Here is a 72,089-nt window from a genome sequence, read left to right on the forward strand (position 1 = left end):
TATCAATCAGTTGATTGTAACCAATCAGTAACAGGATTGTCAAGTTCTGGTTACACAGGTTTGGTCAATGCTACCAGAAAAAGTAATTTTGAATCAGAGAGACTCATCAAGGGGCAGATCCTTAGGATGCCAAGAAGGACAAGCAACAAAAAGGAAATTCAGCGGTCCACAAAGCAAGAACAGAATAAGTCAGCCAAAATAAAATGCAATGATGTAGTTAATTTATTTACTATTGTCTGGGAACTGAGACCAGATGACATTGCTGTTCTGACGAAAGGATTAAAGTTTATTCCCTCAAACACAGATAATATTGTTGCAGTGACTGATTTGAAGCTTTTCACTAGAGGTATTAACTTAAAGCTTACCTTTAGTGACAATACTAGACAATTAAATGTTAATAATTTTAGGAAAGAAAGTACATTTATTCCTAATAGCTTTCCGGTTATAGCTGTGTTTGAATCTGTGTGTGAAAAAGAGTTACATGATTTATACTTGATGAGATTGAATAAATACTATAACTTAACTAATAATGAATATCAAGCTTTGGCTAAATTGCAACAAAATAATATGATAGTAATAAAACAAGCTAACATGGGTGGTTCAGTTGTAATGGATCTAACAGATTATAGCAATGCAATGCATGATTTTTTATCTGATGAGCGTACATTTACAAAGTTAATGATGGCAGATGTGAAAGATATAACACTGCTGTGAATATGATAATTTATGATTTGCAAGTTAGTGGTGATATTTCTGTTGAGCTGTTTAATTATTTAACTGTTACATCTCTTGCAATACCAGTATTATATGGTTTACCCAAAATTCACAAAAGTTTAGAAAAAAACAATGAGATCTATTATATCAGGGTGGTTGCATAATGGAACCCTATCTCCTTGTATTTGCAGTCACTTCTAGGTAACCTAATGCATAAAGTCAAGATTTATGTAAAAGATACTTCAGATTTTCTGAAGAAATTACATGATAGTTGCCATGAATATATGCATGATGAATTTTATATGGCTACATTAGATATCAACTCTCTATTTACATTTATCTCAAATAAATATGGTTTAGAAACAATCTGAACCTTTTTAACTCTAGAAACTGGTTTAACTGAGAGAGAAGTAGTGTATATTTGTCAGTTGCTTGAAAGTGTTCTAACAAATAATATATTTATGTTTAGTGACCAAATATACCTGCAAAAATCTGGTGTGGCAGTGAGAACATCTATAGCTAATTGCTATGCAAATTTGGTATTGAATGTTGGGAAAAAGAATTTATCTACAGTTCAAGTAACCCTTATTAGGATATGATTTTTTTCTATGCTCGTTTTGTTGATGATGTGTTCCTTATCTGGAAAGGTGAAGCTGAATAATTAGAGCAGTTTGTTAATTATTTGAATGCTTTGACTTATTTTTTGAAATTTAAAATGAATTATTCTAGGGACGTTATAGAGTTTCTAGATGCAAGAATAATTAGGAAAGAACAAGGGTTATCTACTACTACTATATATAGAAAAGTGTTCATGCTAATCGATATGTACATAGCAGCAGCAGTATGCATGCATTGCATGTATTTAGTGGGGTAGTTAAGAGTCAAATGTTAAGAGTAAGTAGATTAAATACAGAAGATGAAAGTTTTAATGCTCAGTTTAAAGAAATGATGGAAGAATTTAAGCAGAGGGGATATAATGAGAGTTTATTAGAAAATACAATGCAGGATGTAATAGCACTCAGATCAGGTATAGCCAGGCCATACTTTGGAGGGAATGGACCAGGACTAAATTATCATGATCAGAGAAATAAGAAACCAGAAAAATGAAGATATGTTACTAGATTTAATAGAAGGACATCAAAGGTAAAAGAGATAATAACAAATAATTTGCATATTTTGAAAGCAATGCCAGGTATAGAAAAAGTTATTGGCAACAAACTGAGTTTTACCTATATTATAGCAGAAATTTAAAGCAAAGATTATGTTATACAGAGATGAAATCTTTTAAGAAATTGACAGATAAGAAGGAGGGTACCTATCCATGTCATAATTGTGTCTGTTGTCCATTAATTTTAACTGACAATAGATATAGTCATCCTGTAAGTTGCACAAACTTTCATTTTCCGCAATTGTGCAAAATGTAATACTGATAACATACTATATCTTGCTACCTGCACCAAGTGTGATGCCTTCTACATAGGTAAATCTGTAAGGAGGCTGAAAAATTGAATTATTGAACACTGTTCTGATATACCTAGACTTTGACTCTAGCCATGAGTTTAACATTTAGGGTTATTGATATAATAGAGAAAGATCTAAGAGGAGATAGCATAAATAATAGGGTTGAAACAAAAGAATATGAATGGATAGTTAGGCTTTCTGCAGATAAATACCCAGGAATTAATGCTGCTATTAGCTTGAAATCAGTTTTAGTAAGAAAGCAGATGCATTATAAATAATGTCTTATATGAAATGACTATTTTGTATATAATTTTTTTACATATTGTTTTTTGTATTCTCCTGATGTTAACAATGTGATGAGGTTGTGGTCATGTGACTTGTATTTGTATAAAGGTGCAGGTAATTATTGAGTAATTTATTGCACTGAGGAAGAATTATGCCCAGAAGCTTTGCTTTTATGTTTATGCTGCTTATGCTGTTTTATTAAATACAGTTTTAATGTTCTTGGTCAAAGTTATTTATAGCATGACATGACATATATCTCAGGTCAATTGATCAGGTCAGTATATCAATGGTGGCTGCTAGGCCATTGCCTGACCCTTAAGTAATGGACATCACATATGACATACACATGCTGTGTCCAAACAGCTGCCTGAAGGACTATAGCTGGTCAGTGATCATTGACTCCAGCAGTGATATTAGTATAATACACACAGTATCAATGCATACCAGAGAATGCTGCCATAGCCATGACAACATATGCACTGACGAGACACATGAAGAGATGTGTTGCATCAGGAAACAGACACACCACCTAAGTACAATATGGAAATCACACCCTATAATCAGATCAATATATATGTGACCTGTGTTCTGGGGTAGAGGGTAAGTGGTACATCCACTAGCATGTGGTCATAGTGCTGACTACTCCCTTGACTGTAACACAACTACTGGGCATGTGAAGGACATGCACATCAGAAGGCATACTAATGTCATGGTTCCCAGCCTTCATCAAACCAATAACCGAGTACAAAGCACTCTTATCCATGTACCTCTCTACACATCTTCCAGTGATGTGTAACTGAAGTGTACCACCTTTGTCACAGTACACTGTCACACAATGTATTGTCCATAGCTAGGTATTCTTTCTGTGGAATATACATGACTGACAGTGTGGAACACCAATCATGTTGTTGCACCAGATGCATGTGTGCTACCTGTTCACCTTATGCACACACTGCATATACAGGTGTTTGACAACATTAATGATATGTATATCATTTGTGACAGTGTGAATTGTGCCATAGATATATGCCATGTACACAAGGCAACTAGCCTGTAGTGCCCATACTGTCACCCACAGGTATAGCAGTGTCCCTCCTAATACCACCTGCAGATATTGCAGTACAAGGACAGTGTGCATGGTTACCTTCATAGAGTCTGGATGTATCATACTAGTTGCCGATTCTATGTGCAAGCTCATCTGTCATCACTCCACATCACATGTTATGCCAAAGGCAGGGGATTAGTGGTGGTATTATTCAGATATTGTCCATGATTGTGATTGGTTCTTGTAATGTTTGCCATGATCCTTTACCTGTGGCCACCATGATGGAAACCTCTGCTGTGAGTACACTCATATTCAGGTATATCAGTTTAAGTAGCTTCCCAGTATGCACCCTACCTCAAGTTGTAAGTCAGATCACTGATAGATGTCTTGTGCATTATTAAGGAAGCTAATCTCATGCATACATCCTCCCCACTGTTATGTCACCTTGTGTGATAGTCACAGACAACACATTTTCACTGTACAGTCTGTATTGTACTATATAGATATGTGCTTGGTGCTGCTGCTAAAACCATCTTGCATTGACATGCCCTCCTCTGCTGTACACATAGGAGTTTCACCTGCACTCTTTCCCTGTGTTCATTCCTGCATTTCATCTGTGTGCCCCTATTCAATACACACACTTCCCCTGAGTGATCATTTTACATGGCAGTCCCATGTCCTGTTACAAATCATTAACACAGCTTTAGTACAGAATGCCAGGAATGGGATATCACAGTATTCTTCATTGTAGGTACACTGTCCAGTACTGTGTTTGGATCATACACTTCACATTCATACCTCTCAACTATCTAGATATTCCCAGGATGTCCAGATATTTTCCTTTTGAAATATGTGGCTTTCTACCATATCACTGGGATGATCTCTGGACTGATGTGACTCAATATTACAGACGTTTGGGTGCATACCTCTCAACTGTCCTCATCTGTGCAGAATGTCCATTTTTTTGTCTCATATTTGCAAACTTTTCCTAATAACATGTTGTTTTCCTGGCAAATCATTGGCATGTTATTTCAGAGTGCAGTCAATAACTGATGACTGACATTTGCATTTCAAACTTCATGCTCTTCAGAAAGTTCATGCTAATGTACAGCCTATATATTCTATCAATTTCATAAGCTTGGACATGACATATTAATAATCTGTCCATCATATTTCTCACTCTAAGAGGTTGAGGGCGTTGCATTCGAACACATTCCCATGTGACATCTGTGTCAAATATCTCCCTATTACTGGTTATTTGTCCTCTCATTAAGTTGGTCTCTTTGCAGATATGTTTCTCTAACAGAATGACAACTATTTGTACAGCCTGTATGTAAACTGTACAGATTTTTATAGAATGTCCAGATTTTGCATCATATTTTTGGTCTATTTCTCATACATTTGTGGTTTTCTGGCAAATTATTGATACATTATTGATGACTGAAGTCAGAAAATAGTGACAGACATTTGAGTCTCAGACGTCACCCTTCAGAAAATTCATGCAAATGCAAAACCTGTCATTCTATCAGCTTTCTAAGTTTGTAAGAGCAATATTTAATAAGTGTGTCCCTTGTTTTCATCCTTTGTCCCCACATTACTTATGGCTCTTGTCCATATTTCTTGCTCTGAGAGTTTGAAAAGTTTGTGTTCAGCCCTGGTGATCATTGTGGTATTCCATGCAAATCTGAGGACAGTATGTGCTCTTCTTTACACAGAATTGATATCTGTGTTCTCTTACAAGATTTTGCAGCCAGCAATACTGTTGCTATCTGCGAAACCTAGCTTAGGAGCATCACTCCTCACTCCTCATTAATATGCACTGCATGCTGCCTCATGCTGAGCACCGTCACTGTAACATAATAGATATTTGAGTCTCAGACATCATACCATAACACACACTTCTCAAACTCTTAGAGCAAAAAATATGGACAAAAGCCATAAATAATGTGGGAACAAAGGATGAAAACTCTGTGTAGGTTCTGCATAAAACCTACACAATCCGCATGACAGCCTTTTGTTTACTCCCTTCCTAAAATTGTACCAGTCTTATCCATGTCATATTTGATTTATTCATTTATATATATTTGACAATTTATTAATTTATTTACTATTTTATTTTGTTAGCCAGTATAATTTGAATGGGCCAACATCCTTTTCATCTGAGGCATGGGAAGAGAAGTTCTGGAATAGCATAAAATAATATACAGTAAAATAAAATGCATATACAGTAAACATTATAGAAAAGCTTTTTTATTTATTTGTATTAGTAGACCAGAAAAGACCTACTTGGTAAAGTAATCCTTTTCAGTAGAGGCCTGTGGAAAAAAGCTCCAAAAAATTTTGCAAAGTATTACATACATGTTTACTATACTGTATGTAGAGTAAAATGTTAGCAAGGAAATGGTACAATGTATATATATATATATATATATATATATATATATATATATATTTGTGGGAATGAAGAATTGCAGTTTTAATATTGGAGACCGAGAAATAATATGGAAAATTCTTTATGAGTATTTAGTTATTATGTATATTTCTGCTGAAGCCTTGTTTTTACATTAATACATTATAGACACCTGTATGAGTGAAATAGCTTATTGATATGCATTCAAACAAAAATAAGTACTAGGCACCTCTATTTTATAGTTATATTTTCACACATGAGCAATTCAAAGTAGAGGCTAAGTGAGGCTTTTTTTTTCTTTTCTTTTCTTTTTTTTTTTGCCAAATATATTCTATATATTTTATACCTAGATTTAGATTAAAGGTATGATGAAAGTTAATTCTATATTTTTACCACTGATATGAATTAGAGGAAGCCCCTATTAGTTTCTGATTTGATTGAATTAGATATTGTGGATCGCTTTCAGCTGGGAGATTTTTATAGTATATTTTATTTATTTATTTATTTATTTATTTATTTATTAGCATTTGTTGACCAGGAAAGTCCACTTGGCAAAAAGAAACCCATTTTCACTGCAGGCCTGGGGAAAAAAGCTCCACATTTATACAAACATCAAAAACAAATATTGTACAGTATAAAGTACGGATCTGGAGGGAAGGCTCCACAGTTAAGACAGACTAATATTACAGAACAACATAATTGTAAAACTTATGATTTACAAATTACTATATAAACACCATATCATAGGTAAACTATATCACAGAGAAAAGCAAGTAGTGAAGAAATAATAGAGTATTTTAATTCAGTTGAGTTGATTGAAATTATTTATCTATTTTACATTTGTTTACTGGGAGTTTCTGATTGGGCCAGAAGTCCATTTTCAGTGGAGGCCCAGGGAGTAAAGCTCCTTTACAAAACATTTTTTTAAAATTAAATGTAGCAAGATAACACATAAGTCATTAATATAAGCTCTATTATGCTAATGTTTGTTATACAGTATCAACAATAGAGAAAAAATATAAGGTAGAGGTAAAAAAAGTTAATATATAAGCTGAAGTAAGAAATGACGTAGATACAACATGGTAATTTGATTGTTATGAATAAAATCACAAATCAGACATCTGTACTGCTTAATTAATAGTCACTGAGTTTTTTATGTAAATGTGTGCATAGGAAGGTAGTAAAGAGAGAGACCAGGCTTGGGTTATACTGATGGGTAAAATAATAAACTTAGAAGCTAGGTGACTGTTGAAAAAAGTTAAAGGTCATCCTGGGGTAGTGCAGGAGGAGAGACACTTACTGGTTTGGTGTTCCTTGAGGATTACACTTACTGGTTTGGTGTTCATTGAGGATTACACTTATTGGTTAGGGGTTCCTTGAGGTTATATTCTAACCATTTTATTTTCTATGATAAAAGATGGTGATGAGTTTTCTTACTTCTTTGTCTGCATACAGATTCCTTAATAAATGGATATAGTGACCTGGTGTCACAACTTATAATTACAAATTGCCCAAAGTTTTATTTATAGAAGTCAATAAAGGAGGATTAAATATTTTTCTTTGCTTTTTGTATAATCAACTAGATGATGGCAAATTAATTTCTGTTGTTTCTCGTCCTTTATAAACCAGCTTGCGCATCTGAAATTTCTCTGTCCATATATTACTGGACTCTAGCTTTCAAGATCATGAGCATTACCATGCCACTATGTGAAGCAACTGAAATTGGCTGATAAGCTAGGAATTTTTTAACATTGCCCCTTTTTGGGAGTGGAATTAAAGCTGACTACTCCAGTCCAATGACCACTCTTTTCTTTTTCAGACTTACTAGGAAATTACAAGTAACAGTTTAACAGCATTTTTGTAGGATTCTAAACAATTTATTTGGAATTCCATCACTTAATGCAACCATGCTATCAGCAAGGTTTTCTAGAGCTCATTCAATGTCAGTTTCCTAGAATAAAGAATAGACCATCATATGTATCAATGATGTTAGGGTCCTTTTTATATGGTTCTTGTATTCCTACCACTTTTTAATATTTCTCCTTCTGTTTGGCCCTTCTCTTACTTGACTTTTGTCATGCCCATTTTTATCAATACATTCCCTTAATACTTCTAATTTTCTTGAGAGACTCTTGTCTATTCTATCATCTTCTTACAGTTATTTGCATTTAAATATGTCACCTTATCTCTTCTTGCAGTTATCTGAAATAATGCATTTGTTTTGATGTACTTTTCCCTATCTTAACAGGATTTTGTTTCCTTCTTTCTCCAGTCACTTCTATAGCCTCAACAGACAATCATTTCGACTTCTTAATAATCTTCTTTCAATAAGGACTGTGTTTGCCACTTCCTAGACAATATCACAAACTTCTAAACATCAACATCAGGTCTAATCCCTTAAATCTGTTCTTCACCTCAACTACATAATTGTTTGAAATACTGCTAAGCTCATATCTAGATGGCCTGGAGGCTTTTCTTATTTTATTTAATCTGATTCTAAACATTGTAATAAGAAGTGGATGCTCTGAGCCACAGTTAGTTTGAGGTCCTTTTTTTCCCTGATCGTATAGAGATAGTTCATCTCTGACTGCAAAGCATATAGTCAGCCTAATTTTGGTACTGACCTTCTGGTGATACCCATGCATAAAGACATCTCTCATGCTATTGAAAGAGAGTCTTTGTTATGACCAGTGAATTGCCATGGTCGAGTTCCACTAGCCTAAATCCTACTTAATTTTTAACTCCAAATTCAAGCATCCACATTATGCCAGTTGTTCTTTGACAGCAAATATTAGCATGATGATCATTTATGCCAAATGTAACCTTAGTTACATAAATAGGTTCATAGGTCCATAGGTTCATAGGTTGGTACTAGGCTAGCGGCCCTTGGGCCTATACAAGCCTAGCCATAACAATTCCCTGGCTATTTCTTCCCACAATATTTACTTACCTGCACCCCTGTCTAGCAGGGCAACTGATGTGATCCCCGGGGTGAATTTCCTATCTCCCATCCAATCATCAAGGTTCCTTTTGAAGAGGGCCAAAGAGGTGCTCTGCTTGACATGTATGGGCAGTCTATTACAGAGTCTGGGGAGTCTGTGGGTAAGGAACCTATCCCTCCAGCATGTTTTGTTCACTGTGGTGACAAGGTTTAGATGCCTGGAGCATGTGGCTCTGAGGGATTGGGATTTCTTTAAGTGTAGCATGTTCAACAGCTCTGGGTATGACATGACCTTGTATGTTAAGCAGAGATTGCCTCTGAGTAGACGATATGCGACAGAGTATAGCTGGAATTTTTTTAGATGGTCAGCATAGGGTATCTGCTTTAGGCCTGTGATTCTTTTAGTGAGGTATTTCTGTGGCCTTTACAGTTGTTGCAGATGTCTTGAGAGGTACATACCAAATGAGGCATTGTATTCTATAATGGGTCTAATGAGGGATGAGTACAGTGGGACTATGACCTCCTTTTTTCTGGATGAAAATCCCTTAGTGATGAGGTGTGCCACATAGAAGGATTTCCTGACTGTTGTGGTGATGTGGTTATCGAAGGTGTGACCACTGTCCACCTGTGTTCCTAAGTCTCATATCAGACTTTTGGTGTTTAGTGTACTGCCACCTATGTGGTAATTCATGGGTATATGTTTTTTCCCAAAGGGAACTATACATTTCTTGGGATTGAGCTTGAGCCCATGGCTCTGGCACTAAGCATCTGTTTCTGTAAGGCCCTTTTGTAGAATATCCACATAATTTAGGAATTCAATAATGGCTCCCAGTTTGCAGTCATCTATGAACTTTGTTAGCCAGAGTCCATTAGTGTTGGCCTGCACTTCAGAGAAGTAGATGCCAAACAAGAGTGGTCCCAGGACTGAACCCTGAAGTATTCCACTTGTCACTTGCCTGGAGTTGGATTTGGAGTTGGCACTTTTACAGTGCGGATTCTGTCAGTAAGCCAGTTGGCAACCCCTTGGGTGTTGTAGGGATTAAAGCCCAGCTCAGTAAGCTTATCTATGATTCCAAAGTGGTGTTGAAGGCCTTGGTGAGGTCAAGATAGGCTGTGTTGACTGCCTTACCCTCGTCAACAGCTCTGGAGACTGATTCTAAGAAGTCAGTCAGGTTCAGGAGACAAGATTGGGCCTTCATCGGTGCAGTCCAGTGTTTGAAGATTGCCAATGTCTTTGTTTATAAGTTCCGTGATAATACATTTCATGGCCTTGCAGATCAGGCTCATCAGACTGATGGGGTGGTAGTTCCCAGGATCCAAGGTGGATCCCCCTTTGTGGAGTGGGATAACTGTAGCTGTGTGCCACTCAGTGGGCATGAAGCCTGAGGTGAGGCTATAATTAAACATGACACTTAAGTGAGGTGCCAGTTCATTTTGTAGTTCATGTAGTACACAGCCTGGGATGTTGTCTGGTCCCATGGATGCTGTATTCTTAGCTTTGGAGAGTGTGGTTTTTACCTGTGTGGTTTTTACCTGTGTGGCCATTATTACCAGAATTTGGCAATCTTTCGGTATTGAGATGGGCCCTTTAGGGAGTGAGAGGGGGTGAAGTTGGCACTGAATCAATCTGCCAGGATATTGGCAATATCCTTGGGATCAGTATATTTAATGTCATTCTGTTGTACCTCACAGCAGATCTGAACATTGCTATTTAGATTCTTGACATAGCTATAGAATGTCTTGTGGTTGTGTCTGGAATCTTTGGCAATTTTATTTTCGTAACTAGCTTTTAGAGATTTTATGAGGGATCTCAGGATGCTACTCAGGGCTAGGGTCATACCTGCCTGGGCCACATGATCCAAGAGATCTTCCATGTCTCTTTTCATGTAGTCCAGGGAGGTACATCTCAGGTCATTCACTCCAACATGGACAATGACATAGTTATATTTGTACTTGTTGTGGAGTGACTTGAGTACATACATTATGTGGTGGATCCTGGCACCCGACAGGCACCCGACAGACAGCTGACTGTAATTTTCTCCTTGTTCAGCCTGGTGAGTGGGACATCAGTGTGCCTGACTATAGAGTCACCTATGACTAAAGTGTTGGGTACGTTGTCTTGCCTAAGGGGCTGTTGTTGGGTGGCACACTGGTGTTGTGAGCTATGTGACACTTTAGTTGTGAATGGTGTTTGTTTGCTTTTCAGCTTCGGAGGTCCTTGTTGCTTGGGCAGGTTACTGTTAAGGGCCTCCGCATATGAGGGCTTAGTGTTGCTATGTGAGGGTGTTGGTGGTGTGGGTTTAGAAGAGCTATGTGTTGCTTGAGGTGTAGTGTGGGTGTTAATCTTCTCCTCTTGACTGTCTAGCACAATCTTGCGTGGAGAGAGCTTTGCTTCCAGTTTGGCTATGTAAGTGCATCTCTCACAGGTTGTAGTGTTGGGTGGTAGGAGAAGAGGGTTGTCTGTGTAGATGAGGCAATTGCTGCATTACCCCAGTATGCCCAGATTCACCAGGTGGACAGGAGAAATCACCGGAAGCTGACCCTTGGACATGCCTGGTTTAGTGCTTTTTCTTTTTTTTTTTTTGTAAAGTACAAGAGCTATTTTCCCTTACTTTAGCAAGGTACTTTGTGCAATTATAGGCTGTTTACTGCCTAGGATTAATTTCTCCTTATTAATAAGGAGAGTTGAGTGCTTGTATCAGATTAAGGCTTCCTAGTGCTTTCCAGCAGAGCAAGTGCTAGTCACAGGGATGCTTAAAGGTAAGATGAAAAAAAATGGTTTATCCTAAACACTGCAGTGCGCACTAGAAAAGTTAGATGTGAAAGTAGGTAACTTAAGTTTTACCTGTGTAAAAAGTCAAGTTTTAGTGGAGAGTCACTATTTTTAAAACAGCAAGATAGATTGAAAGGGGGTGGTCTCTTTTGTATTCCGGTACTATGGAATAGAGTAGAATGGCCAATAAATTTAAATAGTTGAAGGGGAGTGATTTCACAAAATGATAATTTGATGCTTACTCACACAAGCCAGTAAAAGCAGAAAGGAAATGAGGTATATGGCCAAATTAACATAAGGGGAATGCAACTAGAAACTCAGTGGTGTTTAAGAACATAACAGTAACCAGGAATTTCTGCCTGACTCACAAGAGACAGAACTGTTGTCTCTTTTCAAGTTTTAATATGCAGTTAAAAGCAGAATACAAGTAAAACACAAGGTAAAGAAAACAAATCATAGTATTCAAAATAGAAAAAGGCAATAAAGTAATACAAAATGCAACAAATAAAAAGCAAACTAACCTTTGCCTCACAGCAAAGTGTAGCAGAGTTTGGGTGAGCCTTTCTAGTAACTTATAGATGATGCTGGCATGCTTTCAAGTATCCAATCAAAAATTTGATATGATTTTTAAAACATTTGAATGATATAAATAAGATTGTGAACTCAAATGCTTTAGCTAGACATATATGTTAAGTACTGCTTTTACTTTTTCATAGTGGAATTAGAGCAAATACGTGGAATGGGTGGTAACTGTAATGTTAGACATGAATGAAATAAATATGACGTGATGCCATAATTAATGTATTTACATATAGGAAAACAAGGTTCCGTTTTTGTATTGAGGGCAGAGAAAGTGCAAGTAGGTACAATAGCTGGCAAAAAAGATATATATTGAAAGTGCAAAAAATAGAATGGCCAGATTATAACAAATGACATCATCAAAAAAAATCTAAGGATAATGATAAACAGCAATTTAAACTTTGACCAGTGTACATGCATCCAAGTCAGAAAAACATACTCTGTATGCCATCTAATTATAATGGTTATATCTAATCACTCTAGGGATCGTAGTATACAACTTTGTATCTTATTGTTACAAACCATAATAGAACATAAAGTTGCAGCCTGTAGCCTTCAAACAAACCAATTTAAACAACTTGAAATGGTAATGTAGAAAAATCATAGCACTGGAAAAACTGAACTATTCAGAAAGACTTGATGAACTCTCATTATATTTTGTTTTATAAGATACTAAGAAGTGACCTCTGTCTGGTCTATATGCTAACATCTGATTACATTCTCTTTGAAAATATATGGCTGGAATCCACTTCTAGGGGAACAAGTACTAGAATGAACATAACACTAAAAAAATTGCGAAAGAAAAAATATGACATATATTATTCAGCATCGTTTAGTTTTATGAAAGAAAACTCTTCCTTGAATTCATAGTAAGTCAGCCATTAATGTCTTCCAAATGCAGTCTTGACACTTATATGGTAATAGAAAATATCAAAATACCAACATGGGATTGCAGTAAATAAACTTCTTGAAGTCTAGAAGTTTAAAAGATTGATAGTGAAAACTCTGAGCTGCATAAAGTGCACCTTAGTTTAATAAAAGCATTTGGTACTGTCCCTCATGAAAATAATAAAAACCTACATATCTCAGTGTCAGTGCAAGTATATTCTACCAGACTTGTAACTGGATTTCCAGTACTACCTATGTGGTAAAATGGGGAGATTAAGTCTCCTTAGCAGAGAAAGTCACTAATAGAGTATCACTCGGCTAAGTTCTTGGTTCACCTCTCTTCAGCATATTGTATTTAGCTGCATGGTTTTATAACAAAATCCTCTACTTCAGAATGTCTGCTGATAATTAGGAAACTGTGTTGCATTGTTTTCTCTCTTGTGGGATACAACACTCCAGAAAGGATGGAATATAAACTATACCTGCTGAAAAAAAAAATGACTGACTTTTCAGTATGGCAAGAAATGTAATATAATAAATGTTATCAAGCATTTCGTCCTGATAGTTACTGTACTGATGGAAATCTCACTTAAGACATATTTGATTATGAAAGACCTAGGTACAAGCTTAGCTCTCACCTCTGCTCAACAGGTTGACACAGTGTTAAGAAAAGCATTTTAGTGTGACCCATAAGCTGCACACCTTCATCCTGTTGTTGACTATAACTACCCTTAGGTAATGCCATGACCAACCACCTAGTTCAGGTACACAGAGCTCAGAGCCTCCTCACTGAGTTAATGGGCTTAGCAAGCTGCATTACTCTGGTAGGCTTGACAATCTCTCTTCTTGGCATTACATCACCCCTGTGGAGACTTTAGTTCTTTTCCTGTCTTTTCTTTTAAGGGTATGAAATGGTCTCTCCTCTTTGAGAGTCAGTCATGAAATATCTATTAACAATAGTAATAGGTTTGACTGACTTACCTCTCATTGTTTTCCACTGCCTTTGAAACAAATTTCCCTTGATCTTAAAGCCATAACAGTGAATTCATTCATGCTTTTAAAAGTTTCATCTCAGTACAACAGGCATTAACTCTGGCAGTTTGCACAAAGTACTAAAACTGTGATGTGCACGAAGGACTAAAACTGTGACATGTTTATAAGCTTTTGTGCAGGGTTTGAATCTTTATGCTTTCATTAAGGTTCAAGAAGGTCATCTGGCTGTAAACATGTTACTGAATCTATGGACATATATAAACTTAGCAGAAAATGTTTCAAAACAATCACATTCACTACTGGAAATGGAAAATAAAAAATCAGTATATCTTGAGATGAAAGAACTTACTCTATTTATATTTTATTTTTATCAATTATAATGACATAATTTTACAAGTTATGTGTTTAAAAACATTTTCTTTGTTTAATAGAAAATAGAAATTTGTTAAGCCATTCTTCAGTTACATTAGGATATTTAAGAAATAATAAACAGCAGTGCTCTGAACAATCCAAAATTACACCACACACTCAGACCCAGTACACATAGCAAATATACTAGAAGGCAAATTTAGAGAAAATTTTACCCTTTAAATATCTTACATAAATCGACAAATTAATGAATTCCATGCACCACCTTAATTAATAAAGGAGTGTGTACTGAAAGGGTGCTCTCTAAGACCAAAATACTATTCTATGTGACTTGATAATTTATCTGGATTCCTAGCAAATAGTCACTTCCAAGCTGGAAAGTGTCAGTTTCATGTTAGACTTGATAACATTGTGCAGGATGATTGTTTAGTGCTTGCTTTTGTTTTGGTGCCTGTTTAATAACACTCATTTCTTGTCAAATTCATGATTGGCAGTTTACAAGTATCTCTCTGAAGCCATATTTTGGGAAAATATGAAAATTGCTCACAGCATGTTATGACTTGTCATTTTTGAATGTCAGAAGCTGCACAGACAATACACTTATTAGGGCAAAAGCACTTAAACTTGAGCGAATGAATCTTTTTTACTGCGCCATATCTGAAGTGAATTAATTGTTTTTTTTTGGATATTTTCCTAACATATAATACCAATCATGCCCTTGTAGAACCTCTCCTTAAACTATCTAATCTGAGTTTAGCTACAGAATTTGTGCTCCAAGAATGAAGACAGTACAGTTGTGTAAACTCTTACCATAACAGTAGATGTCCTTTTCTTCACTGTTGCAGTTTTCTTCACCTAAGGGATTTCCTGCAAAGGAGAGCCCAATGTTTGGCCAGTATACCAAAGCCTTCAGTTCTTATAGTTGCCATACGTCACACATATGCTCCCTGCGCATGACATAGGCCATAAAGGTGTTGTACAGGCACAGATACTCAGAAATGAAAAAGCTCCAGGAAGAACAGAATACACTCAGGGACAAAATAGGAAGATGGGTATCCAGAAGGAAAAATAAAGAAGGAAGAAGGGAGAAGGGCACCTTGGCTAGAAGGTCATCTAGAACACTGGGCAAGAGTCAGGACAGATGGCGAAGGAGGGAGGAACCAAGTACTGCAACAGTGAAGATAAGAACATGTACTGTTATGGTAAGATTTTACACAACTGTACTATATCCTTCCGAAAATATCCTTCCGTTCCAGTATTCTTCACACTAAGTCAGAGTGCAAGACCTCAAGAGAAAGCCTGAGAGGAGGAAGGACAAGAAGGACTCTCCACAAACCCATGCAGGATAGCCCTAGCAAAGCCTGCTCTACCCCTGGAAACAACATCCAACTTGTAATGTTTAGTGAAAGTATGAACAGAGGACCAAGTAGCAGCCTTAGGGACAGAATTGGTATCCAGACTATTGAAAAAGATACCAGAGAAGGCAACTGCCCTAGTAGAATGTGACTTTACTGATGAGGAAAAAAAGACTAAAAAAGGAAATTTTATTTTGTTTTATTTTACATTTGTTTGCCAGGAAAGTCTAACTAGACACGTCCATTTTCAGCGGAGGCCCAGGGAGAAAAGCTCAACATTGAACATACAGAGATACAATATATCAGTAGTACACATAGGACAAGAAGTTAAATACTAGCTTAGACACAGTTTGGACAAGCAGCTATACATAAAGGCTAATTAATAGATTACTAAGTTTAGATAGTACACAATAAGTTTTAACCAAATCAATAAGAATCAAAAGACTAAACAATAACTATAGTGACATTGCATCATTATACATTTCTTTGTAAATAAAGAGAGACACCAAAATGACATTACACAATTTCTGAATATAGTTTACAAAGAAATTGAAATGTCTAGTCTTAATATGTCATTAGAACTCTAGGAGGAGATGGTTTGCTTAGAAACAGACAAACCCAAAGTGCTGGGATGAAAACAAATGAAAACCTGCTCAGATATGTGAAAACATGCTTTAGTTTTATTTAAGTAATTATTTGACCTGTCTATTCAAATGCAAGGTGTAAAGAACCTTCTTTGGCAGACTGCTGAGAAGAAAAAAAAGGAAGGAAGAGGAATAGACTGATCAAGGGATAACTCATTGACCACCTTGCACATAAAAGAAGGATTAGTTGGAAGAGACACCCTTTTTCAATGGAAAACCAAAAAATAAGGAGGAATAACTTGTTTGAAGTAAGAGCCAAAACCAGAACAGTCTTCCAAGTAAAATGTTGCAAGGAAGCTGAGAAAGCAGGCTCAAAATGAGCCTGAATCAATTTTTCAAGTACAAAATTCAGGTCTCAGAAAGACAGAATTGGTGTCCTGGGATGCCTGATATGAAGAATGCCACCTCAAATCTAGAGACCAAAGGAGGAGTCAAAGGAAGGCAAGCAGAAACTGCTGACAGGTGAGCTTTCACTGAAGAAAATGCTGACACAGCATGGACAGATCAACACAAATAAGAGAGAATCAGTGGAACCTCCTCAGATAGGGGATCCTGATGGTGACAGAGTCTCCAGACAGATAATAATTTCTATTTAGACATATATGATTTTGTGGTAGTCAGCAGTGTCTCCTAAAGAACTTAAAGCATGTCCTCTGAAAATAGATCTCTAAAAGGGATAGAAACCCTATCACCCACAGCATCAGTTGAAGAGTGGACAAGTGAGGATGTATAAGAGACCCCTGGCTTGTGTGAGAAGATCCACCCAGTGAGGTAACTTGTGATGATTGTGCTTGGCCAAATGAGAAAGAAAGGGGAGCCAATGCTGTCTGGGCCAAAAAGGGGTAAACAGCAAGATTTTGGGAAAGTCCTGCTTGATCTTGTGAAAAGCTCATGGTAACAGAGGAAGGGGAGGGAAGGCATATAGAAACATCTTCTTTCAAGGAAAGGACAGGGCATTCACCTTCCAAGCCAGAGGACTTGGGACTCTGGAACAGAATAGAGGAAGATGCCTGTTCAGAGGGAAGTCAAAATAATCTATCTGAGGAGTATCTCAGTGATGGACAATGCCCAGAAACACATCTCTGTAAAGAATTCATTTTTGAGTTTGTATGCTGGACCTGCTCAAAGAGTCTGCCACTAGATTGTACTCTGAGAAAACAGACTGAAGAGTCATTTGATAATTGACAGCTAGATACCAGACCTGAAGAGCTAGTCTGCAAATCAGATAACACCTTGTTCCCCCTTGTTTGTTGACATACCACATCACTGTGGTGTTATCTATGAAAATTTTGAGGGGCCCAGGATGAAAGATGGAAGGAAAAGACTGAAGAGCTAGAAGCAGAGCCCTTGTTTCCTTTATATGGATGTGGTCCAACCTTTGATGAAGAGGCTAGAGACCCTGAACTGTGAGAGAGCTGAAGAAGGCCCCTCATCCCCTGTCTGAGGCATCTGTAAAGAGCTCTTGAGTCAGGACTGGAGCCTGGAAAGGAATCCCCAGGTTGAGAGAAAGTTGATGAATCTACACTGAAGCTTGAGCTTAAGACAAGGAAAGAAGGGGACTGGGAAGTCCAGGGGAGGCAATGTTGGAGCCACACTGACTTGAGGTGTCATTGCAGCTTTCTTATGTAGAGCATAATGTTCTTCCATATCACTGTTTCAGTATTCATAACCTAACAGATCTCCTGCCAAGGATAGCCTAATGTCCAGCCAGTATACTAAAGCCTTTAATACTTATAGGCACTGTATGTCACACATATGCTCCCACAGAAGGCATAGGGCATAGAAGTGATATACAGACATACGTACTCAGGATCATTTTTTCCTTTGTTGCAAGCCAGAGGGAGCATGGGAATGGTAGAAACAATGAACCAAAGGACCTTGAGAAAGTCCCTGGCCATGACTGAAGACAGAGGAAGAAGAGACTGGAAAAAGACAGTAAGATAAAGGGCCTTGGGGGAAGGCAGAGATGCCAGCATGGGGATTATATGGAGCCTGCAACCAAGGAAAAAATTATCCTGAGTACATATGTCTGTACATCACTTCTATGCCTTCTGCAGGAGCATATGTGTGACATACAGTGCCTATAAGTATTAAAGGCTTTAGTATACCAGCTGAATACTGAAACAGTGATATGGAAGAACATTATGCACAACATAAAAGAAAGGGGAAGCAGAGAAAAACATCATGGCATGGAAGAACTCATGGAGCAGCAACTTCAGAACATGTAAGAGCTGTTCCTGTGAGGAAGTGTTAAGTCAATGGAAAGATGTAATTGTGCAAGGTAAGTGCTACCCTTTTACAGCTTCATATTGTTAAGTATGGCTGCTTTTAACTGAAGTTGTACTTCTTGACATAATTTGAAATATGTTTGTAACTACTTAGAAGTGTTTTGGGGAGGTGTATTGAGAGTTTTAAGAACAGCCTGGACACTTATTATGGGAACTCTGAAAACTGAAAGGCTGCCAGCCCAGCCAGATAGAATCTTGTAAATAATTCTATGTGATTTGTAAATAATATAATCCACAGGCTGGTTTTACAAATGTAAAAGAGAACTATATGTTATAGTTAAACTGTGTGTTGTACTGAGCTTCAAAAACGTATCCACAGTGCACACTGCTGGAAGAAAGCTGATAAAGTAAAGCATTTTATGACTGTTTGATCTCAGGGCTCAGAGACGGGATGTCTAGATGAAGAAATTCTATCTATTGTCTTAGGACAAGAGGTAATTGCTAGATTTTACATGTATAATGCCTTTTATTGCTGTGGCTTCCTGGCCAGGTGCAAGATCAAAGAACTGTTAAAATTCTGAGTTTCTGTTGGCCTGGGAAATTAAACCAGAGAAGTCAAGAATGATGTAATCTAAAATGAGTCAGCAGTGATGTATTATCAATTTAAGACTTTCTCAGAGAGAGAGAGAGAGAATCAGAGCATTTTGCATTTGTCTTCAGAAGTGACAACATCACCAGCACTCTGCCTTTGGTTTTGTTGTAAGTAAGATATTTATTTAGAACAGTGACTTCTCTTAGAAATAGCTAGCAAATAGTAAGATTAGGCTAGCTGTTTCCTATATTTCTGTCAGACTATTCTACAATATTATTTTAAGAATTTTCCTGTGTCTGAACTCTTGACTAGCACTGTCTTGAATTGAGGAGGTTTGTCTTGTGTTTTTATTATTTATTATCAAATATTTTTAAACCTTTCAACTAGGGCTGTTTTGTGTAGTGATAATTTAAGCTGTAGAGTACATTGCATGTGTATAGTGATACTGTCCAAGTCACTCCAATAAGCCTTGCTGTTTGTCATACTTAGTAAACACAAAAAGACAGCGAAACTTGCAGATGTTCTCCTTTTCCAAAACTTTATTCCGTAAGCGCTTTTGTAAGGACTAGTATCCAAACTTCCTCAGACAAAGTTACACAAGCAGTCAATGACTTATATACTTATACAATTAATAAATAAAAAAATAAAACAATTATATAAAAAAAATTGAATAATTAAATAAACAACTCAATTCCTTTCCTCCCATGGAAAACTATTTACTTTGTATTTCCATATATAATTCATGATTTTATTACTAAATGCCTAGACACTAAATTAGTGACTTGAATTAATATAAAATACAAATGTATTAAGTAGAATATATATATATATATATATATATATATATATATATATATATATATATATATATATATATATAAATATTTGTGGTATAATTGAATACATTAAATACCTGGGGCTATGTTTTAACCCCCCCCCCACACACACACATACACACACTCTACCTATCTAGCTGTTTACGTTTCAAAATGCATTTAATGGAATCATATTCATTAAGGCCAGGGTGTGTGTGTGTGTGTGTGCAAAAGTTCTAATTTGCCACGACAATTCCTTTTCTTCTAACCTTAATGCCCATGGCCCTCCTCTTTTGTTAAATAGTTCCTGGTGCACAATGGCAAACAAAAATTTGTGAGTGGGATGTTGCAATGTGCGCCTAGCCAAAGCATTTGTGTTGGTACCTTTACTTATATGATAATGATGCAGATATGCTTGGCACACTGTCCTTTCTGTCTTTCCTATATAAAAGGATTGGCATTGTTGGCATATAGCAGCATAAACAATTGCCATGGGTGCACCTTGTGGTGGTAGCTTCGCCAATTGTGTTTTAACATATTGGGAACATGATTTTTTTAAGACAGAAGGGCATTAATGCCAGTGCCTGAAATATTTGTATGTATGTATATGTATTTGTATGCATTGCACACAGGGCAACTAGTTTGCAGCAGCAAGCACTGTCCACAGAGTTGCAAACTGGATACTCCTGACATTGCATTATATTCTCACTCCAACTGTCTAATCAATAAAAAAGGGTCTGCTGCCATGGATATGAACTTCCCCACTATCTCCATTACCAGCTTGGTAGATATGGGCATCCTGAGACAATGTAAAAATTGCCTCTTGTTTACTGACAATCTGTTAATTCTCAAACAATCTGATATAGTATGTGAGAGATGCATTTACACAATGTCACTGGAGGCAAAGCTCTCCCATAAAATTTTTCCTAATGTCAGTAAGCTTGTCAGTAGTACGCACTTGCACCCATCACATACAATCCAAAGCAGACATATAGACCCACATATGCTGAGGCACTTAAATGTAACCTTTCTAAACCCCAAAGATCTCCAAGACAAAGTATACATAATAAATAGCATCAACAGCCCCACATGCACTTTTTCACCCACATCAACACATACAGCCACATTTCATGGAGCATTTATTTCTAAACCCATAATGCAAGCCACCACACAAACTAATATTCTGGTCATTGGAGACTCCATCGTGAAACACACTGATGTCCTTTTCAGCAGGCTGAGTAAGGAGAATGTCATGGTCAGTTGTTTATCAGGGGCTATGATCCAACACATTGCACATGCTCTCAGGTCATTGGACCACAAGCACTAAAATGACTCAGTTATACTCCATGTGGGTGTAAATGACCTGAAACATACCTCCCTAAACTATATGAAGAGAGACATCATGGAGCTCTTGGAATATTTGTCCCAGGTTGGTATGAGCCTAGCACTGAGCAGCATTTTACCTTCTCCAGGGATGATGCCACAATACGATCAAAAGATGAATGACTTTAATAATTAGCTTAGTTTCTGGAGTCATTCTAAGGGGGGGCAATATTTGTCAGCATGGAAGGAGATGGTTAACAGACCATGCTGCTTTGCCAGGGATATCTGCACCTCACTCATCTAAGCTTTCGAATATTAGCTAAAACATTGTCTTTCCCTATAGTACCTTTTTTAGGCAATGCCAAACTGAAAGATCTTCCGACATAGCAAATCGAAACCAATAAAATCTAAAGATGTTACTGCTCAATGCTAGGAGTCTAAACAAAAAACTCCACTCCCTAGAAGCTTTCTTCACCCTAGAGAATGCTGACATCTGTGCGGTCACTGAAACATGGTTTAAAGCTGTGGATAGCGCATTGACAGTGCAAGGTTATAATGTCTTATATGTTTAGACCAGCTACCACACAGACAGGGACTAAAGGTGGAGGTGTCTCGATTTAGCTCAGAAATAAATATACCTCAAGGCTGGTCAAACAGAACAATGCACTTGAGCTACTCCATGTACAAATCACCATAGGCAAAATACAATACCCAGGAAACACATGCCATGTATTTAAACTTATTGGAAACACTCACCATGCAACTTGGGTGAATTTAATGACCCCACTATTAGCTTGGAATCAAATGTATAGGCACAGCGATTCTTGGATTTTGTAAACACAAACTCCCTGGATCAGACTGTCAGTACACTAATCAGGGGTGCAATCATACTGGAGCTGGTCCTCACTAATATAGGAGAGTGCTGCACACCCTCTAGTGTAATGTCTTCCCTGGTAAGGTTAGACCACAAAATGGTCTCCTTTGAATTAAAAATAAAACCTGGAGCCCCAACTATCCCTGGAATATTTAGGAACTACTCTAAGGCTAACTTCCTGCTATTAAGTGATAACCTGACAAAAGCTAATCCCCAATAAACCCTGAGAAAACTGCTGCTGATGCAGAACTGTTCACAGAAACCATATACAAGCATGGTAATAGCTGAATGGACTCAGCTGTACCCACCAAGAAGAAGTACAGAACTAGCTCAAAAAACAAGCCACCCTGGTAGAATCACAAAATCAATAGGTTGTATAACAGAAGGAAGAAAATCATGGCAAAAATTAGGAGGTGCAGCACCTAGCAGGATAAAAACACTCTCATCAAACTAAACAAACTACTCGGAGGACAAATAAAGTCTACCATAGCCAAATGTGAGGTAAATTTGGCCTCCTAGGCCAGGGACAACTACAAGGCATTCTTTACATATGTTCACAACCTCAAAGGCAATGCACATTTGTATGCTGAGCTCATTGTAATTGGAACCACCTGTACTGAGCCAGAAGATATAGCAAACCTACAGGCCAACCAATTCAGCACCAACTTTACCCCTCTCTCCCCCGCAACCTTCCCTTAGGAAATACCATCAAATATAACTCCCTCTGTTATAACTAGGGAGCAGTTACTTAATGCTCTCCCTAAGGCAAAGAACACTGCATCAGTGGGCCCAGACAATATCATCCCATGATGCCTTCTAGATAGCATGAAACATGACCTATTAGGTCCTCTGGAATTGCTGTTTAACTATAGTCTCCGAACAGGCTTCGTGCCTCATGAATGGAGAACTGCAACAGTAATCCCTCTGCACAAATGTGGGCCATCTTCTGACTCTGGAAACTACAGACCCATAAGTCTCATTAGTCTTATATGCAAAGCCATGTAAAGAATTATCACATAAATAATCAGTAATGATATAGTAAACCTCCAGACACTGGAACCAACTCATGGTTTCATCAAGGGCAGGTCATGCCTACTCAACCTGGTGGATTTCTTTGAGAAGGTCACCAAAGTAATGAATGAGGGTAAGATGGTTCACACTGTCTACCTTAACCTGGTCAAGACATTTGACACAATACCCCACTTGGGCATTGTTGACAAAATCAGATGGTTAAGTAGAAATCCATATACACTCGATGAATAGCCAATGGCTCACAGACAGGACCCATGAAGTTAGAATTTGGGAGTCTACCTCTAGAAAGAGGCCAGCCACAAGTGGAGGTCCTCAGGGATTGGTCCTTGGACTGTTCCTATTTGGTATTTACTTCTCTGAAGTCAAGGCCAATGTCAATGGTCTCTGGCTAACTAAATTTGCAGATGATTGCAAATTAGGAGATGTCATTGAATCCCACACCAACACAAATGTTCTCCAGGTAGGGCTGACACAAACAAACAACTGGTATGGAACCATGGACTAAAACTATATGCCAAGAAATGCATAACAGTATCCTTTGGGAAGTCATCATCCTTAGTAACTATCATATAGGCAACACACCCCTTAGAATTGACCCAGTAGTCAAGGACTTAGAGGCACACATAGACAGTAATCTATCCTTTGACCATCATGTGTCTACAGTTGTGAGGAAATTATTCTATGTTGCACAACTTATAAACAAAGGTATGGCATCTAGGTCCAAGAAAGTCATTGTTCCACTGTATTCAGTACTCATCAGACCTATCGAGTGCAATGCCTCTTTTGGTATATACCTAAACAGGCATATCTAACAAATGGAATGTCCACAGAGTTTCCTCACTAAAGAATACAAGGCATAAATAAAATGTCCTGTGCAGACCGCCTCAAGGCCCTATCCCTGTATTCTATCTCCCACAGTCTGTTGAGGGAGAGCTATACCTGGCATACAGGACATTGTCAGACCCCACTCTGATGCACCTTCTGCATTTCCACAAAATAAACAGCACCAGAACTACCCACTCAAAAGACTTAAACCTTGCCTGTGATATAAATAGGACCTGCTGGAGAAACAGGTATGTATCCCAGAGACTGCCCTGTCTCTGGAACAGGCTCCCAATCCATGTAAAGCAGAGTTTCTCCTTGACCCAATTCAAGTGCAACTTGGACAATTGGATGGAGAACAGGAAATTCATCCCTAGCTTGGCACCTATGTCTCTAATAGACACAGGCAACCTGTAAACGGTTCATCTCCCAAGCCTTTGCTTACACTTATCAAGGTACCAGAACTTGTCAGAAATTTGGGATGCATGGCTAGGCTTCAAAAGGCCCTTGTGGTCATTAGCCTAGTAAACACCTATGAACCTCTGAAACAGGATATGTTATTTCAAGCACAAAAGGGAAATGTTCTAGTCTTAAAATGTCCTGCATTGAATGTAAGCAGCATGCTATATAGTTAATGGGGGGAACTGGTGTTGTATGGATTTTTATGGATCACTCATGAGCAAGTCTGTTAATTACATGGTTTTCCATAATACAGTGCAATGCCTAAAACCAGAGGAAGCAGAAACACACTGCAGGCTCTGCTGAACACACAGCGTGTAAGCCCAAGTACTCTGAAGCAAGTAATGTGGTGTACTCCTGGTCCTCCTTTTCCTCAGAAGATGTCTCTTTGGCCCACATGTTGCTGACCACACCCACTGGGACTGTGCCTGGGATGATGTGGTGGCAGACATTAATATGGTTGGTGACCACAACTGTACTTATGGAATGACACCTCCCTACTGTCCAGAGTTTTGCAAAATGTCCAGATTTTTGCCTTATATTTTTGGTCTTTTCTCATACAGTTTGTGGTTTTCTGGCAACAAGCCAATCTACTAAAGATGCACCAATTATATAGATTTATTTCTGTGTAAGACTGCCTATAAATCCTCTGGACCCCTAGTCACTGTTCAAATTATTAAAGCTGTCTGATTTACAATATACAGGAACTTTATGGATTCCCCTCCACAGCCATACAAATAAGTTCTAAAATTAAAATATTTACTTTTTAATGCTAACATTTGTACACTTCAGTTTCATATATACTTCTAGAGCTAGATCTTACTTAGGATTTTGTGCTTTGGTATATTTTTGGGTGATTCTTGCACCAACACTGTGGAACATCCCTGCCTGATATTGGAGGACCTACAACCTCTGATAGTGATGCTAGGAATGGCTGGCACAGGTTGAAAGTAAAAAGGGTTTTTTAGATGCATGAAATGTGACCATTGAATCCCCATCACAGACCATGGACACAGACTCAATGCCTGCAGATACCCAGGATACATACACAGCGCACAGGGCAAGTTGATGAGGATATCATCAATCAGAGAAGTATGTCATCCCTATGTAGACATGTCAGAATCTACACCTGTCACACATCGGCATACAGTGGGTAATGGTGATCACTCGAGACATGGTTATTGCCTTCCCCTTGAGACTGGTATGTCAGTGGCCACAGCCCAGTAAGCATGCAGGCCATCATGAAGGCATAGGCTCATACCACCACAGCCATGGCAAAGTTATTGAGGGTGATGCAGGATGCTCGTGATGACCTACAATATTGCCTGCCCCATATGTATGATTTTTTTGGATAGACTCAGTGACTTGCCATGTCCTCTCAGGCTCACCTGCAAGAAGTGAGGTGCCATCCACAAAGCTGGCCCACTCCTACATCAATAGCCATTATGGGCATGGACAGCCTAGATCCCACTCCTGCAGTGCTAACACTTTCATAGCTACATCTGCTGGGGAGGTGTTCACACCCAGACGAGGATGTCCCCATGGTAATGATAGTCACAGCTGTGCCTTCCATAGAAGACATTGCTCACAGTCAAGCAAATGCATCTAGATGGTTCTGGTAGATGCAGTGCAACTTCTTGTGGAGCCATCTCTTATGGCAGGGTTTGTGCTTGGGATGCTGAAACCTCTGTCATGCATTCCCTTAAACTATCCAGTACTTTGAGTCACAGTACTGCAACCAGTGCTGAGGATCTCTCCCAGTAGACCCACATTCACACCATCACAGCCTCCAGCACATCACACACATGCGCATGCTTCCACTGACTCCAGCCCTCCATAAAGACTTTTACTTTAATGGGCTCACTACATATACTCTGAAAGGCAATACACATAACACCACATTTCACTTTAATAATCCTCAGCACTCACACATTTCCATGTGAAAGACACCCATTCCTGCGTTCTTCCCTACCTATACAAATGTTGATAACTGCCCTTTTTACATTATTACTTTGGTTACCTATGTCTAATTTGAGTATGGCTAGGCTACACATAGGTAAACACAGACACTTGGATACTGTCTTCAGAAGATATGTGCAAGCCACAGCAACTTTGCCAGTGCCACAACATACTGCTCTCATCTCTATTTGGCAAGTTTATCCCCTGCTCTTGACTTCCTCCTCCTCTGACTCTTCATTTGACTCAGCCTCCACTGCCTGATGTGCTGGGACTGCTGTTCCTGCAAGTGCCCATCTTGTTGTAACTGCTTCCTAGGTAAGATATGATATAACACTGCACACACTACACTGTTTTTGTACATGTACCAGGATGATACTGCAGGTCACCACCAGATAAATACAGACAGTGAAAGCATGCGTTCTACATAAAAGAAGCATTCGGTAATTTTCCTTAAATGTGACTAGGCACAGCTTTACGCATGTTCTGCTTGATTTTTTGGGGTGCCATGAACTAGGATTCCAGGGCATATCTAGCATCACCAAAAAGGTGAGGCTGGGGAAAACCACCCCCCTTACAAAACATTGGTATAGGTAACACGCATGCCATATGTGGGAGTTATGATAACTGCCTGGTGGTATACACACAGATTGCTGATAATACCCAGTGCAGTAGAGACCACCTAGCAGTTAAAGGAGTGATACCCTTTATGGTTTACGTATCGTAGCTGACCAGTTGAGGCCTTTATTTAAATGTGTGCATGGTCTGTGACCTCCATTGCTTTTGTGAAATAAGCTGTATCATAGAAATCATGAATGGTTCTAGCTCTCTTCTCTGTGGTATGTGGGAACCATGGCTCCCTATCACATTGTCGAAACTATCACATTCTCGAAAGTTCAAATCTCCGAAGATGATATGGCCGAGGTCATATTGCCAAAGATTTGAATTGCCAACAATTGTGTATTGGGATCGCCATACAGTGCAGAACCTGGGATTTGCCATTTTACTCACTGTAGTGCAATTGAGGAGTTGGTATATTTAAGTTGTAGGGCAAAAATCTACAGGTAAGTTGTTCTGTGTTTTTATCACTTTTTTCGGCAATTCATATCTTCTGTGATATGGTCTTGGCCATATCATTTTCAGAGATGTGAACTGTCGGTGAAGCCTGGCATTGAGAAACTGATTCAGAATTCTCAAGGGAGATGCCTAAGATACTTATATTGTGTCCCCAGTAGGATGCTGAAAGATCCATGTAGCCAATATGCATAAATTAGTATTCAATGGAATAGGTACTAGGTAACTTTAACAGGACTGCAGACAAGGCAGAGACATGCCTACAGTTTCACATATGGTATTCCTAGCCATATGGTACTGGTTCATAACATTGAAGTCAGAGCCCATGAAAAGTTAAGCATGGTTTGATGCCTCGGCACATTTTGATGTAACATCACACACTGTCAGGCAATGTAGCAGCAATAAGAGCCTTTGGCAGATACGCATTTACTAAGGTATGGCAATCACTAACATTGTTTTGTGATTCCTTTAGTCTGAATACAAACATTCAGCCAAGTTCAAGATTGCAGTGAGTGCAGCCCCATCGCTTGACACATGCACATCTATGAATCACTTTTTGCCTCATTTGCATACACTGAGATGCTTATGTAATAATGTTGCTCATTACTGTGTTATTATACAGCTATTAGCATATATTGTGCCCTACTGTGCTGCTCTGTCTTCCCATATTTCGTCATGTATTATGAACAAACAGTTTTGCTAGATTTAGTGCAAGGTTACTACTCAAAGATAAAAATAGCAGGAAAAGAAGAATATTCTAGGGTAGATATTTAGTCTGGTTCTCCTGGAATCATAAGGAAATAAAAGAAGCTACAAGGGGCAGAATGACAGAAATGGAAGGAAAATGTCTCAAAACAGTGCCATTTCTGAGGGATATAAAAAAACAGCAGTAACTGACTTATTGAACAGAATGATAGCAATCTGTGACTCTGAGACAAACTAATGATGAACAACACAGTCCTGTTCCACAGAAGTTTAAAAAGAGAGAAGACAGTTAATGAACATCTGGTCATCCTGACCTCACTATTAACAGGAATTAATGGAGTCTATATTAAAGTCTCTACTCTGACAAAAAGGGTTTGTAATCAGTTACTGCTTGGCTATAAATAATATTATTTTGCTCTACTGTTTTGTTTAAGTGTGACCATTGTTTCTTTACCTGGTGCTGCTTTTGCTCTGCTATTGTTTTTGTCTGCCCTGCTGTGACTATGCATTGTTTTCTGCTTTGCCACAAACATGGCTTCATTAACATAATTAATGTAATATGCACTTCAGTTGCTCATGCCTTTTTTTTTTATTTTGCTTAACATCAATTGTGGAAGATCTGCCAGCTTTTTCAAGTGAGACTGGATACTATACAGAGCTCTGCACCACCCATGTCATTGTTATCCATGCTAATTACTGGCACAAACTCGCATAACGTCTCAAAACAGGCAGGTAGGCAGGCATGGGGTAATCACATTCGGCTGATGAACCATAGCAGTAATGCAACCATAATGAAAAATATTGTGATTCCAAGAGTCCAGCAGAATACATGATTTAGCAGCATGAATTCATAGTAGGAATAAAGAAAGATCTGGCAACAAGATTATATAGCAATAATGTATTTTGTAATAACTTAGTGTGTTTCAGCAAGAAGAAAGAGTAACAAGTGACTCACATGAATTTCAAGAAAATTAAAATGGTGACAGTTCCATATAAGGGGCTAGTAAACAATGAACATTGTCTCAAAGATGGCTACACAGTGGTGAATGGAGAACACACACACACACACACACACACACACACAATGTGTGTGTGTGTGTGTGTGCGTGTGTGTGTGCGTGTGTGTGCGCGTGTGTGTGTGTGTGCGTGTGCGTGTGTGTGCGTGTGTGTGTGTGTGTGTGTGTGTGCGCATGTGTGCGTGTGTGTGTGTGTGTGTGTGTGTGTGTGTGTGTGTGTGTGTGTGTGTGTGTGTGTGTGTGTGTGTGTGTGTGTGTGTGTGTGTGATACCTCTCAACCTCTTAGAGCAAGAAATCTGGGCAAAGCTTTAAATAATGGGGGAACAAAGTACGAAAAATATGGACAGATTTTAAATATTGCTTTTATAAGACTAGAAAATTTTCAGAATAACACAATTTGTGCTAGCATGCATTTTCTGAAGGATATAAAGTCTGAAACTCAAACGTATGTTAGTGTGTGTGTGTGTGTGTGTGTGTGTGTGTGTGTGTGTGTATGTGTGTTATAGCTAAGTCTCTAAGAACATTGTTATCTTAGAGGAACCTTTTAGAAAAAAAACAAACAAAAAAAAAAAAAAACAAATAAAATTTAGCTTACATTCCATACATACAGAAAAAAAAAATACATGCATGCGTATATAGATAGGTGGATAGATACATAAAGAGGGAGCAAGAAAGAGAGACAGTTCTACCTGATAACACAGCTGTATAAATCCTAAGTAGCACATTGTCTTGTCCCAATGGAATTGATGTTGTGTTAATTTGCCTCTTAATTTATTTACTGATTAATAAACCAACTGTGCAAATCCCATTAGACACATGTGAGACTCAGGAGCATTAACCTGGATAAATGACTTCCCTAGAATCATATAGCACAGGCAATGCAAACCAAGGACTGCAGGATATACCTCATTACAAACTCATAGCTTCAAAACTCTGTTATAATGACACATGTTTTAGAAAAAATATATAACTATAGAAAACAGATTTAAGGAGAGCTTTACTGGAACAATGTGAAGTGTAGACGAGAGCATGTTCTGAGTGGTAATGTTGTTACTGATGCAGAATAATTGCATGTTGATGTTTAGGGTATTAAGTGCTTACCCAAACCACAGAAAATAAATTAAAAGTGATGGTATATAATGACTTGTCATCACTTAGACTGTTCACTTTTTCTAAATGGTGAAGAAGCTTAACTTTTTTCTTTAACAACATTCTACTTCGTCTGAGACTATCTAGCACTATCTATTTATATTGATACCATTTATTCTTAAATTCCACCACCATTTTTAATTTCAGAATCTCCTTCACAAATTTACAACCATGTCTGAAGGCAAAATATCCTGATAATACTTCTAAGCTATTGTCTGTCTCCAGATATACTTCTCTGTCTTTAACTGTAACACCCCTAAGGTCTTGTATAGTTAAAAATGATGATGTGACCTGGAACTTCGTTAATCCTATTAGCACAATTAGCTGTTTCTGAAATGCCCCCCCCCCCATCTCCTTTCTTCATAGGGCCCATATTTCCTTTTGCTCCTTATCACATACTTTCTGATGTTGCTCTGGCCCTGTATCAGTGGTCCCCTCATCATCTAGCTTTCCATCCTACTAATGCCACTGCAAAAGTGATGCCCCCAAAATATAAACAGCACTCCCAGCTGAATGTCAGAAACTCTCTGCTTTGAGGAAGAATGTTTTTGGGTTCTACTTGCATTGCTTTCTTCTTTAGTAGAACAGACATGCTGATAGATGAGGTGCACTAGGATAATCCACGAAAACATGTTTTCTTAAGATTAAGTGCTTTCGTCTGCATACGAGTTGAATCAGAACCTGTTAAAAACAACACAAAGTGCTTTATTTAAAGTAATTCAAATGAAAACATGACAGCTGACCCCTTTGTTTTAAAGATAAATGCATTTAAAATCTTTAAAAAAATATGTACATATTCAGTCACTCATGAGTGTAAATAAAAATAAAAATACACAAACTGACATTCCAAAACAGCTACCCATCCAGCCATACCCTAACCAGGGCTGTGCCTGATTAGCTTTTGAAATCTTTCTGTTTCATTTCTTCTGAGTGGCAGGCATGTAATTAATCTTGTTCCTTATTAAATAATCTTTGTTGTAGCTCTGATCCTGTTTTTGGGGCTGCCACATTGTATAGCCTCCATTCTGTTAATCATAGGATCATAGGAGGTTACAAGTCTATTGGCCCTAGGGCCTTTACAAGCCTAGCCGTGTTAAACCCTTGCTTCTTTATAGAGCAAGAGATGTAGTCTATATTAGCACACAAATCTATGTTCAGCACCAAATGTCCCTATCCAAGAGGGACATAGGTGAAACCCCTGGAGTAAATTAATAGCTTCCGATCCAGTTGTCCAAGTTACACTTAAATAGGGTCATTGAGGAGCTCTGTTTTACGTGAATTGGGAGTTTGTTCCAGAGGAGTGGCAACCTCTGGGAGACACGTCTGTCTCTCCAACAAGTCTTGTTAATGTCACAGGCTAGTTTAAGGTTCCTAGAGTGACTGAATCTTTTCCAATATGATTTGTGGATGTGCAGCATTTCCATCAAGGCTGGGTCCGAGACTGCTCTATAGGTCAAGCACAAGTCGCCTTTAAGCAGCCTATATGATACAGAGTGCAGTGACAGTGCCTTCAGTCTGTCCATGTAGGTTATGTGATGAAGGCCCTGAATTATCTTAGTGAGAAACCTCTGAAGTCTCTCCAGCTGCTGTAGGTGTCTGGTGAGATACATACAGAAGGGAGCATTGTAGTCAATTATTGATCGGATGATGGACGAGTACAGGGGAGTTATAACCTCCTTCACTTTGGATGCTATGCCCTTACTTATGACACGTTCAATGTAGAATGCTTTCATTACCACTCTGGACACATGATTATCAAAGTTAAGGTTGCTATCAACCTGTGTTCCGAAATCTCTCACCACTGGGTTTGAGCTTAGGGTTTGTAATTTGCAGGGACTTCTCCTTTGCCAAAGGTGACGATAATGCATTTTTTTGCACTGAGTTTAAGTCTGTGGCTTTGACACCAATCATTTGTCTGTGTAAGCCCATTTTGTAGTATGTTGACATTGTTGGAGGGGTGTAAATGACTGAACCCAATCTGTAGTCATCAGCAAACTTGGTAAGCCATAGGCCATCTAATTATTGCCTAAACTTCTGAGAAATAGATTCCAAACAGTAGGGGGGGGGCAGCACAGATCCTTGTGGAAGACCACTGGAAACAGGTCTGCTAGTAGAGGTGGAAACCCCAACTTTGACTGTATGCATTCTGTTGATGAGCCAGTTGGCTACCCATCTAATGGCTTATGAGTTAATCCCCAGCTGGTTGAGTTTCTCAATGATGCCTGAGTTGGGGATTGTGTCAAAGGCCTTGGCTAAGTCGAGATTGGCAGCATGTACTGTTTTTCCTTAATCTAGGGTTTTGGTGACATTCTTAAAGAAGTTCACCAGGTTTAACAGGCATGATCTTCCCTTAACAAAACTAAAATGGGTGGGGTCAAGAGTTTGACGGTCTTCTATATCTTTGTTGATAAGGGCCATGATGATTCTCTGTATGGCCTTACAGATAAGGCTGGTTAGGATTATGGGCCTATAATTCCCAAGGTCAGTTGAGGGACCCTTTTGCGCAAGGGGATTACAGTTGCTGTTTTCTATCTGACTGGGACAAAGTCAGTACTTAGACTGTGGCTGAAGAGAGTACTCAATGGTTCTGTTAACTCCTGTTTTAGACCATTTAGTAAGTAGCTTGAGATGTTATCTGGTCCCATAAACCTGTGTTTTTGGTCTTGGAAAGTGCGGTCATGACCTACTCTTTGGAGATTCTAGGTAGAGGACTGGTGACAGGTATACTTTGGGGTATGATGGGGGCAGACACGGGGGTGAAGTTTTCACCAAACCTGACTGCTAGCAGGTTGGTGAATTTCACAGGTTCAGTATGCGTGGTACTGTCCACTACTAATTTGGTGCAAATTTGGGCCTTCCCTTTTAGATTTTGGATGTAGCTAAGAATGCATTGTGATATCCTTAGCAAGGGATGCTAATTTAGTTTCATAGTTAGCTTTACAGGACTTTACAAGATGTCTAATTTGCTTGTTCAAGCTGTGGAGGGTTTTCTTCCTCTGCTGAGACTGTTCCCTCTTGTTTTTTGACAGCAGTTTCATTCTCTTATTGTATAACCTATTTATGCTAGAAGTCTACCAGGGTGGCTTGTTTTTTCGTGAAGACCTTATTTTGATATGTTCAGGTACAGCTAGGTCTATACATTTGTATAGGTGCTTATACAGGGCATTAGTGTACACCTCAGTATAGGAGTCATTGCTGCCAGTGGTGACAGGGGCTTTGAAAATATTTATGCCATAACTTAGGAGGCTATAGTTTACTTTGGAGAAATTTGTCAATCTTTTTGCATCTGAGGAGGAGTTAAGTATGATTGTTACCTCGAACAAGACTGATTTGTGATCAGACTTTACCACAGAGGGATCCACAAATGGGCAGTGCAGCAAAAGTACTAGGTCGAGGACATTAGAGTCCCTTGTGGGGGTGCAGACTGTCTGTCCTAGGGTATTTGTGTCAACAAAGTCCAAAAACATTAGGGCGAACATGTTTGTGCTCACATATGGCTCCCAACTGATGGAAGGATAGGTAGAGTCACCCATGACCAGGGTGTTTGTGAGTGACTCAAGTAGGTCCAGGTAGGCAGTGTGTTTTTCATTATTCATGGTGGGGGACCTATAGCTAACAATGACACAGAGGAGGGTCTTTCTTACAGTTAATTTGACTTGGAGGAACTCTAGGGAGTCATACAGTTCAATCAGTTTTGAGGTGTATTTGTCTTTGATGAAGATGGCTATACCTCCTCCTTTGCTTCTTTCATATTCATTTTGCAGTCTGAATGTGTGGAAGGTATTGAAGCCTTGCATGGCGGGGTACTCTCTGTGGCCTTGAACCATGTCTCTGTGACTGCACAGACATCAGCATCTTCCAAATAAGGAGTGCTTCCAGTGGGTGCAGTTTCTGATTTAGACTCCTGGCATTAAGCATTATAACCTTAAGTTTGTCTCTAGAAGCTGTTCATATGTCAGAAATTTTGTTCTTATGACATTGCCTAAAAAAGGCACTATGGGGGAATCAAGTACCTTTGTCAGTAACCGAAAGCCAAGAGGTGACAGGTGAAGACCATCTCTGGCAAAGTAGCATGGTTTGTCGACCATATCATCTGAGGCTGACAGATACTGTATCCTCCTGGAATGATACCAGAAGCTAAGCCAATTGCTGAAGTTGATCATTTTTTGTTTGTACTGAGGCATGATCCTGGGTGAAGGTAGAATGTTGCTTAGAGCTAGGGACATACTTGTCTGGGACACATAATCAGAAAGCTGAGTCATGTCTCTTTGTATATTCTGGTGAGGTACATCTGAAGTTGTTCACTCTAACATGGACTATGACAAAGTCATAACGGAACTTGTTGTTGAGAGACTTGAGTGCATGTGTGATTTGGCAGATCCTGGCTCCTGACAGGCAGCTGACTGTGACCTTCTCCTTGTCCACCCTGGTGAGTGGGGCATCTATGTGTTTCACTATGTAGTCACCGAAGACCAAGATATTTGGTTTTTGAGGTGTTTTGCCTTAAAGGCTTGTTGGGTGAGATACTGATGCTTGTGTTTTTATGTGTAGTGGAACTACACTCTGACTCTTGGAAGGCTGTGCAAGCCAAGGTGCTAAGTGTTTCATTAAAATTGCTTACTTCTTGGATCAGTGGTCTTGGTGGTATTTTAAAATTTTATTTTTTGCTTTTCGCTTTTTTTAAGTTGTATTTGTTGAAACTAGTTTACGCTAATGATGCACAAGGTACTAGGATGTGAAGTGCAGAACTAAATAGTCAAAGCAACAATAACAGCAAAAAAATGAAGCAGCAAAACAGTAAAATACAGTTCAACAAGTGGAAATCTCTTTTAAATAATACTTATTTTGGTTGTTCTCAGAGGATACTTTGGATTTAGATTGGATTCACTCCAGGCCTCTGGCTATGTTGCCAAACTCGGAGCAGTTCTACCAAACTGAGTGCAAATCCATGCAAACACAGTGCTTAAACAGCAGTGAGGTAAAAAAGTTCAAATACAAACTAACCAATGTTAGATCCCCAAACTGAGCCCAATTTTCACACCACTACAAAAGTGATTTCCCCAAAAATGTAAGCAGCACTACAAGCTATATGTCAAAAACTCTTCTGTTTTGAGGAAGTAAGTTTACTCTACATGAGTTGCTTTCTTTTTTGTATCCCAGTGCCCCACACCAGAAGAATTATTTTATGCCCTCACTGAATGATTTCTTGTAATTAACAGTTTCCAGTATGCTAAGGTCCAGCTTCATTTTGTTGTTATACTTAACTTCCATTATGCAATTTTTCTACCTTATCCTCATTGCATTGTCTTTCTCTACTTCACATTAATTTTAAGGAACTAAACATATGGTTATTTGTCTAGTTTGTAAAGCCCTTTTCATATCTACACCACATTTTCCATCAACCCTATTACAGACATCTGCCTCATCTGCAAGAAGGCATAAATTTCTTGACCGCTCCTCTGGAATGTCATTTATAGTTTGGCAGTTAACACAGAAGACTAAATTTATTATCTGTTGAGCTGCTTTTTGTCTTACCTACTGCATTTTATTTTCTGTTTTAAGAAATCTTGGTCTGGTGATTTTATTCTGTGTGAGAGATAGACACTTGAATTATCTAGGCTCATATTTCAAATGTTTTTTCATTGGTTGATTTGAATTATCTCCTGCGTGATACTTAAATCTCCTTCTTCTTCTTTCAGCTTTTCCCGGTTAGGGGTCACCGCAGCAGATCACCTGTCTGCTCATGATTGGCAGGGGAGTTTTACTGTTTCAAGTTGCCAGCCCAGCACCCAGTCTTCCACAGAAGGCACACACACCAATTTAGAGTGTCCAATCTACCTACAGCATGTCTTTGGGAGGAAACCAGGGCCCCCGGAGGAAACCCATGCGACCACAGGGAGGACAGGCAGACTCCACACAGAAAGCACCCCAGCCGAGAGTCGAACCAGAGAACCTCTTGTTGTGAGGTGACAATGCTAACCGCTGCACCACCATGGCCACCTCTGAGTGATAAAGTGAAATTCTGGGCCTTTGTTTTTGCCTGAAGGATTTCAAGCCTGCATAAGGTATAGCACTGCCGGTGATTCCCTGATAGGGTTTACCACCCACTCTCCTGTTTGTCGTCTTCTTTTTAAACCTGGTGATTTTAAGTTTCGCTCCCCTATTGTAAATTGAACTTAATAAGCTCTTCCCTTTCTACACTGGTGCTGATATCTTGATTTTTTTTTATTTTAAACATTTATTTGCCTTTCCTTGTGCTTATATCAAAAAAGTGCATTTTGCCTTTTATTGCCTGTTGTACTGATTTACTTCATCTGAATTAATTATCTAGCTAGCTGTTGGGCAAAGTCATGTATTTTTTCACTCTAGCAAGCACCTTTTTTCTCATCAAGGTCAGTGAATTTTCCTCTAGTAAACTGTGAGGTAGCCTGGTCTGTCTAGGTTTAGGAAACACTTGAGATTTCTGCATGTATTTTTATTGGCTAGAGAGCTTATTAATCAGCTTATCTTGTTTTTAGTGCCTTTATAAATTCTGTACAACTGAGTGGTTCTTGGCTCATTTATACAAAGCAAAGTACTTTTATTGAATCATCATAACTTTATGAGCTGTTTATGGTACGCTGCTGTATCCATGTCTTTAAGTTTGTTTGTGGTAGCACTTCACTCTGGACACTCTCTTACTCTAAAAATAACAATCAGGTGAGTCGCAGCCAGAAAATCACGTAACTACATTTATTTAACAAAAAACAAAAAACATACAATTCCTTGCCTTAGCGCTTTCACCCATTCCTATCATGGGTTTCATCAGAGTAAAGTCATATGGAAGCAGCTACTATATATACTTAATGTTATCCAATCACAATGCATTATTAATTTACTAATTTGTAAATTTAAAAATTGCCTAAAATAGAACAGCTTTTTCTTTAAAGAATTTCTTAATTAATTGATTAAAAATGTTTAAATGTTTAAATAATAAATCATGTTTACAAAAAGATTATACATAATAAAATGTAATGCAAAAAATTGATATTGTCAAAAAGTGTGTACCTACATACTTAGTCAAAATCTTTAAAAACCTAAAATTAATAAACAGTAATATACAATAATATAGAATCTACAGCATAAATATTTTCAATAAATAAATAAACTATAAATAAATGCAACTTGTAAAAGGTGTGTAAAACTACATAATGTAAGATTACTGTTTTAAAATGAATGATTAATTATAAACCTACAATATAAATGTTTTCAATAAATATACTATAAATAAATGCAACTTGTAAAAATATATATAACTAAATGTTGTAAGATTTTAGTTTTAAATAACAGGCAATAGATACATGTTCATTGATACCTGGTTTGTTACATGAATTTAGTCTCAACTGCCAAAGACACTCTTTTAATTCTAGTAGAGTGTTCACATCTCCTTCGTTAATAAAATTTTGAGGTATTCTGTCAATAACAAAAACAGAAATTTTTTAAAATCTTTACATGTGGTACTGTGCATATAAAGAGAGTTTGTAGTTTTCTTATTCTTAATATCTCTAATATGTTCGGCAATTCTTTCCCTAAGCTTCCTAATGGTTTTACCTATGTAAAATGCCTGACATGATAAACATGTGGCTAAATAAACCACTAACTTCGTATTACAGTTCACATGTCCAGGACATCTAACAGTTCGGTTGTAACCTTTAATAGTAGCATAAGGTCCATCATTAATATACCTACAACATCTACAAAAAACACATTTTCTCATTTGAGAATTTTTATGTGTTACTTCACTTTCAAAATAGTCCTTAAGATTTTTACCTCTACTAAAAACAATGACAGGATCGTTGCCTATAATTTGTAAAATCTCTACCTGATTGTTAAAAAATGTTTTCCTTGTCTCTTTTATACCTTCTGACATTATAGTAATGTTATTAGTATAAGGTAAGACTAATGCACATGAATTTTTTAAGCCAGCACCTCTATTCTCCCTTGTATTGTTAGATATACCGTGTTTTAGCATGGGCTTAAAATTAACATTCCTTTTGTCACCTACTTCCTTTCTGATTTGGTCCATTAATTTGTTAGGGTAACCTCTATCTACAAACATATCAGATAGAATATTCATCTGACGAAAAAACTCGTCGTCCTCACTGATGATCCTAGAAAGCCTCACTATTTGCCCTTTTACTAGGTTACGCTTTTGAAAGTAGGGGTGACAGCTTTTAAAATGTAGGTACGCATTTGAGAATGTCTTTTTCGATAAATGATTCAATCTTACCCCTTGTTTTGTACAATTTTATATCTAAATACTCACAACCTTCCTTATTGATGTTGTATGTAAATTTCAGAAAAGATGTGGTACTCTCTAAATATGCAACTCTCTTACTCTAGTTTTACATTAGGAGGACTGCGATTATTCATCTAGTGGCTGTAGACATTTACCTGGTCTTTCTGAGCTGGGAAACTCATGAAAGGGCTCTAAGTATTTTTCTTAGCACTTCTCTTATGTACTGTGACTGTACTTCAGCAGTTAAAAAAACTGTACTGTTTGCTGCTGCTTTGCATTCTATTTTACTACTGCATTTGTTGTAGTTTGACTGTATTTCACACCAACTGCTGCTTTTACTTAATTTAAGAAAAGATCTGTTTCTGCTGTCTTATTCTGTTGCTATTATTAATTCAAGAAAAACTGTGCTGCTTTTTACACTGTTGCTTAATTTAATTTAAGAAAAAAATATCCTGCTTTTTTTCTGTTGTTTCGATGCAATTCTGTTGGACGAAGTATAGATTGGATCCAGACTGGATGAATTTAGTTCTGTTTGTAGATTGAGAAATAAAAATCAGGATTCTTTTTTGGAGAAGCCCGCCCCCCATACATTCATGGCAGACGCGCACAGTAGGACTATCTAATTGAAGGTTACTGGTTCAGGGCTAACTCTGAGCTGTTTCGTTGGTGCAGAGCTCAGTTTGAGCTTTTTCATTAGTTTCTTTGCATTAGCTGCTTTCCTCTTGCTTGCACGTAGTGCACCACTGCTCAGAGGGGGCAACTCTTTATGGTTATAGACGCAAAAGCACCAGTAGAAGTATTTTCCCCAATTCTATGTGTGATTTTTTTAAATCATGTGACTTTTTAATATCATATGACTGCTGATATCATGTGACTTGTTACATCATGTAACTGACTACCCATTTAAAGCATTCTATTTTCCATATTTAGTATTACATGCATGAAGAAGCATGCTAAGGTAAAAGTGTACTGCTATTGCACTAGTGTGGTTTAGAATTTTATGCATGGTTTGGAATTTTATACCTTTGCCTACCTTCTTTGATTTTATTTTACATATTTTGGAATTTACAGAACTCTATGGGAAGTGTTTGTCAAGTTTGGAACTCACTAAATGTACTTTTAAGCTGCTCATGTTTCAGGACACTCGTTATTTTTTCGATTTGACTGGTTTCTACAGTGCCTGGCCTGTCACCACACTACGACTGATTATTTACATTGTATACTGTCATTTTTGAAATAGCAATAGCGCTAGAACTGTCCAAAATAAAAGTCAGGCTAAAAAACTTCATCAAAGCTAACTACACCCTCCTGAGGGAAGCTATAATCAGCTTCCATGCTTTAGTTTCTACAGATGAAGTTGATGTCTATACTAAGGTATACACTGATGCCCTGTATGAGCAACTACACAAATGTATAGACAGAGCTGTGCTGGATAGGATTAAAGCAAGATCCTCAAGAAAAAAAACAAGCCATCCTTGTGGATGTCTAGCATTAATAAATTATATAATAAGTGAAAGAACCTTCCCAGAACTGGAAGTGCACCCTCCTTAGCCTAAACAAGCAAATAAGACAACTGGTAAAATCTTCAAAGAGCATCTTTGAGAAAAATTTAGCAACCATAGCCAAAGATAACCATAAGGCTTTCTTTAGCTGTATCCGTAACTTAAAATGTATGACTCAGATGTGTGCTGAACTAATCATGGATGGCATCACACACACTAACCCTGCAGAAATTGCAAAACTGTTAGCAGACAGGCTTGGCAAAAAATTCACCCCCCTATTCCCCCCAAGCATACCACAAACCATGTCTTCATTATCTCCTATTCCCTGCACCTCATCAATGCTTTTTCCAAAGCTAAGAACACAGCCTCCATGGGATCAGATGGCATTTTGGGCTGCATTCTTAATGTTCTAAAACAAGAGCTAGCTACTCCATTAGGCACTTTATTCAGCCACAGCCTGAGTACTGGCTTTGTCCCCACTGAATGGAAAACAGCAACCATTATACCCATCCACAAGGGTGGCTGGGAAACAGACCCAGGTAACTATAGACCCATAAGTTTAACCAGCCTCATCTGAAAGGCAATGGAATGAATCAACATGGACCTCCTAAATAAGGATATAGGTGACCTCCAAACCCTGGGTCCTTCCCAGTGCAATTTTGGTGGACTTCTTCGAGAACATGACCAGAGCCATAGACAAGAGCAAAGCCATGCACACAGCCTATCTTGACTTGGTCAAGGCCTTTGTCACTATCCCACATTCAGGCGTCATTGACAAACTAACCCAGTTGAATATAAACCCCTATGTTGTCAGGTGGGTTGCAAACTGGCTCACAGATTGACAACACTCAGTCAAAGTTGGAAACTTTACCTCTGCCAGCAGACCTGTAACCAGTGGGGTCCCACAAAGTTCAGTGCTGGGCCCCCTCTTGTTTGGCATATACTTTTCAGAAGTCCAGGTCAAAATGGAAGGGCTGTGGCTAAACAAGTTTGCGGATGGCTGAAAATTAGGTGCTATCATTGAGTCTACTAGTGATGTCAGAGTACTTCAAAACAGGGTTACACATACCAATGATTGGTGCCAAAGCCATGGTCTTAAACTAAATGCTAAAAATGCATCATCATTCCCTTTAGTAAAAACAATGTCCCTGCTGATTACATACCCTAAGTACTAAATCAAGAGTGAGAGACCTGGGAACACAAGTTGACTGTGACCTCAACTTTGACCACCATGTGTCTAATGTGGTGAGGAAGGCATTCTGTGTTGCTCACCTGATTAGCAAAGCCATCTCCTCAAGAGTAAAAGAAGTTATAACTTCCCTGTATTAGTCCCTCATCAGGCCTATTATTGAATATAATGCTCCCTTTGGTAAGTACTGTACCAGACACCTGCAGCAACTTGAGAGACCTCAAAGATTTCTTACTAAGAAAATTCAGGGTTTCCAGCACTTTTTATATGGACCGAATGAATTCCCTGTCTCTGTACTCAGTAACGCATAGACTACTTAGAGGCAACTTATGATTGGTTTACAGGGCTATTTCTGACCCAAATCTAACAGAAATGCTGCACATCCATAAGTCAAATGGGACTACAGTCACCCATTCCAGGGACCTCAGTCTAGCCTGTGACATAAAGAAGAACTGCTGGAGACAGATACACTTTTTTTTTTTAGAGTTCAAGACAACTTGCCTTTTGTATCCATGAACATCCTACCTTACTGATTGTTTATGGTGGTAAATGATCTGGGGGGGGGGGGCGAGAAACTGCTTTCCACTCAAGGAACTGAATGCTCCTCCCTGCATCACAGCTTGTTCTCCTACTAAATTTGCCACTGTGGCTCCAACTTCAGAGTCACTTCACTACCCCATGTCCCAAGGTTGTGTCTCCATCCAGCTGCTTTCAACTCAACAAAAAATGAAACAAGCACATATACCTTCTGCAGCAATAACAGTAGTCAGACTTATCATATCACACTACCTAAAGAACTGCACAGCTGAATTTCACCTGCAGTTGGCAAGAAGTATGCAAGCAACAAATAAAGTTATATCTATGTAAGGCCATCTGCAAATAACTTAATTTGTTAAGTCTAGTGTGCATTGTTTTGTAGTGTTGAATCTGTTGGAAGGCTGTCCCCACCCCCACACATTCACCCACACTCATAGGACTTTTTACTGCTGAAGGTGATGCTACATTAACACTTCAGCATATTTCACTCTTATCAGTGTAATATATCCCTGGAAAGACATTGAAAAGCCCATAACTATAAAATTATATGCTGTGACTCGAGACAAGTATTTAGAGTTCAGACAACTTGTCTTTTGTATCCATGAACATCCTACCTCACTGATTGTTTATGGTGGCAAACCATCTGGGGGGGGTACTTCTTCCCACTCAAGGAACTGAATGCTCATCCCTGCATCACAACTTGTTCTCCCACTAAATTTGCCACTGTGGCTCCAACTTCAGAGTCACTTCACTACCTCATTTCCCAAGTATGTGTCTCCATCCAAATGCTTTCACTCTACAAAAAGGTACATTGGATTCTTGTATTTTCTTAATCATTATGGTTTATTTCATTTTGGTTCAAACTTGTACTAGAAATATATAACTAAGATTTCACTGTGTTTAATTGTGGCTAAGTGTTGGGTCTTTGCTGTTAATGTGTAATTCATCTATCAACATGTCTACTGACTTTTTACTCTAGGTTGCAGTAATAGCATCAAAGTTTGTCTTTCTGCTATTAATATGTAGCAATTAAATTAGCAAGTTTCTACTGGCTGGGTGTTTTACAGTAGGATTCAGTGAAGCCATCAACATTTTTCTTGTTGTTTGTATTGTAGTTACATCAAGTAAGTCTGTTGCCATTTGGCTAAATGGCTAAATGTTCTTTCTTTTTTTCTTTTTTCTTTCTCCCTGCTAATCTGTAGTACATATGTTAGTTAATGTTATGTATATATGTTTCCACTCACTTCTGCTGAGTTCTAAACTATTAAGGGCTTGCATCACCAAACTACTAAATAAACATAATCAAAAACACATTGTTATAAGTTACAAAGTTCCTGCTTCATCTATTTAGACTTTTTAACTTTGAGGCAAGCAATATTGCAGGCATCATTCAGGCCAGGACTTAGAAATGCATTTAGTCTCACCTGCCATAACAGCTCACGTTCTTCGAGCATCAAGTTAAATGGTCCACCTCTCACATCAGGTTTCTTTTCAAAGTTATAGACCATGTGAGCTTTGATGTGAGAGGTGGACCATTTAACTTGATGCTTGAAGAATGTGAGCTGTTAATACCCTTAATAGTTTTTTATAAACATCAAACCTCTTATAAACCTTAAATATTTGTACTCTAAAAAAATGGCCTTGACCAATGGTCAATTTCTAACTTCTTGAGATAGTCGCTTGTTAGCATTTTTTAAGTACAATTTGTATAAACGTATTGGTTATTAATATATTTTTAATGCTTTTACTTGTATTGTAAAATTGAGTTAACTGACAGCATAGAACCAATCCTGTCTGAGTTGTTGGTTGACAATTTCTGACTTCTTAAGATTGTTATTCAACCAGGATTGCCATACGTTTAACTTGTTTAACTGTAACACTAATTGATTTATTCTTTATTATTAAGCAGTCAATACTGACTGCTAAGCGTAGTTAATCTGCTTAGCTTAGATTAGGTTTTATCAGTCTGTTGAACGTTGTACCAGAGTGCACAATGTGTTTTATTACTGCTTTTTATATGTAATATCACTTTAAATATGAGCAGGCTCTAGAACAGCAGCACCAGTTGATGCTGATCACATGGTGTATTTCACAAAACTGTTTTGAATCTGAAGAAGTTGACACATTTGTGCCAACGAAAAGTGCTTCATTCGATAAGAATACATTTGTATTTTATTTACAAGTTCCTTGGCTTACAGTTATTAGTCGGATTTTGTGGATTATCAGTTTGTTTTTTGGTTTGTCTCATGTACCCTTCCAATTATCCAGGTTTAATTAGAATAATGTGAGGGTGTCACTTTGTGTAACTTGCAAGAGAAGTTGCTCCATTTGTAGGAGAGCCATGGGGTAAAAATAGCATCTCTGTAGTTTATTTATGTGCTGAAGAAGAAGATTTCATTATTTAGGTCTGGTGTTAGTAGATCTATCTCACTTGCACAAATAAAGGAGATCAAGGAGAATGGGGTCTCTAATGAAACATATTGCAAGGCATAGAGCACCCTTTAGGAGAGTATCAGAAATTGAGTAATGAGATAGCACACAAAGCCTTTTCTGGTAGCTCAGGGGCTTTAGCCAATAATCTTCTTGCTTAAGATACTGTAGTGCCTTGTCAGTTGCCTAATATGTCAAGAAAGGAATATCCCAAAGGGGCATTGTACTCAACTTCATCTAATTGGACTGCATACAGAGAGTTGATTACTTCTTTTGATCTGGATGATATGCCTTTATATATTAATTGTGCTAAATAGAAGGAATTCCTGAATACTGTTAATCAAAGGAGAGGGAATTACTGGCGAAAGTTCCAAGAACTCTGACTATATTACCATTTTAGAGTGTGATATTTCCTGTGCTGTACATTGTGGGAGAGAGTTATTTACCAAATATAACATTACTACACTTTCGTGTTTAATTTTAGCTCTTGTTTTGTACACCACGTGTCTATGTGAGTTAGTTCCTGGTGTAATGAATGAGTATCAGAGGGATATTTAACATACGGTTTTCAACCAGCTGTAAACTTATTTAACCAAAGCTTCTGAGCTCCAATCTGAAGATTAGTGAATCAGATGTCAGAAAAGATGGGTCCCATTACTGACCTCTGTGCCACATCACTGATTACCTTCATTCTTTCCGAGGAGGTGTCTGCCATCTTAACTATGCTGGCTCAATCTGTTAGCCAGTGGGCTTTGCACTACAACATATATGAATCTACTTTTAAGACACCTAGCTTATTAATGATGTCAACACACAGGATAATGTTGAATGTTTTGGCTAGATCCAAATAAGTTGTGTGAACAGAATCATTGTTTGTTGCAACCTGTGTGACATATTTGAAGAAATGAACTAAACTGGGTAGGCAGGATAACCTTTTACAAAACCAAATTAATGTGGGTCCAACTTGAAAAGATTCTTGAAATCATATTTGCAGAAAAATATAGGAAACACCAGACCACAGCAGATAGTATCAAATAAAGCTCCAAAGTTTAATCCACAGTACAAAAATGGTGAGTGCTTTCGTAGCCAGAGCTACTTCATCAGACAACTCAATAAACTCCACAGGGATTTTTAAAAACAGCAACAGCCTATCAGTGTCATTTCCCAATAAACAATTAGCTTAATAGCCACTGATTTACAGGAGAAGCACTAAATAGAGACATATCAACTAATAAAACATTAAAATGAATAAAAATATATAAAAGTGCATATATAGAGACTTTATCTGCGTAGTGACTTATTAACCAAAACCGGTTTAATACAAACTTTATCATTCAGGCCTTTGCCCATGTTGGCACGCATCCTAATAATCCATTCAACCTCTTTAGACACCACCAAATTCCTAATTGCACCACCGCTGCATCCTAGCTGAACTTTCTTAATTACCATGAGTTGAAAGTTGTGTGTTGTCCCTGATACTAGAACATGCCTAGCCAGGGCATTAGTTCCTGCCCCTCTGTTTATGTCATAATATGTGTTCCCTAATCCTATCACAAGACCTTCTTGTGGTCATGCCCACATAGAATGAACAACATGTAGTACAGAAAGCTAGGTACACAACGTTAGTGATATTACAATCAGCTGTAAGTCTGAAATAGGTAGTCTTTCCAGTGTCTGGATGTCCAAAATGCCCTCTGCATATGAAACATACATGTGCTCTTTGATACACCTTCCTGGTTGTACTAAATTATATTCCTTGTACAATACAGTACAGTTGTTAGAGGGCATTTTAAATTTATTAAACAATGAAACAAAACGCATGCACCAATAATGACAAAACTGCCCAATTTCAGAACAATTTTCCAGTAAACAATGAAACAAAATGCATGTACCCATAATGACAAAACTGCCCAGTTCAGAACATTTCCATCATAAAAGTCTACTCAAACTTTTACAGTCCACCATTATCAGTAAATATGCACAATTCTACAGTCCACCATTATCAGTAAATATGCACAATTTCTGAAGAAGTAAAAGTCATCGAAATAATTCCACATTAAAGAAATCTGTAACTAATGAAGAGGTTGCTGCTAGCAAACATCTTTATATTTCATGGTTTCATCGAAAAATAAGGTGTCTGTTGCCCTTGAGGAATAAATTGCCTATATTACATTGAAAAAATGATAAGCCAGTAATATTGCAATAGGAAATGGATGGCAAATTGATAGCAGGCTCATAGCTGGTATCTTCACCAAGGAAAACATTCTCAGTACGGCAGCATCCACCCCTTGTGGGAGTAGAACCCACAGCCTTTTGCATCAAAAGCAAGTACACAACATGTTGTGCTATTAACAATGCAAGCAGATTTAGTATAAGCAGCATTAAACTTCTCTTCCCCAGCAGCTCTCAGCTCCTTGTAAAATCTACTCAATACTCAACTGCATCTCAACTTCGCAACACAAGAAATCTGGAAAAAGCCAAAATGTATTGGGGGGGGGGGGTCAAAAGCCCAAAAACCAGGGACACATTAAACATTGCTTGTATAATCTTGGAAAGTTGCTAGAATAAAATGCTGTGTTACCACCATACATTTTACTGCCAAGGTCCCTGTGCAAAACAGTCAGAGCAACATACCACTACGCCAAATCAGCTGCTTTGTGAAAGAAAAATGCTGTGTTACCACCATACATTTTACTGCCAAGGTCCCTGTACAAAACAGTCAGAGCAACATACCACTATGCCAAATCAGCTGCTTTGTGAAAGAGAGGAAGACTGAAACTTAAATGGCTATCATTTAGTGAATTCAGTTCTCACCATAGCTGTCAACCTCTTAGCACAAAACACCTGGACAAACCCAGTAATGAGGGAATACAGCCCTCAAACATATTCAGTGAATTCAGTTCTTGCCATAGCTGTCAACCTTAGCACAAAAAACCTGGACAAAGCCAGTAATGGGGGAATACAGTCCCAGCAATAGGGACAAATTTCAAATATTCATCTTAAAAACTTAGAAAATTGCTAGAATAAAAGGTTGTGTTACTATGTATTTTCTGAAGAATAAGAAGTCTGAAATTCAAATGCCTGTCAATTTTACTCCTCGCGGAACAAAAACAATTTTCAGCAGATGCCCAGGGAGAAATACTGCAGACACATCTTTATAAAATTGCAGGACACCAGAGCAAATCCACACAACCACAGGGAGGAGATGCAGACTCCACACAGAAAGCACCCCAACCAAGAATCAAACCAGAAAACCTATAGCTGTGAGGTAACAATGCTACCACTGCACCAACAAATATGTAAGGAGTTAAACATTCAGAAACCTGAAGTTTGAAATTCAAATGCCTGCCAATTTTATTTAACATTTGTTAACCAGGGCAGTCTGACTTGGAACAAAAAAACAATTTTCAGCAGAGGCCCAGGAAGAAATAATGCAGGCATGTCTTTGTAACATGGGAGGACACAAAAGCAAACCCACACAAACACAGGGAGAAGATGCAGACCCCACACAGAAGGCACCCCAGCCAAGCATCAAACTGAAAAACTTGCAGCTGTGAGGCAACAATGCTACCACTGCATCATCAAATATCAAGCATTTAAGCATTTAGAAACCACAGATATTATGAGGAATAGAACAGATCAAATAAGAGGCAAGAATCTGCAAATCTTTTGCAAATAGTGGTGGGTAGGGAATTCAGGCCCTTAACACCTCCATACAAGGTACAGGGTTCAAGCCTGAGGTATTCCCTACCACACCAACATGAGTTTGCTCTAGCCACCAGTATATAGCAACTGGGGCATCACACACACACACACACACACACACACACACACACACACACACACACACACACACACACACACACACCTGTCTAAATGTGTCCAGACCTGAATCCATGAAGCAGCCATACAATTCAAGTCCACTCTCCATGAAGCAGCCAGTAGCCCGCTCGAAATCCAAGTCCCAAGCCAACTCACCTCACCTCTCTGCTGATGAAGCAGTCCAGAGCTCCTCAGATTGCAGGGCAGGCTGAGTGCATCCGTGCGAAAATTTTTTTTGTTTTCTTTAATTTTATGTTTCACGGTTTGTTTTCTTTTTGTTTCTAGGTGGGAGGGCTGCAGTCCTGCAGTCCTATAGCATGAGCCGCCCCTGCATATATGACATAAACAGAGGGGCAAGAACTAATGCCTTGGCTAGGCATGTTTTAGTATCAGGGACAACACACAACTTTCAACTCATGGTAATTGAGAAAGTTCAGCTAGGATGCAGAGGTGGTGCAATTAAGAATTTGGTAGAGACTAAAGAGCTTGAATGGATTATTAGGATGCGTGCCAACATGGGCAAAGGCCTGAATGATAAAGTTTGTATTAAACCGGTTTTGGTTAATAAGTCACTACGCAGATAAAGTCTCTATATATGCACTTTTATGTATTTTTATTCATTTTAATGTTTTATTAGTTGATATGTCTCTATCTAGTGCTTTTCCTGTAAATCAGTGGCTATTAAGCTAATTGTTTATTGGGAAATGACACTGATAGGCTGTTGTTGTTTTTAAAAATCCCTGTGGAGTTTATTGAGTTGTCTGATGAAGTAGCTCTGGCTATGAAAGCGCTCACCATTTTTGTACTGTGGATTAAACTTTGGAGCTTTATTTGATACTATCTGCTGTGGTCTGGTGTTTCCTATATTTTTCTGCAAATACTAGTTGTTTGGGAACCCAGTCTGCTCATACCACTTTGTACTTTTTATTTCTTGAAATCATAGTTTATGAGGTCAGCTATTATATAATTTGTAGCTTTGGAAATCAGATCAGTCAGGCTAATGGATCTATAGCTTCTTGGGCCAATGATAGAGATGCCCTTTTGTATGGGCATCTCCATTGCAGATGTCCTTCCATATCACTGTTGCAGTATTCTTCACCTAAGAAATCTCCTGCAAAGGACAGCTCAGCATCTGGCCAGTATACCAAAGCCTTCAACCCTTATAGGTGCCACACATGACACATATCCTCCCCACACATGACATAGGGCATAAAGGTGATTTACAGACGCAGATACTCAGAACTTCTTTGCCACCTGTCCAAACACCATTATTGAATGTCAATCTATATTCCCTTCTGCTGTGCTGGTTATTAAGCCATGATTTCAGATAAGTGCCTCATTGGGGTTTCTTCTCTTCCTTTTCTTCTTATTTTTGTTGTGTTCATGTCTTCCAAAAAGGGAAAATGTCAGTGTGGGAGGCACACTCCTCACAGTGACCATCATGACCAGTGTCTTTTTTTGTTTGTGTGCTTCCCATGATTATAATCAATGTTCTATCTGTCAGGCGTTTATGACTAAATCCCCACAGAGTCACCTCTAGTCTTTGTCCTTAAGCCTGGAGAACCAACATCTTAAGTTTGGCTCAGGGTACTAGGGTGGAATCCTCCCATCCTGAGGGCCAGCTGTCTGTCATGAAAAAGGCCAAAAATGTAAGGCCTGATCTGGCTGTGGTCCAGCCTCCTCTGCACATCTCTTTTGAGGCTGGTGAAAGCCTGGAAGATCATCAGGTGCTTGCTTCAGATCCCTCTGCTGTGACTTTGTCAGAGACTGGCATGGATCTGGGTGCTTGATGGCTTTTCAAATATCTGTGCCTGACATTGAGGGGGAAACTCGGCTGATTATATCCAAAGGACCTATGGGTATTCTTCAGTTTTTAGTGAGGGAGAACATTCCTACAACCATTATGGAATCACGTCAGGGATCTGATACACCAACGATGTTTCGAGCAGACATCCCACAGAAAAAGAAACAGAAAACAAAGCATATGTTCCCTGTTGTGAAGGATCCTCAACACGAATGGCAGGATTTCACTCAGGGTTTATTAAATGCTTTGATGACTTGAAGTCACCTCAAGGAGTATCCGTTCCTGCTTCTTCCTGATCTTCTATTCCACTCAGTAGGCCTAGGTAATTGGATTCCTCTGATGAGGATCTGGAATCAGGGGGAAAATCCCTAGCTTATTCTTCTCAAATCCCTTCTACCTTGGACTACAGTTCAGAGGAGGAGGATTTCTTAGGTCTAGACTTTCCTTTTGGAGGAGCTGTCCTTTGGAGATATCATTGCCCGTATGATGGACTACTTTAAGTGGGATTGTTCTTAAGTCTCTGATATTCAAAAAATGTATTATAAGCTCCTACAGATGGAATCTCCATAACCATCTCTTGTCTGCCCCTTTGGATAACTTTTCAGCAGCATCTGCAGCCCCTGACACTCAATGTTTTGCAACTAAGGAGCAAGACAGGTTCTATAAAGTGCTTAAGGAGTTTCTTTTTAAACACCCGTATGCTGACCCTTCTGTAATTTAAATCTTTTCTGACAAAGCATTATCCAGGTCATTGCCCTCTACCAAGCTGCTGCATTCTGATAAGGACAGTAGGGCCATGGAAAGGTTGGGCAAGAAAGTTCACACTGCTGCCATTTTGTCATTTAGGGCCATTAACTACCAGATTGATATTACTAGGTGTGCTTTGTTTCTCCTATTTGAGGTTTCTGACTTATCTGACCCTGAGGGGAAGGTTTGGCCCCTTTCCCTGCTGGGCACCACTTCAGACATCGCCTGCCATTCCATCAAATGCAGCTATGATGCAGCTGATGCCTTTTCCAAGGTTGCTGCCTTTGGCTCAGTTATGAAGCATTATTCTTGCCTTCATCTTCAGGGTTTGCCTGATGACATTAAGGCCAAATGTTTGGATCCTCCTTTGGATAACAAAAGTCTTTTTCTATCTGGTGCTGCTGCTACTGAACTTTTCAAGTCCCTCTAGCACAAGGGCAAAGTCTTGCAGGAACTCTTATCCTCCCTTTTGTGTCTATGCCCGCCCCATCAGTTGTATAATCCTCCCCATCATCATTGTCTTTCTTCTGTGTGTCTGATGCCTCCTTCTGCATTGTCTTCTCTATCCTTGATAGTGTCATATGTTTGTTTGTGTGCCACTGCTACCTACCTTAACCCTCTTATTACTTTCCTCTTGCTTCCCTTACTATCTTCCCCAACTTACCTTATTTTCACAGACGCACACACACACACACACACACACACACACACACACACACACACACACACACACACACACACACACACATATGATGTGGTCAAAAATAGACCAACATGCAGGGTTCATTTTCCTTTAAGGCTCCTGAATCAATTCTTTTTTCCTGTTGTTACTGTACATGCAAGATCCCACAGAACACCTCTGAGGTGCATGTATGACAAATGAGCACTTCTGCTGATCATACTTCACCGATGCCACACCATACTGCTAAATGCAATTCCTGCACTCCATGCTGTGGCTGCAGAAAGGATATTTAATGAGCTCTTGGTTGTGCACTCTTGCCTAGCTGCATTCATTGTTATTGATCAATGGAGCTCATTGTGTGCACGCAATAAACAGATAAACAGAGGAAGGCTGCCTAGGATCCCACTAACACTGTTTCCCAATCTCAAGGAAGGTATTCTGAGCACTTCTACCTTTTTTTTTTGCTGTTTTCCTATTGGGGTTCTTTCCTTTTTTTATCTCTGTCTCCCTTTTTTGTAGATGTAATCCCAAACCTTCTTGCCCCTTCCTAATAGCACTATTAACTGAGTTTTCCATGACTAGTTGGATGATTTGCTTACCATTATTAGTAGCAAATCTAAACTTACTGATGATGATTGCACTTGTGCAATTGGCACGGCTTGTAGAACTGTTGTTACAAATATTAATGACTGGACTGGTGAGATAAATAATGTTAGGTAAAGAGCAAATAGAACACATTTAGGAAAGGATGGGTCTATTGTCTGTAAAGGTCACTTGACCCCTATGAAACAAGATAATGCCACTGACAACTTTGGAATTATAGATACAAGTATTCAGCAATCTGAGGATTCAGAGTGTTCAGAAGGAAATAAAAAAGAAAGAAAGGAGGAAATTCTCAACAAATAAAGAAGAAAAGAAACCAGCAAATGTCTGTAAAGAGAATGCATACTAAAAAGGACACTGCTTTATTATGCAACACAGAGATTACTGGGAATGAATCAGAAAACCTTCAAGCTACAGAAAAAAGCTGCATGTTTCAAAAACAGAAGGTAGAAAAAAGAGGCAAGGGCCAGGTGAAAAGGAAGAAATCAAAAGTGAACATGGAAGGGTTGAAGAACATTACCGTATTAAAAAAAAAAAAAAAAGCGGTGAAAGATAAACATTGACTACATGGCTCAGGCTGTGGATGTACAAAGCCTGCTGAATGAGAATTGTATGCTTGCAAATGTAATACACACTGAAAACAGTAGGATTAATAAGACTAATAGTGGTGAAGATCATTTTTTTGTAACAATTGATAGAGCAGATATGGCTGAATTAGAAGCTGAATATTCTTCAGATCTGGTCAGCAAAGATATTCTTGTAATTGTAGATTCAATTATTAGAGGAACTGATACTTATATTTGCAGAGAAGTTAACGAACACCAAACCATGTAATGCTTGTCAGAAGCAAAAATATAGGATGTGAAACAAGCCTTAGAATGTGTTAATATAAGGAAGTATGGATCTGTTTTTATTCATGTCAGTGCAAACAATCTCATCTGTAAGGACTCTCTGACTGTTAGTAGGCAGTTACAGACATCTTAAATAGCATAGCTTGTACTTATGTTCAGACGTATTTTTCACAAATCACATATAGAAAGGAGAGTCAGGTCACCATGAGTGAAAAATTGTTTTGGATAAATACGTACATGAAAAAATGTCCCATTTTAAAAAATGGAAATGTGTAGAACATTGAAGCCTAATTTTGTGCACACATGTGTTCAGACAGGATGGGATGCATTTGTCAAGATCAGGAATGAATTTTTGCAGCAGATATTTTGCAATATTTGACAAACACAAGGCAGATTTTTTTGCCAGGTTGAAAATTTAACATTTCACAGATAGCAACATTCAATGCATATCTGATGGTTATTAATGTGCATTAATAATAAAGTTTTTTTAATGGGAAAATTGCTACATTCCCACAAGATTGATGCTGTTATTGTTTGTGAAACATGGTTAAAGGACAATGACTGGAAACCAGTTCTGTCAGGGTATAAATGTTTTTACTGTAACAGACATTCTAACAAAAAAACAGGTGGAGTTGTTAAGATAATTATGAGACCTGTGATTATTGCATGTTCAACGATAACACTAATACTATAGATTGTGTAACTGACAATAAAGACAACCCTGGAATATATAACAATTGATGGAGTGTATAGACCACCAAAGTCAAGTGCTGATGACCTAGAGGAATTCATACATTTCTTGTGTGAAACACAGGAGGGAAGAATAACAATGGCTGAGGACTTAAGTTTACTAGAAACAGACTAGAATAATATTGATTCAGTAACATTAGTAAGGAAATTATTCACAACATATGCTAAAGAACAGCAATTGCTTTAGAGTGTAAAAAAAATTTACTAAGGAAAGGAGCAGACTAGATATTGTTTATGTTCCAAAAGAAATTACTATTATTTCATGTCAAGTTTTAGCACCATTGATGTGCAGTGATCATGGGGTTATAAAGGTTAATTTGTGCAAGATAATTCTGCCAAACTGAAATCTAAACTGATGCCTAGAAGATGTTATTGATTACATGGAAGCAAGACAGTCACTATGTAAAACTAATAGGAGTGATGTGTTCAGTGAAAAAACTGCAGAAGGATTGTAGCAAGTTTTGAAAGAGTGCAAAAAAAATGTTTAACATCAGGATCTAGGCATAGAACATCAGAGGGATATATTTCCATAAGAACAAGATAGCTGATTAAGGTGAGAGACAAAAATATAAGAAATGGAAAAGAGGTTGAACTACAACTTTTAAAACTGAAATCAACAAGCTAGACAAACAACACATTAAACACAATGCGAGACAAGATCAACAAAAATTTGAAGAAAAATTATATAAAGTTACGGGCATAATAGGAAACCATTTTATAGATACATAAGATGTGGAATGAGTAAATACACACAAACTGATATGTGTGCAGATTTTAAAACTTATTCTCAGACACAACAGATAATAGATATATTTGCAAAATCTTATGCAAAACAATTTAGCCCCACAAAGGGGATGATAAGTTGTTCTAATGATATCCAGGTACCCTCAGATACTAGAATCAAAATAGATTATATTGAAAAAGAATTATGCAGACTGGATCCAAACAAGCACTGGGAGGAGATGGAATAAGTAATAATGTCCTGAGAACACTTCAGCAAGAACTTATTGTACCGTTAGATCTATTATTTACTATGTTGTATAAATGTGGGGAAATTCCTCAAGATTGGAGACATGCACTTATTAAATCTGCCTTTAAGGGAAAGAGGAGTGGAACAAACCCAGTGTCATATAGACCCTTAAGTCTACTTCCATGTTGTGGAAAAATAATGCAGAATGTATTATTGGATAAGTTATTGTCAGAACTGAAAAGACTGGGACTTGAAACCATATATCAGCAGGCATATGTTGAAAATAGATTGATTACCATCTGTAACATGATGTACTATAACAATATAATAACAGATATAAATGAAAAATGTTCTGTGATTTCATTTATATAGATTTAGCTTCAGCATTTGACAGGGTCATAATCAAAACACTGATCAGTAAATTACAACTAAGTATTGATTTACAGTTCATAAGATGAATAGCTGCATGACTTACAAATAGGACATGGCAAGTATCATACAGCAATTGAACAGGTGAAATTCCTGGGCTCTGTCCTAGGCCCTTTCTTGTTTACATTGTATCTTTCAGACCTATCTTTGTCATCTGAGGTGTTCCACAGTCTGCATGCAGAAGACCTGAAATTAGGTAAACTGATTAAATGTATTAACAGTTAAGGCATGTCTGCAAAAGAACTTGATTATATTGACCATTTGGGCACAGGAGAATAATACGCTGATAAATACTTCAACAACTAAGCATATGAGATTTGGGAGACATAAACTAAAAGGTGTAAATTTAATACAACACTCAGTGATTGAAACTATAGACTATTTTAAGGACCTGGGTATATGGATCGATTAAGCTTTGTTTTTCTAATCATATTAACCAATGGGTTAATGATAGTATTAGAACTATAGGTTGTATAAAAAGATTTATAAAGTCTAGGAAATCATAAATGTTGAAGTCTTTGTTTGCTAATTACATTAGACCCAAATTCTGGAAAGAGTACAGCGGAAATATACCAAGGGCTTCCATGGATATGAACATTTAAGTTATTATGAAAGACTAAAATATCTGAACTTGCACAGTATCTCTTACAGATATTTAATAGGAGCTCTTATTCAGGCATGTAGAGCAGTTAGAGACAACTATCTCTGGGATTTTTTTGGGGGTATCAAAAAGTAGTAGAGAATTGTCAGACAACCTAAGTAGAATATTCTATAGCAATGAGAAGTGTACTAACTGGTTCTCTGAGAGTGCAGCTTATACATGGAATAGACTACCAAATTACATTAAAGCAAGCACTAGTTTAGAAATTTTTAAGAACAGCTTAGACTCTTATTATAGGAACAAGTGTTTTGGTATATTGGCAGGCTAGAAAGGCATTAATGTTCATGCTTGAAATATTTGTATGTATGTATGCAATATCATCTCTGCCTCTGCTAGGCAGGACCTACTTGACATCTATATAAGACCTGCCTTTCCCCTGATATCTTATTTCTCCTCCTATTGACCACATGGTTATCCTGACACTCTACATTATCTCTTCCCCTCCTGTCTCCATTCTGAGTTAATACACCACATTTTCCTTTATCCCTACTTCAACAGTACTCTTTCTCTGTTGCTCACTTCTGCTTCACCAACTGTGATCCTGCCAATTGTTCTTGTCTTTTAATTTCTACTTGCCTTGACACTGCTTCTTTAGCTACCTGCTTTTTCACAGCTATTTGCTTCATATACTGGCTATCTTCATCACTTCCTAATTCTATTTGAAGCCTCTCTGTGAAGTACCCTAATGATTTCTCTACCCGCCTTTCTGTTTGCTGCATCTTTTGTTCATATTCCACTATTTCAACCATTGCCCTACTGTTCTACATCTTGCCTCTTCCTGCACCTCTCAATTATGTTAGTCTCTCCATTACAATCTATTTCTCTTTTGTAGCTCCAGTGTTCTCTCCTGCAGCTTCTTAGTGACCTCCAGACCCATATTCGTTTTCTACCCAAAGTCCCATGAATTGATTTGTATGTTAGATGAATAGGGGTTGACGAATAGGGATTCGATAACTAGTAAGTTCAATTAAGTGATATATACCCACCCACTTCCCCTTTCCTCAATTTGTTTCTCTTCCTCAATCCTCTCTGTGTTTTTTTCCTCTCTGTTTATCCTGCTTTTCTCTACCTAGTTTAGTACCCTTAGTCTCTTACTTTCTGTTTGTCTTCCCTACTCTCTCCAAGTCTTATGCCTAATTACTCCTTGATGCATTCATTTTTCCCTTACATGTTGCTTCATTGTTTAATGGGTATCCCTGTCCCTTAACTCTGTCTTTTTCTTTGTTACCTGCTACAACCATATACTACAAGAAGAGATCCTGAACTGCACTATAGTATGGTTTTCTGTGCTGCAATATTGTTTCCTACATGCTTTCACAGCTCACTCTGTTTGGCCATAATGCCCTGTACTAGGGTCTGGTACCCTGTAGGAAGGTAACCTTGGGAGGAGTAATAGCTAGCTAGCTTGCATTTCTGTCTGATCTGTGTATGGTATTTACAATCACTACAGGAATTCCGAATAACACTAAAAAGCCTTGTTTGTTTATTTTCGGTGAAATGCTCTCTCTGATCAGTAATGCCACTGGTTTGGGTTGTTTGCATTTTCATCTATACCTATACAGTATATTTCTCAGTTACCGTCTTTGTCATTGTACTGTGCAGTGAGCAGCACAATGTTCTTCTCTTTTTTTTTTTTTTTGGCTGCTTTGATGTCTTCTGCTCATGTTCTACCCAATATACTATACTGATTAGGCCAGATTAAAAGGATGCAACAGGTCAAACACAATATTTATTGCCTAGCTATCTTGAATGCCAGGTTATTAGCATCTGTAAATCTTGATTGGTTGAAAAAGGCTGGCTGTTAAAAGGAACCCTTTTTTATAAAGGTAGCCTCCTACAGCCTTATGATCCCTATCTGATCTCCCCCTCCAGGGGATCTAATCCCTAAATTTTCAAGTGCCCTTACCTTGGAACTTTCCCTCCATGAGAAATTCTATTACAAAACCAGACTACACCAAACCCAGGACTATAGTTCTGAAAAAAAGACCTTTGTGTTTTTTGAGCCTTTATGTTTTATGAAACTTTAAACCAAGTGAGTTGGTGGTAGCTCAGGTGGATGCACAAGACCCATGGCACTTATTGAAAAGAGTAGCTGAAGTTACCCATGCCCCGGACAGATTTATCCTACTCAATACAAATACCACCACTAGTCTCATCTTCAAGGATGCCATTGGCCCAGTAGGTCTAGCCCAGTCAACAAAGTACAAATAAAAATGAAAAATAACTAGTGCTGACTTTTAGTATTCTTTTTTCACATTCTTTTTCTTTCTGCTCTACTGTGGGTCAGAGCTGTCTCATTCCTCTTGTTGACTTGCTTCTGACTGACCTCTGATATACTGCTAAAGATGCATTATTTTTAAAAAAGGCCATGTGAAATGGTAGTACATGCAATACTCATACAGAAACTGTCAACCATTGGCTTCTCCAGAGACGTCTCTCTGAGATTCAACCACTACATTGCTAAGAGAAATCTCAAACTTGTAAAGCCTTATATACATTCTGAAACTATTAAAAAAGTGTCCCACAGAATTGGTTTCTCACCCCACTGCCTTTTCCCTTTTTTTCTTTTTTGACTTCACCTGGGATCTACCATAAACTAACTTCCTTCTCTATCCAGATGACATACCCATGAATTCACAAAAGGGCCTAATATGAGCCAAATGGCTCATGTTATAAGGCCCTGCTCCTGTGATGCTGAAGTTGCTGTTGAGATATGTTAGCCATGAAGAGGAAGGATCTCATTAGTAGTTAATTTGCTTGTCTCTGAATTGCAGTTACTACTGCAATGAGCAGATTGTTGTTGATCTCAAACATTAGCATCCCCCCAGTCACTCTCCCTCCCCACACAAGTACATTTTCAAACAAAAATACACACCACATTCCCCGTACCTGTCCCTGAGTTGTCTTCCATCCCTGTATCTAGTAGTTCCCCCTCTCCTGATCCCCATACTAGAGGAACCGCCATAAAGGTACAAGGATTCAGAATATTCCCAGATGATTAGTGTCCCCCCAGCCCCTCCTCAGTCTTATACTACTGTGTCATTATAGCAAATGAGTTTGGAGTAATCCCAGGTGTCTAGTGCCCCCTGCCCCATGCACCCTTGATTTCTATACTGCTGTAAGTGCCTTTATTTCAGAATTTTGTTTCTCTGGTGACTAGGTTTCCAGTCACCCCTGATCCCCAAATTATCTATAGTATGATCCAGTTATTTCCAGTGGGATAATATATACATTCAATAATCATGGTATGGTTAAGGCCAGATTAACACCAAATGATATAGGACAATTCAAGCACCAAAAGGGAAACTGGCTAGCTTTAAAATGGCCTGCAAGAGCAGCTCAGCTAGAACTTACCTATGAACCAAAATACTATTACAGAATAATTGTAATTTTCCTGCTGGCTAGTGGTTCACCCATCATCCCGATTCCCATATTGCTGTAATGCTACTATGGCAGAACTGTTGTTTCCCTTGGTGACTACTGTTTTTCCCCACCACTAATCCCCATGCAACATTTGATTTCAGTAGATGAACATGACCTTCTGACTATGTTTCCTTTTGTGACATGGTTCATCTAGCTATGCTGATCTACTTGGCTAAGTGATTTCATGAATCACTCAGTATGTAGATGCCTTTCTGGAGGCAGTTCTGAAGGAGAGAGCTCATGGACAATTAGCATATGCCCTTTCCTAGACTGCTTCATTATCATTCAGCATGGTCACAGATCCAGCCACCATGTTAGGATTGTTTCTGAATTCCAAAAGGTTACCACAATGTGTATACAAAGATCTACACGCTGGTACCTTTATAAATTCCCTGCATAGTAATTACAGAAGCAAAAAGAACCAGTCCTCTTTGAACAATGCATTGAAGGAAGGTTTAAAACAATATGGAATTAGTTAACTAATAATAAACTACCAGTACAAACACTAAAAACAACAGTAATATTGTTTGGAACACATGAAAGGCTAAAGAGTGCCCAAGGAATTATCAGTACTGACTCATTAGAAGCACACATACCCTGTGCAATTAATCAAAAATATCTAGGTATCGTTTGAGACAAAAATATATCATTCAACCTGCTTCCTGAAACCAAACGTTAAAAGGTATTAACTCAATGAACAAAAATCTTCTACAAAACATCCAGACTGCTCACTATTGAAAAAGGGCATACGCAGTGATGAATGTTCTTTTTCCCTAAATTAAAAGGGTCTATATTATAACACTGAACATTCAACATGTCGAGTGTTCTAATATCGAATCCTAGCAATCGAAAATTCGAAACATCGAACAGCAAATTCGAACATTCAGAACAGCAAATTTTTTCCTAGGGAAAAAATGTTCTGTTCCAAAACACATACACATAACACAAGCACACCAAACAAACAGCAATCCACACACATACACCTAAACTCTTACACCTAACCCTACACTAAACTATACATACACCACTAACTATCCACTTACCTTAACCCAAACCCTAACCCTAATGTCTGTCACTATTGCACAGTCACCTCACCCGCGCTCTAACCCTAACTCACCTACCCTGCCCTAACCCTCACATCTACACAATCGCACATTTACCTGACCCGCGCCCTAATCCTAACTCATCTAAACCACCCTAACCCTCACGTTCACACAATTGCACACTTACCTGAACCCGAACCGTAACTTTCCACCAGAGCTCTGAAAATGCCGAAGCAAAAGAAACAGAAAACCAAATTCTTTCCCTAGGAAAAAATTTGGTTTTCTGTTTCTTCGATATTTTCAGCATTCGCTGAAAACGGGTCGATATTAGAACACTCGACATTTTAAATGTTTGGTGTTCTAATATAGACCCAATTAAAATACAGCCTCCCAATAATACTTCTATTTCCTTGTCTAGCTCTCAGTTTCGCTCTCGCTCTTTCCATATAGAATACCATGCTAACACAAACTACACAAAACAAAATAATTACGTTTATTTACTTAGCTAGCAAAATATAGCATCATTGCATTTCACTGTAGTACCCCTTAAAATAGTGGGAGAAGTGAATTGTTGCAAGATCCGAACCTTATTTATTTCATTTTTACTGCTCCTTACTGTTTGTATTTTACTTGGTGTGGGGCTTAAGTCTTGTAGTATAACTTATAACAATGAAAGAATTGTGAATTGCTGCAGGATCTGAGCCTCATTTATTACATTTCTACTACATTTTTCTGCTTGCATTTTTACTTGGTCTAGGACTTTAGTCTTGTTGTGTAATTCAATAGTGAGAGAATTGTGAATTGCTACAGGATCTGTGCCTCATTTACTACATTTCTACTGCATTTTTTGTTGTTTGCTTTTAACTTAATCTGGAAACCTTAGTCTTGTAGTGTCAGTCACAATAGTGAGATCATTGTGAATTGCCACAGTATCTGAGCTGCATTTATTACATTTCTGCCACATTTTTTTCTATTTGCATTTTACTTAGTATGGGAACCTTAGTTTTGTAGTATCACTGACAATAGTGACAGGATCATGAATTGCTACACGATCTAAGTCTTATATTGCATTTTTAATGTTTACTGATTGGATTCCTCTCTAATTTATCTCCTATAACCTGCTCTGCAGCAGTGGTTTCTAGTGGCCTTTATAAAAGCACCTACATTTGTAATTGTTCATATAAAATGTGATCTATTATTTTTTCAAGTGTTTAGCTGAATGTAGAGCAGCTAGTTTGTCCATTGAAAAGCATTACCTGAAGAGTGTTGCTCAGTTCTAGACCTGTCCTTCCAGCAATTGTCTCATGTTTACAGACAACTACCTTATTCTTAAGCAGAATGACACAGTATAAGAGAGATGTAATTACAGTATGTCTTTGGAGGCACACCTCTCACATACAGACACCGATATCTCCAAACAGGTTGCCAGTAACACACACACTACAGCTACTATGGATTAGACATATAAACTCAAATATGCTGAGCCTCTTAAATACAATCAACCCAAACCTTAAAACCTCCCCAAAGCCCCCATCAGCAACCTAAAAGAATTCTACAAAGACAACACTCCCTAGGACGCATACAGCCACATGTCACAATGTCTCATCCTCTAAGCCCTTAATGCAAACTAACACACCCCAATATATTGGTAATTGGAGAGTCTATTGAGAGAAACACTGATAACCCCCTCATTAGGCAGAACAAAGACACAGTCATGGTCATTTGCTTGTTAGGGGCAAGGATCTGCCAGATCGCACATGCACTCAGGACACTGAACCACAAGTACCAGTATGACTCTCTCATAGTCCATGTGGGTATTAATGACATGAGATGCACCTCCATGGATTATATGAAGAGAGACAAGATAGAGCTTTCAGAATATGTGTTCCAGGCAGGTATGAGCTTAACACTGAACAGCATTATATCTTCTCCAAGGATGATACCACAGTATGAGCAGAAGATGATTGACTTTAACAACTGGCTTAGTTACTGGTGTCATTCTAAGGGGGTCCAATATTTTCTGACTTGGAAGGACATGATTGACAGACCATGGTGCTTTGTCAAGGATGGCCTGCACTTGACCCTGCTAGGCTTTCTGATATTGGTCACAAAATTATACACCCTATACAGTGCCTTTTTAGCTAATGCTGATCTGATAAATCTTCCAACATAGTAAATTCTACACAAGATAAACTAAAAGTGTTACTGCTGAAGGCTAGGAGTCTCAACAAGAAGCTCCACTCCCTGGTAAAACTCCACACCCTGGAAAATGCTGACATCTGTGCAGTTATTGAGACATGGCTTAAAGCTGCAGAAGGTACCCCATGCAGTAGAAGGTTATAATGTCTTCTACACATTTACAGCAGCTACTGCAGAAGAAAGGACATGAGGTAGAGGTGCATGAATTGACATAAAAAGTAAGCACACCTCAAGATTGGTCAAACACTATGACATTCTTGAGCTACTCCATGTCCAGTACCATATCTATGCTAGTTATAGGTCCCAGTTTATGACCCAGGATAACCATACCACATACTTGAATGTAGTGGTGTCACACACAATTCAGTCCAACACCATATTCATGGCCGATTTTAGCTATCCCACAAAAAACTGGGATATATACACAACCATATGGTGTCCCCATTAATTATCAGATTAATAACAATGTACTCAGCAGGCAATCAGACGTGAGGGACTTGGGCACCCAGGTTGATAGCAACCTGACGTTTGATCAACAAGTTGCCTCCATTGTACAGAAGGCTTTCAACATGGCCCACCTCATAAGTAAGGGTATTTTTTCCAGGAACAAGGAAGTCATAACATCCCTGTACTCCTCCTTTATCAGACCCATCATCTACTACAATGCTCCCTTCGGCATGTACCTTGCCAAGCACATACAGTAGTTGGAGAGACCACAGAGGTTCCTGACCAGGAAAATCCAGGGTCCCAACACCTATCCTATACAGATAGGCTAAAAGCTCTGTCCCTCTACTCAGTCTTGTACAGACTGCTGAGAGGTGACCTGTGTCTTTCATACAAGGCTGTCTCAGACTCAGCCTTGATGGAGCTACTGCATATCTGTAAGTCAAACTCCACTCATGCAATCCACATGCAAGCCTCAACCTGGTCTTTGACATTAATAGAACTTGTTGGCAGGATAGATTTGTGTCCCAACAACTCCCTCATCTGTGGAATAGACTCCCTCTCCATGTCAAGCAGACTACCTCACTAGCCCTCTTTAAGAGGAACCTGGATGACTGGATGGGAAACAGAAAATATACCCCTGGGATCCCACCTGTGTCCTTGCTGGACAGGGAAAACAGGTGCTAACTTTGTGGGAACATGGGTGAAATTCTTTGCTAGGCTTATAATGGTCTCCAGGTTAATAGCCTAGTATCATCCTATGAACCTATGAGCCACTAGCATGCAGGCTCAAATATTCCTGGATCTTGGAAATGCAAACACTCTGGAACAGCTAGTCCTACACACCTGTACTCACAAATATGGGGTGGATGTTACACTTCCCCTTGTGTAATATCCTTATTGATCAGATCAGACCAAAATGTGGTAACCACTGAAATAAATATAAAGGCCAAACTTGAAGCAAAACTCTGAACCTTTAAGAACTTTTCCAAGGATAACTACCTTCAATTAAGTGAAGGTATAGATAAATTCCAAGCCCTCCCCCCAAATTCAGGCAACACAGAGGCCTATGCAGAAGTGTTTACAGAAACCCTGTATAAGCATATAAATAACTGCATAGAAATGCAATTTCAACTAAAATAAACTTAGGACAAACTCCAAAAGTGAGCCCCCTTGGTGGACCCTTGGTATAAATAGTTAGTACATCAAAAGAAAGAAAATCATGTCCAAAGAAAGTAAGGGCTATGGCCAAAAGACAAAAAAAACCCTCCCTCATCAGTCTCAACAAACAACTCAGGGAACTAATGAAGTTCACCAAAGCCAACTTTAAGGCAGAAATAGCCTCCCAGGCTAAGGATAACCACAACACATTTTTCAGTTACATACTCAACCTTAAAAGGAACACTCAACAATGTGCTGAACTATCAGTAAATGGAACTCCTATACTGAACCAGGGGATATAGCAAATGTGATGATCAATAAATTTAGCTGAAATTTCACCTGCTATCATCCCCAGTTTCCTCAAGAAAATACCCTCTGCCAATTCTCTCCCAACTACCACTAAGGAACAGCTCCTCGCTGTACTCTTAAGAGCTAAAAATACTGCATCAGTGGGTCCTGATACTATCCAGGATGCCTCCTAAATAGCTTGAACCATGACCTGTCTGGCTCACTAGAATGTCTATTCAACTATAGCTTCCAGACAAGTTTCATACCTAGGGAATGGAGGAATGGAGGAATGCAACTGTCATCCGTCTACCCAAACGCTGACCTAAAACAGACCCATAAGTTTAACTAGCCTTATATGGAAAGCTATGCAAAGCTCTATTGTGGACCTGTTAAACAATGACATAGGAAATCTTCTGCATTGGACTCATCCCAGTTCAGTTTCATCTAGGGGAGGTAATGCCTACAAGCCTTGTTGGATTTCTTCAAGAAAGGCCAAAATGGACGTGGCCAAAATGGTACATACTTCCTACCTTGACCTGGCAGAGGCATTTGAAGCAATACCTCACTTGGATATTATAAACAAACTCACAAATTTAAGCATAAATCTCTGTGTCACCCAGTGGATAGCTAAATGGCTCACAGGACACATGAAGTTAAGGTGGGGGAATCCAACTCCACCAAGAGGCCTGTTAGTAGTGGTGTCCCATGGAGGTAAGTACTGGGACCTCTTCTGTTTGGAATATATTACTCTGACATCAAGACAAATGAAGAGGGCTTTTGGCTGAACAAATTTGCTGATGACTGCAAGCTGAGTGCAATCACTGAATCCTACAAAGATGAAGACATCCTCCAGGGAGGTCTGACACAGACAAGTAACTAGTGCCAGATCCATGCCCTAAAACTCAATGCAAATAATGCATAACTATACCCTTAGAAGGCAACTACCACTGCAAATTACAACATTGAAAACACTCCCTATGAATAGACCCAGTGGTAAAGGACTCGGGAACTCAGGTTGACAATAACCTGAATTTTGATCACCATATATCCATGCTAATGAAGAAATCCATCTACATGTCCCAACTTATAAGTAAGGGCATGGCATCAGATCTAAGAAAATCATAGTCACACTATACCTAGCTTTCATTAGACCAATAATTGAGTGTGATGCACCCTTCAGCCGGTACCTGACCAGGCATTTGCAACTGCTGGAGCAGCCACAGAGATTCCGCACTAAAAGAATACAGGGTGTAAATAACATAGCCTATGTGGACCACCTCAAAGCCGCCCAGTTTCTGTCCTTGTTTTCCTACAGACTACTGAGAGGCAATCTATGCCTAGCCTATAAGGCATTCTCTGACCCAGCCCTGATGGACCTGCTACACTTTTGCTAAACAATCACTAGAATCACCCAATCTAAGGATATAAACCTTGTGACATAAACAAAGCATGTTGGGGGACAGGTATATGTCTCAGAGATTACCCTTTATCTGGAATATACTTGCTATTCATGTTAAGCAGAACTCCTTCCTAAGACTATTCAAATGCATTTTGGACCAATGGATGGGAAATCGCAAATTCATTCACCCCTAGATTGTTGCCTGTGGCTAGTATGGATAGATGCAGTGTGTGCATGCCCTAAGTCACAGGTAGAAACCTGGGGCATGAATTGCAAGGCTGAAAAGGCTGTAGGGCTGTTGCCTAGTAACGTCCTATGATCCTATGAATAAAACAACATGGCTTCCAGTATTAGCTAGAGCATCATGGCTTCTCAACTCATCAAGTGCTATATGAATGATATTGTATGTATATCCTAAATAAGCTATGCACCAGAGATAAGAAGCATTTCTTTAGGGGCCATGTTGGTGTAGAACACTGTAGACCACCACTCATGTTAGCAAACTGTGAAGAAGAAGAAAAAGAAAAACTGCATTATCAGACTGGCACAGAAATCAAGGGAAAAATAAGGGAAATTGGACAGATAAAAATATTCAAGAAACACCTCTTGACCTATTTCTTCAAAGAAAATAGATTAAACTGCTTTAAAGACATAGATTGAGGCTCTAACACAATTGTCTCCACCGTTTCCACTCCAATGATTTACAGCAGTGCTATTCTAAGAGTAAGCACACAAGCAGATGTAAATATTATTTCTGCTCTACAGAGTAATGTCTCATTAGTATGTGTAAAAATAACAGCCTGGACATAATTGTGGTACTATACACTACTATACACTACCTAAGTTTGCATAGCCTATAAATAATCAGCCAAAAGAAAACCTCAATATAATAAATACTGCTGGCATATAGCTTACAATTGAATGACTGCATGGTGCATTAAACTTCTGCAACCTTCCTTTCACATCATGTCCTGCAGTCATCATCCATCAGTCATACTTTGTGGTAATAAGAAATGCATGCAGCATTGCACTTGTATATATTGTGGATATGTAATAAACTACTGAAAATTTAAGACGTCAGGTATCCCATAATGCATATTGTCTGGTTTGCCAGTTGGCTGCAGTTTGTGATGACAGATGAAGCTCTTAATAGCCTACTTGATGTTTTGCTATTTTCTATACCATTAAAGCTGCTGTTGTACTTCAAACAGTAGTGTTTTCTGATATTACATGGTCTCCCCACAAAAATGACTGGGTAATCCTGGCTGTACATTCTGATATGATGTCAGAGCTAGTATCTCTTTTTAATAAAGAGACCAAAAATACCAGAAAACGGCAATAATTAGTTGAGTGAATGCCACAACGTTCATGGAATAGGTGTTTTTTTTACTGAAAATAGCCAATATACCCTGCAAAGTAGTCATTTTACTGAATATCAGTTGTGTAGCCATAGAAAACTGAGATTGCTTTTGCCAAGAATGTCCAAATCTAACACACCAGAACCATTCAACTTCACAAAGCCACTTTCCTGGCTATTGCAGCCTAACTAGATAAAGAAAGTGAAGAAATCCAGGTAAATATTTTGCTCTTGTGTCACACACCAAACCTGTCTGCTGTCTTTTCTGTCTTGCTTGTCTGTAAAAGCTTCCTCACCTTCCCAACTTACTTCCCCACTACATGTACCTATGTCTCTTCCCCAGCATTCCACTCTCACCTTAAAAAATTGGACATCTGTCCCAAAAAAAGTTTGTCTCGTACATAGCTCTCCATTTTGCCCACGTGTCCACTGCACACACTTAATTTGGTCCAATTGGCTTGACAACACAATTATGTTGTCATCACCTCACTCTGGGGAGGTGATAGTCTAAATTCAGCTAAAAATCTGTGAAAGTGCAGGGTTGTTGCTCTTCAAGAAATGGATAGCTATGGAACTGTCCTACATCTGTCCTGCACATCCCTACCTGCCTTTCACTATGTTTTCCTCCTGCTTGCACCCCATTTCACCACTGTCCTATCTCCCCATTTTTCTTTTCTTTAAAGATTTTTTTGCATTACATGGTGCAGCACTCTGCATAGCTTAGTTATGCTAAGTAGTGCTACATTGATATATGCTTTTGAAGCAATATTAATCACCTTCAAAAAGTACACCTGCACCATATTTTGGACCCAGGACCATCACACCTGCAGAACAGTGGATCAACCCACCAAGCCACTCAGCTGCTAACTAACACAGCTGTTTTAATCAAAACCTCCTCATTTTAAATTTCTGAGAGTCAGAGTATTAGACATGAGTCAGTAAATTATTCATAAAAGGGCATGTTTTCGCAGATATGCTCTTGCTAAAGCAGAACATGTTGAAGCTTCTGTAAAGTACTGGCTGAAAACTGTGGGTCTGATAAAACTAAAGATGAACAAATGAGAGACAGAATTGTTACAGGAGTTACAACTAGAACTGAATTTGCCTTTGGAAAAAGCAACACAGTATTTGAGAGGGCCTGAATTAGTAAATAGACACCTATGCTAACCAGAACACTTGTTAGATCAGTTTTACCCTGAATAGTTCCCTAGCTGGTGCAGCTTCATGAATAAATACTGATACTGCACTCATACCCCAGCCACACTTATTATTGGTGCCCATAATAACTTGTGCCCAGAATACCCTCCTATTTTAATTATGGATCTGAACCTAAAATGAATACAGCGAATAATCTGTGTGAGGTAAAACACATAGAAAACAGCAAATGCATTAAAAGGCATGATACTGGATGAAGCAAGCTTGTGGATGAGAAGCACAGTGAATTCAAGCTTGGCAAATGCATGAGATGCAACTGCTTTCATGTTCTGTCAGAGCACTGTGCGGAACATGGCAGAAAGTGTAAGAAATGGATTAAAATGATACCTTTTGGTGTCATTTGAAAATCTAAGGTAGTTAAAGAAGTGGTAACTGAGAACAAAGAATCAAACAAAAAAGCTGACTAACTAGTCAGCATCACCAGCCAAATAGGCTTAATAAACTTTTAATATCAAATTAAATAAAGTTAAGCTCTTTTGTCCCATAGGATGTCTTCAGAACTATCTTGTAACCGGACACAGCCCATTTTATATAAAATTAAAAAGTACATGTGACATAAAATGCCCAATAAAATGGCAAAAGTAAAATAAAAGCAATTAAACTGAAAAAAAAACTAAAAGGGAGGTATTATAAATTATAACAAATAACCAAAAGAAAAAATGCCAAATGGAAGCTCAGGAATGGATTACAAATATTCCCAGGATCCAATAAGATCCATGTAGGCTCTGTGTAGAGCATACATGGAATGTATCTGTGTACACGGCCACAGTTCCTCACTGCCAGCGCACCATACATATTAATTATGGCATGCTACCAAGGGAGATCACAGTAACATGGATAATGAATCTATGCAAGCAGTAGTGTAGAGGTTGTCCTGTACTTGTGGACTGTCCAGAAAATGTCTGCACAGATGGTAAGCATAGGACAGTATTTTCTTTTTTTTATTTTTATGTGCTGTTTGCATGGTGTGATGCGGTGCTTAGCAATGCTGAACTGCACTTATACATATACACCTGACATCTGATATATATCTAAAAAGAGAAACCGGATGTAATATCAATTGTATTTTTTTTTTGTATGTCCCTGTTTGCTTGGAGCGGCGTGGTGCTTAGCAGCTATGTCAGACATCTGAAAATAGAAACCAGATGTATTTGATTGTTGTAGTTGTGTTGTGCTTAGCAACATGCAAGCTCATGTAGCTTTGCTGTGCAATGCTAATAGGCACCTTAGTAGTATATGTGAAGATATACTGCTTCCCTGTACTATCCAAGTGGCTGAATAGGTTGAGTCATGACCTACAGTATAATAGGTCCCAAATTCGAGTCCTGAGCAGTCATATGTTTTACATTTATTGCTGTGAAAATGTGTCAGGTGACTGAAATATCAGTTTAATTTAAAATTGTTACATTTATAAAAGCTGCGCGATGCTAAGCACCACTTAAACATGGTCAATGGTCTACATTGTTTGCGAGTTGGTAAGTGATGCTTAAACATGGCTTGTACAAGTTTGCATGATGCTCAGCTTCACTGAAATGGCTTTTGTGAGTTTGTGTGAAGCTAAGCGACTTGGTGGTTTTTATGAAAGTTACAGTATAATGTGTAAGGGCTGGAATACAGCCTAGATAAAGGACAATATGCAGGAATTTCAGACCATTCATTAGAGTCTTCTCCTGCCTGACGGTGCTGGAGAGGGAGTGCACTTTTGGGTGCAGAGGTGGGTGTACAGGAGTCTAAAGTGTTTGTTGGACTCCTGGTTAAGAACTAGGAACCCCGACTGCTGCAGGGCAATTACCAGGGCTCAGAGTGTAAGCGTGAGGCATGGGATCAGTTGGCTAAGGAACTTACTAGTGCTGCTGGTATCCCCCACACTGATGAGCAGTGCCATCACCACTACAATGACCTGAAGCATAGGAAGATGGGAACCTTGGACACCTGGGTCCAAGAAGCTCTGGCTGGGCAGACCCCACAGATGTATAAGTATGTTTGCCAGTACTTTAGAAATACACAAGCTGAATCTGTTCAAAATTGGTATGCATAATGTTTTGCTTCTCTTTCAACAGATGCAGAAAAGAGGGCCCTCAATGTCCAGTCCCATGCAGGGCACCTGGCCAGGATGAGGTAAGAGTGTAGTAAGCAGGGAAACATCAAAGTAACAACTTAATGCATAATGTAATCTTATAATAAATTACAGAGTTTGCGGTCTTAACAGTCAGGTATGACATACCTGGGACATATAACATATTTAGTAATGTGTCACTGCCTACCTGAAATGGTAAAGCATGTTAAATTAGGTAAACATACAGTACTGTGTAGTATAGCTTCTAAACATCAGTTAATGTTGTGGCCTACCAATATTAAGAGTCAATGTTCTGGTCTGCTCATTGTCTGCTATATGCTGTAGGTTGCACTCAATTAATGGACAGGGTATATGGGTTATTTATTATATGTCTTACACAGTTATCCATGGTCTACATGCCAGACTTGAAGCAACATTAATCAATAAATTATAAAGGGTTATAGATGCAAGTAAGGTATCTAATAGCAGGTAATCCTGCAATTATATGTGCAATATGTAAGAATACACTTGCTAAAACATTAATTGAAAATATAATTTTAACTGGGAGTCTGTTATACAAATACAGTACTCTAAAGCCATACACATAATAATAGATGTAAGTGCAATATTTAACAGCAGATAACTGTGGAATGATAGCTATTTAACAGCAGATAACTGTAGAATGATAGCTACAACATGTAAAAATACACCTGCTGTAGCAGTGACTCTGTAACTCTGCCTGTAAAATGCATTGAGAGCATTACTTTTTAGTAAAGATGGTCCTGGATTCAATTACAGCTGAATGTAGCAATGAAAATACATGTATGTGGACATCAACATTATAAATTGTGATATATATATATATATATATATATATATATATATATATATATATATATATCTGTCTCATCACCTATTTATCCACCCAAAACAGTACAACTGGAATGCCTGCATCTAAATAACATAGGTCAAAGGCCTACTGATAGGACCACATTTAACTAGTCCTTGTACACCACTAGAAAATGCAGAGAATGTCAGGTCATGCATTAGCCTGGATTCCCAGAGGATGTCAGAGTGTCTACTGAAATTGTGGCCCAGTAATATCAGACTGCAGTTCACAATGATTTGCTGGTGATATCACAGACAACCACAGCTGCACAAGTAACATACATATATGGAGGTTGTGCTAGACACAAGGGTTGCCAGCACCCACTTAACATGGGACTACCATGACATAAAGCGTGACTTGGCAGTTGTTCAACTGTGTGACATCATGGTTAAAGTACCCACTACCTTTTTCTAGGACACACCAAGCATTTAGCCTTGTATTGTTTTACTGATACCATTGGCTGACATACTTACCTGAAACACATACCTTAATTCCCAGTGGAATGGGTACCCTCAATCTGGTTCTGCCTATACAACAAGTCTGCCACAGGTTCCACACTTACTCTTAAAGCTTGTTGTCCTGCAAAGTGTTCACCCTCTCTGCCTATTGCCTGGAGCATCACCTTCAGCTTCAGCCTGTAGCAAACATATTTGTATGTAAAAAGTAGCTGCTACAGACATTCTCTCTGTCATGACATAGTATCTGTATACCAGTAATTTATAACCCAACATATGAGAAAGGGAGTTTAATCTACATTGAAGCCTTATGTCTTGTTCAGTGGTTGAATGGGATTGGTTGATTATACTGCAAATCAGCTGTGTTGGCTGCAATTATCATTTCAGAAGCACAGATTGGTTC

This window comes from Protopterus annectens, chromosome 3.part0 (assembly GCF_019279795.1).
Source record: "Protopterus annectens isolate FY-2018-M chromosome 3.part0, PAN1.0, whole genome shotgun sequence".
Classification (NCBI taxonomy): Eukaryota; Metazoa; Chordata; order Ceratodontiformes; family Protopteridae; genus Protopterus; species Protopterus annectens.